This window comes from Euwallacea similis, unplaced genomic scaffold, assembly GCF_039881205.1.
Source record: "Euwallacea similis isolate ESF13 unplaced genomic scaffold, ESF131.1 scaffold_51, whole genome shotgun sequence".
NCBI classification, from domain to species: Eukaryota; Metazoa; Arthropoda; class Insecta; order Coleoptera; family Curculionidae; genus Euwallacea; species Euwallacea similis.
Window position 1 is genome coordinate 142,402 of NW_027098676.1, and position 72,089 is coordinate 214,490.

Below are 72,089 nucleotides of genomic sequence, written 5' to 3' on the forward strand. Positions count from 1 at the left end.
AGTCGTGGGACTATTTTGATGAATTCCGGAGATAGAAATACACATACGTCAAATATACCGGGTAATTATTAAAAGTTTGCACGCTCCGCGCTCGGAAATTCCTGGTCCGATTCGGCCGAGTGACCACTCAAAATGTTCCTCTAGACAAGCTCTATCCAACGGTGGGATCAGTCGTGGGACTATTTTGATGAATTCCTGAGACAAAAATCCACATACCTCAAATAAACCGGTTAATTATTAAAAGTTTGCACGCTCCGCGCTCGGAAATTTCTGGTCCGATTCGGCCGAGTGACCACTCAAAATGTTCCTCTAGACAAGCTCTATCCAACGGTGCGATCAGTCGTGGGACTATTTTGATGAATTCCGGAGATAGAAATACACATACTTCAAATATACCGGGTAATTATTAAAAGTTTGCACGCTCCGCGCTCGGAAATTCCTGGTCCGATTCGGCCGTGTGACCACTCAAAATGTTCCTCTAGACAAGCTCTATCCAACGGTGGGATCAGTCGTGGGACTATTTTGATGAATTAATGAGAAAAAAATTCACACACGTCAAATATACCGGGTAATTATTAAAAGTTTGCACGCTCGGCGCTCGGAAATTTCTGGTCCGATTCGCCCGAGTGACCACTCAAAATGTTCCTCTAGACAAGCTCTATCCAACGGTGCGATCAGTCGTGGGACTATTTTGATGAATTCCTGAGAGAAAAATCCACATACCTCAAATAAACCGGTTAATTATTAAAAGTTTGCACGCTCCGCGCTCGGAAATTCCTGGTCCGATTCGGCCGTGTGACCACTCAAAATGTTCCTCTAGACAAGCTCTATCCAACGGTGGGATCAGTCGTGGGACTATTTTGATGAATTCCTGAGAAAAAAATTCACACACGTCAAATATACCGGGTAATTATTAAAAGTTTGCACGCTCCGCGCTCGGAAATTTCTGGTCCGATTCGCCCGAGTGACCACTCAAAATGTTCCTCTAGACAAGCTCTATCCAACGGTGCGATCAGTCGTGGGACTATTTTGATGAATTCCGGAGATAGAAATACACATACTTCAAATATACCGGGTAATTATTAAAAGTTTGCACGCTCCGCGCTCGGAAATTCCTGGTCCGATTCGGCCGTGTGACCACTCAAAATGTTCCTTTAGACAAGCTCTATCCAACGGTGGGATCAGTCGTGGGACTATTTTGATGAATTCCGGAGATAGAAATACACATACGTCAAATATACCGGGTAATTATTAAAAGTTTGCACGCTCCGCGCTCGGAAATTCCTGGTCCGATTCGGCCGAGTGACCACTCAAAATGTTCCCCTAGACAAGCTCTATCCAACGGTGTGATCAGTCGTGGGACTATTTTGATGAATTCCGGAGATAGAAATACACATACTTCAAATATACCGGGTAATTATTAAAAGTTTGCACGCTCCGCGCTCGGAAATTCCTGGTCCGATTCGGCAGTGTGACCACTCAAAATGTTCCTTTAGACAAGCTCTATCCAACGGTGGGATCAGTCGTGGGACTATTTTGATGAATTCCGGAGATAGAAATACACATACTTCAAATATACCGGGTAATTATTAAAAGTTTGCACGCTCCGCGCTCGGAAATTCCTGGTCCGATTCGGCCGTGTGACCACTCAAAATGTTCCTTTAGACAAGCTCTATCCAACGGAGCGATCAGTCGTGGGACTATTTTGATGAATTCCGGAGATAGAAATACACATACCTCAAATAAACCGGTTAATTATTAAAAGTTTGCACGCTCCGCGCTCGGAAATTCCTGGTCCGATTCGGCCGAGTGACCACTCAAAATGTTCCTCTAGACAAGCTCTATCCAACGGTGGGATCAGTCGTGGGACTATTTCGATGAATTCCTGAGACAAAAATCCACATACCTCAAATAAACCGGTTAATTATTAAAAGTTTGCACGCTCCGCGCTCGGAAATTTCTGGTCCGATTCGGCCGAGTGACCACTCAAAATTTTCCTCTAGACAAGCTCTATCCAACGGTGCGATCAGTCGTGGGACTATTTTGATGAATTCCGGAGATAGAAATACACATACTTCAAATATACCGGGTAATTATTAAAAGTTTGCACGCTCCGCGCTCGGAAATTCCTGGTCCGATTCGGCCGTGTGACCACTCAAAATGTTCCTTTAGACAAGCTCTATCCAACGGTGGGATCAGTCGTGGGACTATTTTGATGAATTCCGGAGATAGAAATACACATACGTCAAATATACCGGGTAATTATTAAAAGTTTGCACGCTCCGCGCTCGGAAATTCCTGGTCCGATTCGGCCGAGTGACCACTCAAAATATTCCTCTAGACAAGCTCTATCCAACGGTGCGATCAGTCGTGGGACTATTTTGATGAATTCCGGAGATAGAAATACACATACCTCAAATAAACCGGTTAATTATCAAAAGTTTGCACGCTCCGCGCTCGGAAATTTCTGGTCCGATTCGGCCGTGTGACCACTCAAAATGTTCCTCTAGACAAGCTCTATCCAACGGTGGGATCAGTCGTGGGACTATTTTGATGAATTCCGGAGATAGAAATACACATACTTCAAATATACCGGGTAATTATTAAAAGTTTGCACGCTCCGCGCTCGGAAATTCCTGGTCCGATTCGGCCGAGTGACCACTCAAAATATTCCTCTAGACAAGCTCTATCCAACGGTGCGATCAGTCGTGGGACTATTTTGATGAATTCCTGAGAGAAAAATCCACATACCTCAAATAAACCGGTTAATTATTAAAAGTTTGCACGCTCCGCGCTCGGAAATTCCTGGTCCGATTCGGCCGTGTGACCACTCAAAATGTTCCTTTAGACAAGCTCTATCCAACGGTGGGATCAGTCGTGGGACTATTTTGATGAATTCCGGAGATAGAAATACACATACGTCAAATATACCGGGTAATTATTAAAAGTTTGCACGCTCCGCGCTCGGAAATTCCTGGTCCGATTCGGCCGTGTGACCACTCAAAATGTTCCTTTAGACAAGCTCTATCCAACGGTGGGATCAGTCGTGGGACTATTTTGATGAATTCCGGAGATAGAAATACACATACTTCAAATATACCGGGTAATTATTAAAAGTTTGCACGCTCCGCGCTCGGAAATTCCTGGTCCGATTCGGCCGAGTGACCACTCAAAATATTCCTCTAGACAAGCTCTATCCAACGGTGCGATCAGTCGTGGGACTATTTTGATGAATTCCGGAGATAGAAATACACATACTTCAAATATACCGGGTAATTATTAAAAGTTTGCACGCTCCGCGCTCGGAAATTCCTGGTCCGATTCGGCCGTGTGACCACTCAAAATGTTCCTTTAGACAAGCTCTATCCAACGGTGGGATCAGTCGTGGGACTATTTTGATGAATTCCGGAGATAGAAATACACATACGTCAAATAAACCGGTGAATTATTAAAAGTTTGCACGCTCCGCGCTCGGAAATTCCTGGTCCGATTCGGCCGAGTGACCACTCAAAATGTTCCCCTAGACAAGCTCTATCCAACGGTGCGATCAGTCGTGGGACTATTTTGATGAATTCCGGAGATAGAAATACACATACGTCAAATATACCGGGTAATTATTAAAAGTTTGCACGCTCCGCGCTCGGAAATTCCTGGTCCGATTCGGCCGAGTGACCACTCAAAATGTTCCCCTAGACAAGCTCTATCCAACGGTGCGATCAGTCGTGGGACTATTTTGATGAATTCCGGAGATAGAAATACACATACTTCAAATATACCGGGTAATTATTAAAAGTTTGCACGCTCCGCGCTCGGAAATTCCTGGTCCGATTCGGCCGAGTGACCACTCAAAATGTTCCCCTAGACAAGCTCTATCCAACGGTGCGATCAGTCGTGGGACTATTTTGATGAATTCCGGAGATAGAAATACACATACTTCAAATATACCGGGTAATTATTAAAAGTTTGCACGCTCCGCGCTCGGAAATTCCTGGTCCGATTCGGCCGTGTGACCACTCAAAATGTTCCTTTAGACAAGCTCTATCCAACGGTGGGATCAGTCGTGGGACTATTTTGATGAATTCCTGAGAAAAAAATTCACACACGTCAAATAAACCGGGTAATTATCAAAAGTTTACACGCTCCGCGCTCGGAAATTTCTGGTCCGATTAGGCCGTGTGACCACTCAAAATGTTCCTTTAGACAAGCTCTATCCAACGGTGGGATCAGTCGTGGGACTATTTTGATGAATTCCGGAGATAGAAATACACATACGTCAAATATACCGGGTAATTATTAAAAGTTTGCACGCTCCGCGCTCGGAAATTCCTGGTCCGATTCGGCCGTGTGACCACTCAAAATGTTCCTCTAGACAAGCTCTATCCAACGGTGGGATCAGTCGTGGGACTATTTTGATGAATTCCGGAGATAGAAATACACATACGTCAGATATACCGGGTAATTATTAAAAGTTTGCACGCTCCGCGCTCGGAAATTCCTGGTCCGATTCGGCCGTGTGACCACTCAAAATGTTCCTCTAGACAAGCTCTATCCAACGGTGGGATCAGTCGTGGGACTATTTTGATGAATTCCGGAGATAGAAATACACATACGTCAAATATACCGGGTAATTATTAAAAGTTTGCACGCTCCGCGCTCGGAAATTCCTGGTCCGATTCGGCCGAGTGACCACTCAAAATGTTCCTCTAGACAAGCTCCATCCAACGGTGCGATCAGTCGTGGGACTATTTTGATGAATTCCGGAGATAGAAATACACATACTTCAAATATACCGGGTAATTATTAAAAGTTTGCACGCTCCGCGCTCGGAAATTCCTGGTCCGATTCGGCCGTGTGACCACTCAAAATGTTCCTCTAGACAAGCTCTATCCAACGGTGCGATCAGTCGTGGGACTATTTTGATGAATTCCTGAGAAAAAAATTCACACACGTCAAATAAACCGGGTAATTATCAAAAGTTTACACGCTCCGCGCTCGGAAATTTCTGGTCCGATTCGGCCGTGTGACCACTCAAAATGTTCCTTTAGACAAGCTCTATCCAACGGTGGGATCAGTCGTGGGACTATTTTGATGAATTCCTGAGACAAAAATCCACATACCTCAAATAAACCGGTTAATTATTAAAAGTTTGCACGCTCCGCGCTCGGAAATTTCTGGTCCGATTCGGCCGAGTGACCACTCAAAATGTTCCTCTAGACAAGCTCTATCCAACGGTGCGATCAGTCGTGGGACTATTTTGATGAATTCCGGAGATAGAAATACACATACTTCAAATATACCGGGTAATTATTAAAAGTTTGCACGCTACGCGCTCGGAAATTCCTGGTCCGATTCGGCCGTGTGACCACTCAAAATGTTCCTTTAGACAAGCTCTATCCAACGGTGGGATCAGTCGTGGGACTATTTTGATGAATTCCGGAGATAGAAATACACATACGTCAAATATACCGGGTAATTATTAAAAGTTTGCACGCTCCGCGCTCGGAAATTCCTGGTCCGATTCGGCCGAGTGACCACTCAAAATGTTCCCCTAGACAAGCTCTATCCAACGGTGCGATCAGTCGTGGGACTATTTTGATGAATTCCGGAGATAGAAATACACATACGTCAAATATACCGGGTAATTATTAAAAGTTTGCACGCTCCGCGCTCGGAAATTCCTGGTCCGATTCGGCCGAGTGACCACTCAAAATGTTCCTCTAGACAAGCTCTATCCAACGGTGGGATCAGTCGTGGGACTATTTTGATGAATTCCTGAGACAAAAATCCACATACCTCAAATAAACCGGTGAATTATTAAAAGTTTGCACGCTCCGCGCTCGGAAATTTCTGGTCCGATTCGGCCGAGTGACCACTCAAAATGTTCCTCTAGACAAGCTCTATCCAACGGTGCGATCAGTCGTGGAACTATTTTGATGAATTCCGGAGATAGAAATACACATACTTCAAATATACCGGGTAATTATTAAAAGTTTGCACGCTCCGCGCTCGGAAATTCCTGGTCCGAATCGGCCGTGTGACCACTCAAAATGTTCCTCTAGACAAGCTCTATCCAACGGTGCGATCAGTCGTGGGACTATTTTGATGAATTCCTGAGAAAAAAATTCACACACGTCAAATAAACCGGGTAATTATCAAAAGTTTACACGCTCCGCGCTCGGAAATTTCTGGTCCGATTCGGCCGTGTGACCACTCAAAATGTTCCTTTAGACAAGCTCTATCCAACGGTGGGATCAGTCGTGGGACTATTTTGATGAATTCCTGAGACAAAAATCCACATACCTCAAATAAACCGGTTAATTATTAAAAGTTTGCACGCTCCGCGCTCGGAAATTTCTGGTCCGATTCGGCCGAGTGACCACTCAAAATGTTCCTCTAGACAAGCTCTATCCAACGGTGCGATCAGTCGTGGGACTATTTTGATGAATTCCGGAGATAGAAATACACATACTTCAAATATACCGGGTAATTATTAAAAGTTTGCACGCTCCGCGCTCGGAAATTCCTGGTCCGATTCGGCCGTGTGACCACTCAAAATGTTCCTCTAGACAAGCTCTATCCAACGGTGGGATCAGTCGTGGGACTATTTTGATGAATTCCTGAGAAAAAAATTCACACACGTCAAATATACCGGGTAATTATTAAAAGTTTGCACGCTCCGCGCTCGGAAATTTCTGGTCCGATTCGCCCGAGTGACCACTCAAAATGTTCCTCTAGACAAGCTCTATCCAACGGTGCGATCAGTCGTGGGACTATTTTGATGAATTCCTGAGAGAAAAATCCACATACCTCAAATAAACCGGTTAATTATTAAAAGTTTGCACGCTCCGCGCTCGGAAATTCCTGGTCCGATTCGGCCGTGTGACCACTCAAAATGTTCCTCTAGACAAGCTCTATCCAACTGTGCGATCAGTCGTGGGACTATTTTGATGAATTCCGGAGATAGAAATACACACACGTCAAATAAACCGGTTAATTATCAAAAGTTTGCACGCTCCGCGCTCGGAAATTTCTGGTCCGATTCGGCCGTGTGACCACTCAAAATGTTCCTTTAGACAAGCTCTATACAACGGTGGGATCAGTCGTGGGACTACTTTGATGAATTCCTGAGAAAAAAATTCACATACCTCAAATAATCCGGTTAATTATTAAAAGTTTGCACTCTCTGCGCTCGGAAATTTCTGGTCCTCTTCGGCCGTGTGACCACTCAAAATGTTCCTCTAGACAAGCTCTATCCAACGGTGCGATCAGTCGTGGGACTATTTTGATGAATTCCTGAGAGAAAAATCCACATACCTCAAATAAACCGGTTAATTATTAAAAGTATGCACGCTCCGCGCTCGGAAATTTCTGGTCCGATTCGGCCGTGTGACCACTCAAAATGTTCCTCTAGACAAGCTCTATCCAACGGTGGGATCAGTCGTGGGACTATTTTGATGAATTCCTGAGAAAAAAATTCACACACGTCAAATAAACCGGGTAATTATCAAAAGTTTACACGCTCCGCGCTCGGAAATTTCTGGTCCGATTAGGCCGTGTGACCACTCAAAATGTTCCTTTAGACAAGCTCTATCCAACGGTGGGATCAGTCGTGGGACTATTTTGATGAATTCCGGAGATAGAAATACACATACCTCAAATATACCGGGTAATTATTAAAAGTTTGCACGCTCCGCGCTCGGAAATTCCTGGTCCGATTCGGCCGTGTGACCACTCAAAATGTTCCTCTAGACAAGCTCTATCCAACGGTGGGATCAGTCGTGGGACTATTTTGATGAATTCCGGAGATAGAAATACACATACGTCAGATATACCGGGTAATTATTAAAAGTTTGCACGCTCCGCGCTCGGAAATTCCTGGTCCGATTCGGCCGTGTGACCACTCAAAATGTTCCTCTAGACAAGCTCTATCCAACGGTGGGATCAGTCGTGGGACTATTTTGATGAATTCCGGAGATAGAAATACACATACGTCAAATATACCGGGTAATTATTAAAAGTTTGCACGCTCCGCGCTCGGAAATTCCTGGTCCGATTCGGCCGAGTGACCACTCAAAATGTTCCTCTAGACAAGCTCCATCCAACGGTGCGATCAGTCGTGGGACTATTTTGATGAATTCCGGAGATAGAAATACACATACTTCAAATATACCGGGTAATTATTAAAAGTTTGCACGCTCCGCGCTCGGAAATTCCTGGTCCGATTCGGCCGTGTGACCACTCAAAATGTTCCTTTAGACAAGCTCTATCCAACGGTGGGATCAGTCGTGGGACTATTTTGATGAATTCCGGAGATAGAAATACACATACGTCAAATATACCGGGTAATTATTAAAAGTTTGCACGCTCCGCGCTCGGAAATTCCTGGTCCGATTCGGCCGAGTGACCACTCAAAATGTTCCCCTAGACAAGCTCTATCCAACGGTGCGATCAGTCGTGGGACTATTTTGATGAATTCCGGAGATAGAAATACACATACGTCAAATATACCGGGTAATTATTAAAAGTTTGCACGCTCCGCGCTCGGAAATTCCTGGTCCGATTCGGCCGAGTGACCACTCAAAATGTTCCCCTAGACAAGCTCTATCCAACGGTGCGATCAGTCGTGGGACTATTTTGATGAATTCCGGAGATAGAAATACACATACTTCAAATATACCGGGTAATTATTAAAAGTTTGCACGCTCCGCGCTCGGAAATTCCTGGTCCGATTCGGCCGAGTGACCACTCAAAATGTTCCCCTAGACAAGCTCTATCCAACGGTGCGATCAGTCGTGGGACTATTTTGATGAATTCCGGAGATAGAAATACACATACTTCAAATATACCGGGTAATTATTAAAAGTTTGCACGCTCCGCGCTCGGAAATTCCTGGTCCGATTCGGCCGTGTGACCACTCAAAATGTTCCTTTAGACAAGCTCTATCCAACGGTGGGATCAGTCGTGGGACTATTTTGATGAATTCCTGAGAAAAAAATTCACACACGTCAAATAAACCGGGTAATTATCAAAAGTTTACACGCTCCGCGCTCGGAAATTTCTGGTCCGATTAGGCCGTGTGACCACTCAAAATGTTCCTTTAGACAAGCTCTATCCAACGGTGGGATCAGTCGTGGGACTATTTTGATGAATTCCGGAGATAGAAATACACATACGTCAAATATACCGGGTAATTATTAAAAGTTTGCACGCTCCGCGCTCGGAAATTCCTGGTCCGATTCGGCCGAGTGACCACTCAAAATGTTCCCCTAGACAAGCTCTATCCAACGGTGCGATCAGTCGTGGGACTATTTTGATGAATTCCGGAGATAGAAATACACATACTTCAAATATACCGGGTAATTATTAAAAGTTTGCACGCTCCGCGCTCGGAAATTCCTGGTCCGATTCGGCCGAGTGACCACTCAAAATGTTCCCCTAGACAAGCTCTATCCAACGGTGCGATCAGTCGTGGGACTATTTTGATGAATTCCGGAGATAGAAATACACATACTTCAAATATACCGGGTAATTATTAAAAGTTTGCACGCTCCGCGCTCGGAAATTCCTGGTCCGATTCGGCCGTGTGACCACTCAAAATGTTCCTTTAGACAAGCTCTATCCAACGGAGCGATCAGTCGTGGGACTATTTTGATGAATTCCGGAGATAGAAATACACATACCTCAAATAAACCGGTTAATTATTAAAAGTTTGCACGCTCCGCGCTCGGAAATTCCTGGTCCGATTCGGCCGAGTGACCACTCAAAATGTTCCTCTAGACAAGCTCTATCCAACGGTGGGATCAGTCGTGGGACTATTTTGATGAATTCCTGAGAAAAAAATTCACACACGTCAAATATACCGGGTAATTATTAAAAGTTTGCACGCTCCGCGCTCGGAAATTTCTGGTCCGATTCGCCCGAGTGACCACTGAAAATGTTCCTCTAGACAAGCTCTATCCAACGGTGCGATCAGTCGTGGGACTATTTTGATGAATTCCGGAGATAGAAATACACATACTTCAAATATACCGGGTAATTATTAAAAGTTTGCACGCTCCGCGCTCGGAAATTCCTGGTCCGATTCGGCCGTGTGACCACTCAAAATGTTCCTCTAGACAAGCTCTATCCAACGGTGGGATCAGTCGTGGGACTATTTTGATGAATTCCTGAGAAAAAAATTCACACACGTCAAATATACCGGGTAATTATTAAAAGTTTGCACGCTCCGCGCTCGGAAATTTCTGGTCCGATTCGCCCGAGTGACCACTGAAAATGTTCCTCTAGACAAGCTCTATCCAACGGTGCGATCAGTCGTGGGACTATTTTGATGAATTCCGGAGATAGAAATACACATACTTCAAATATACCGGGTAATTATTAAAAGTTTGCACGCTCCGCGCTCGGAAATTCCTGGTACGATTCGGCCGTGTGACCACTCAAAATGTTCCTTTAGACAAGCTCTATCCAACGGTGGGATCAGTCGTGGGACTATTTTGATGAATTCCGGAGATAGAAATACACATACGTCAAATATACCGGGTAATTATTAAAAGTTTGCACGCTCCGCGCTCGGAAATTCCTGGTCCGATTCGGCCGAGTGACCACTCAAAATGTTCCCCTAGACAAGCTCTATCCAACGGTGCGATCAGTCGTGGGACTATTTTGATGAATTCCGGAGATAGAAATACACATACTTCAAATATACCGGGTAATTATTAAAAGTTTGCACGCTCCGCGCTCGGAAATTCCTGGTCCGATTCGGCCGTGTGACCACTCAAAATGTTCCTTTAGACAAGCTCTATCCAACGGTGGGATCAGTCGTGGGACTATTTTGATGAATTCCGGAGATAGAAATACACATACGTCAAATATACCGGGTAATTATTAAAAGTTTGCACGCTCCGCGCTCGGAAATTCCTGGTCCGATTCGGCCGAGTGACCACTCAAAATGTTCCCCTAGACAAGCTCTATCCAACGGTGCGATCAGTCGTGGGACTATTTTGATGAATTCCGGAGATAGAAATACACATACTTCAAATATACCGGGTAATTATTAAAAGTTTGCACGCTCCGCGCTCGGAAATTCCTGGTCCGATTCGGCCGTGTGACCACTCAAAATGTTCCTTTAGACAAGCTCTATCCAACGGTGGGATCAGTCGTGGGACTATTTTGATGAATTCCGGAGATAGAAATACACATACTTCAAATATACCGGGTAATTATTAAAAGTTTGCACGCTCCGCGCTCGGAAATTTCTGGTTCGATTCGGCCGTTGACCACTCAAAATGTTCCTTTAGACATGCTCTATCCAACGGTGCGATCAGTCGTGGGACTATTTTGATGAATTCCGGAGATAGAAATACACATACTTCAAATATACCGGGTAATTATTAAAAGTTTGCACGCTCCGCGCTCGGAAATTTCTGGTTCGATTCGGCCGTTGACCACTCAAAATGTTCCTTTAGACATGCTCTATCCAACGGTGCGATCAGTCGTGGGACTATTTTGATGAATTCCGGAGATAGAAATACACATACTTCAAATATACCGGGTAATTATTAAAAGTTTGCACGCTCCGCGCTCGGAAATTCCTGGTACGATTCGGCCGTGTGACCACTCAAAATGTTCCTTTAGACAAGCTCTATCCAACGGAGCGATCAGTCGTGGGACTATTTTGATGAATTCCGGAGATAGAAATACACATACCTCAAATAAACCGGTTAATTATTAAAAGTTTGCACGCTCCGCGCTCGGAAATTCCTGGTCCGATTCGGCCGAGTGACCACTCAAAATGTTCCTCTAGACAAGCTCTATCCAACGGTGGGATCAGTCGTGGGACTATTTCGATGAATTCCTGAGACAAAAATCCACATACCTCAAATAAACCGGTTAATTATTAAAAGTTTGCACGCTCCGCGCTCGGAAATTTCTGGTCCGATTCGGCCGAGTGACCACTCAAAATTTTCCTCTAGACAAGCTCTATCCAACGGTGCGATCAGTCGTGGGACTATTTTGATGAATTCCGGAGATAGAAATACACATACTTCAAATATACCGGGTAATTATTAAAAGTTTGCACGCTCCGCGCTCGGAAATTCCTGGTCCGATTCGGCCGTGTGACCACTCAAAATGTTCCTCTAGACAAGCTCTATCCAACGGTGGGATCAGTCGTGGGACTATTTTGATGAATTCCTGAGACAAAAATCCACATACCTCAAATAAACCGGTTAATTATTAAAAGTTTGCACGCTCCGCGCTCGGAAATTTCTGGTCCGATTCGCCCGAGTGACCACTGAAAATGTTCCTCTAGACAAGCTCTATCCAACGGTGCGATCAGTCGTGGGACTATTTTGATGAATTCCGGAGATAGAAATACACATACTTCAAATATACCGGGTAATTATTAAAAGTTTGCACGCTCCGCGCTCGGAAATTCCTGGTCCGATTCGGCCGAGTGACCACTCAAAATGTTCCCCTAGACAAGCTCTATCCAACGGTGCGATCAGTCGTGGGACTATTTTGATGAATTCCGGAGATAGAAATACACATACTTCAAATATACCGGGTAATTATTAAAAGTTTGCACGCTCCGCGCTCGGAAATTCCTGGTCCGATTCGGCCGTGTGACCACTCAAAATGTTCCTTTAGACAAGCTCTATCCAACGGTGGGATCAGTCGTGGGACTATTTTGATGAATTCCGGAGATAGAAATACACATACGTCAAATATACCGGGTAATTATTAAAAGTTTGCACGCTCCGCGCTCGGAAATTCCTGGTCCGATTCGGCCGAGTGACCACTCAAAATATTCCTCTAGACAAGCTCTATCCAACGGTGCGATCAGTCGTGGGACTATTTTGATGAATTCCGGAGATAGAAATACACATACCTCAAATAAACCGGTTAATTATCAAAAGTTTGCACGCTCCGCGCTCGGAAATTTCTGGTTCGATTCGGCCGTTGACCACTCAAAATGTTCCTTTAGACATGCTCTATCCAACGGTGCGATCAGTCGTGGGACTATTTTGATGAATTCCGGAGATAGAAATACACATACTTCAAATATACCGGGTAATTATTAAAAGTTTGCACGCTCCGCGCTCGGAAATTCCTGGTACGATTCGGCCGTGTGACCACTCAAAATGTTCCTTTAGACATGCTCTATCCAACGGTGCGATCAGTCGTGGGACTATTTTGATGAATTCCGGAGATAGAAATACACATACTTCAAATATACCGGGTAATTATTAAAAGTTTGCACGCTCCGCGCTCGGAAATTCCTGGTACGATTCGGCCGTGTGACCACTCAAAATGTTCCTTTAGACAAGCTCTATCCAACGGAGCGATCAGTCGTGGGACTATTTTGATGAATTCCGGAGATAGAAATACACATACCTCAAATAAACCGGTTAATTATTAAAAGTTTGCACGCTCCGCGCTCGGAAATTCCTGGTCCGATTCGGCCGAGTGATCACTCAAAATGTTCCTCTAGACAAGCTCTATCCAACGGTGGGATCAGTCGTGGGACTATTTTGATGAATTCCTGAGAAAAAAATTCACACACGTCAAATATACCGGGTAATTATTAAAAGTTTGCACGCTCCGCGCTCGGAAATTTCTGGTCCGATTCGCCCGAGTGACCACTGAAAATGTTCCTCTAGACAAGCTCTATCCAACGGTGCGATCAGTCGTGGGACTATTTTGATGAATTCCGGAGATAGAAATACACATACTTCAAATATACCGGGTAATTATTAAAAGTTTGCACGCTCCGCGCTCGGAAATTCCTGGTCCGATTCGGCCGTGTGACCACTCAAAATGTTCCTCTAGACAAGCTCTATCCAACGGTGGGATCAGTCGTGGGACTATTTTGATGAATTCCTGAGAAAAAAATTCACACACGTCAAATATACCGGGTAATTATTAAAAGTTTGCACGCTCCGCGCTCGGAAATTTCTGGTCCGATTCGCCCGAGTGACCACTGAAAATGTTCCTCTAGACAAGCTCTATCCAACGGTGCGATCAGTCGTGGGACTATTTTGATGAATTCCGGAGATAGAAATACACATACTTCAAATATACCGGGTAATTATTAAAAGTTTGCACGCTCCGCGCTCGGAAATTCCTGGTACGATTCGGCCGTGTGACCACTCAAAATGTTCCTTTAGACAAGCTCTATCCAACGGTGGGATCAGTCGTGGGACTATTTTGATGAATTCCGGAGATAGAAATACACATACGTCAAATATACCGGGTAATTATTAAAAGTTTGCACGCTCCGCGCTCGGAAATTCCTGGTCCGATTCGGCCGAGTGACCACTCAAAATGTTCCCCTAGACAAGCTCTATCCAACGGTGCGATCAGTCGTGGGACTATTTTGATGAATTCCGGAGATAGAAATACACATACTTCAAATATACCGGGTAATTATTAAAAGTTTGCACGCTCCGCGCTCGGAAATTCCTGGTCCGATTCGGCCGTGTGACCACTCAAAATGTTCCTTTAGACAAGCTCTATCCAACGGTGGGATCAGTCGTGGGACTATTTTGATGAATTCCGGAGATAGAAATACACATACGTCAAATATACCGGGTAATTATTAAAAGTTTGCACGCTCCGCGCTCGGAAATTCCTGGTCCGATTCGGCCGAGTGACCACTCAAAATGTTCCCCTAGACAAGCTCTATCCAACGGTGCGATCAGTCGTGGGACTATTTTGATGAATTCCGGAGATAGAAATACACATACTTCAAATATACCGGGTAATTATTAAAAGTTTGCACGCTCCGCGCTCGGAAATTCCTGGTCCGATTCGGCCGTGTGACCACTCAAAATGTTCCTTTAGACAAGCTCTATCCAACGGTGGGATCAGTCGTGGGACTATTTTGATGAATTCCGGAGATAGAAATACACATACTTCAAATATACCGGGTAATTATTAAAAGTTTGCACGCTCCGCGCTCGGAAATTTCTGGTTCGATTCGGCCGTTGACCACTCAAAATGTTCCTTTAGACATGCTCTATCCAACGGTGCGATCAGTCGTGGGACTATTTTGATGAATTCCGGAGATAGAAATACACATACTTCAAATATACCGGGTAATTATTAAAAGTTTGCACGCTCCGCGCTCGGAAATTTCTGGTTCGATTCGGCCGTTGACCACTCAAAATGTTCCTTTAGACATGCTCTATCCAACGGTGCGATCAGTCGTGGGACTATTTTGATGAATTCCGGAGATAGAAATACACATACTTCAAATATACCGGGTAATTATTAAAAGTTTGCACGCTCCGCGCTCGGAAATTCCTGGTACGATTCGGCCGTGTGACCACTCAAAATGTTCCTTTAGACAAGCTCTATCCAACGGAGCGATCAGTCGTGGGACTATTTTGATGAATTCCGGAGATAGAAATACACATACCTCAAATAAACCGGTTAATTATTAAAAGTTTGCACGCTCCGCGCTCGGAAATTCCTGGTCCGATTCGGCCGAGTGACCACTCAAAATGTTCCTCTAGACAAGCTCTATCCAACGGTGGGATCAGTCGTGGGACTATTTCGATGAATTCCTGAGACAAAAATCCACATACCTCAAATAAACCGGTTAATTATTAAAAGTTTGCACGCTCCGCGCTCGGAAATTTCTGGTCCGATTCGGCCGAGTGACCACTCAAAATTTTCCTCTAGACAAGCTCTATCCAACGGTGCGATCAGTCGTGGGACTATTTTGATGAATTCCGGAGATAGAAATACACATACTTCAAATATACCGGGTAATTATTAAAAGTTTGCACGCTCCGCGCTCGGAAATTCCTGGTCCGATTCGGCCGTGTGACCACTCAAAATGTTCCTTTAGACAAGCTCTATCCAACGGTGCGATCAGTCGTGGGACTATTTTGATGAATTCCGGAGATAGAAATACACATACTTCAAATATACCGGGTAATTATTAAAAGTTTGCACGCTCCGCGCTCGGAAATTCCTGGTCCGATTCGGCCGTGTGACCACTCAAAATGTTCCTCTAGACAAGCTCTATCCAACGGTGGGATCAGTCGTGGGACTATTTTGATGAATTCCTGAGACAAAAATCCACATACCTCAAATAAACCGGTTAATTATTAAAAGTTTGCACGCTCCGCGCTCGGAAATTTCTGGTCCGATTCGCCCGAGTGACCACTGAAAATGTTCCTCTAGACAAGCTCTATCCAACGGTGCGATCAGTCGTGGGACTATTTTGATGAATTCCGGAGATAGAAATACACATACTTCAAATATACCGGGTAATTATTAAAAGTTTGCACGCTCCGCGCTCGGAAATTCCTGGTCCGATTCGGCCGAGTGACCACTCAAAATGTTCCCCTAGACAAGCTCTATCCAACGGTGCGATCAGTCGTGGGACTATTTTGATGAATTCCGGAGATAGAAATACACATACTTCAAATATACCGGGTAATTATTAAAAGTTTGCACGCTCCGCGCTCGGAAATTCCTGGTCCGATTCGGCCGTGTGACCACTCAAAATGTTCCTTTAGACAAGCTCTATCCAACGGTGGGATCAGTCGTGGGACTATTTTGATGAATTCCGGAGATAGAAATACACATACGTCAAATATACCGGGTAATTATTAAAAGTTTGCACGCTCCGCGCTCGGAAATTCCTGGTCCGATTCGGCCGAGTGACCACTCAAAATATTCCTCTAGACAAGCTCTATCCAACGGTGCGATCAGTCGTGGGACTATTTTGATGAATTCCGGAGATAGAAATACACATACCTCAAATAAACCGGTTAATTATCAAAAGTTTGCACGCTCCGCGCTCGGAAATTTCTGGTTCGATTCGGCCGTTGACCACTCAAAATGTTCCTTTAGACATGCTCTATCCAACGGTGCGATCAGTCGTGGGACTATTTTGATGAATTCCGGAGATAGAAATACACATACTTCAAATATACCGGGTAATTATTAAAAGTTTGCACGCTCCGCGCTCGGAAATTCCTGGTACGATTCGGCCGTGTGACCACTCAAAATGTTCCTTTAGACATGCTCTATCCAACGGTGCGATCAGTCGTGGGACTATTTTGATGAATTCCGGAGATAGAAATACACATACTTCAAATATACCGGGTAATTATTAAAAGTTTGCACGCTCCGCGCTCGGAAATTCCTGGTACGATTCGGCCGTGTGACCACTCAAAATGTTCCTTTAGACAAGCTCTATCCAACGGAGCGATCAGTCGTGGGACTATTTTGATGAATTCCGGAGATAGAAATACACATACCTCAAATAAACCGGTTAATTATTAAAAGTTTGCACGCTCCGCGCTCGGAAATTCCTGGTCCGATTCGGCCGAGTGATCACTCAAAATGTTCCTCTAGACAAGCTCTATCCAACGGTGGGATCAGTCGTGGGACTATTTTGATGAATTCCTGAGACAAAAATCCACATACCTCAAATAAACCGGTTAATTATTAAAAGTTTGCACGCTCCGCGCTCGGAAATTTCTGGTCCGATTCGGCCGAGTGACCATTCAAAATGTTCCTCTAGACAAGCTCTATCCAACGGTGCGATCAGTCGTGGGACTATTTTGATGAATTCCGGAGATAGAAATACACATACTTCAAATATACCGGGTAATTATTAAAAGTTTGCACGCTCCGCGCTCGGAAATTCCTGGTCCGATTCGGCCGTGTGACCACTCAAAATGTTCCTCTAGACAAGCTCTATCCAACGGTGGGATCAGTCGTGGGACTATTTTGATGAATTCCTGAGAAAAAAATTCACACACGTCAAATATACCGGGTAATTATTAAAAGTTTGCACGCTCAGCGCTCGGAAATTTCTGGTCCGATTCGCCCGAGTGACCACTGAAAATGTTCCTCTAGACAAGCTCTATCCAACGGTGCGATCAGTCGTGGGACTATTTTGATGAATTCCGGAGATAGAAATACACATACGTCAAATATACCGGGTAATTATTAAAAGTTTGCACGCTCCGCGCTCGGAAATTCCTGGTCCGATTCGGCCGAGTGACCACTCAAAATGTTCCTCTAGACAAGCTCTATCCAACGGTGGGATCAGTCGTGGGACTATTTTGATGAATTCCTGAGACAAAAATCCACATACCTCAAATAAACCGGTTAATTATTAAAAGTTTGCACGCTCCGCGCTCGGAAATTTCTGGTCCGATTCGGCCGAGTGACCACTCAAAATGTTCCTCTAGACAAGCTCTATCCAACGGTGCGATCAGTCGTGGGACTATTTTGATGAATTCCGGAGATAGAAATACACATACCTCAAATAAACCGGTTAATTATTAAAAGTTTGCACGCTCCGCGCTCGGAAATTCCTGGTCCGATTCGGCCGAGTGACCACTCAAAATGTTCCTCTAGACAAGCTCTATCCAACGGTGGGATCAGTCGTGGGACTATTTCGATGAATTCCTGAGACAAAAATCCACATACCTCAAATAAACCGGTTAATTATTAAAAGTTTGCACGCTCCGCGCTCGGAAATTCCTGGTCCGATTCGGCCGAGTGACCACTCAAAATGTTCCTCTAGACAAGCTCTATCCAACGGTGGGATCAGTCGTGGGACTATTTCGATGAATTCCTGAGACAAAAATCCACATACCTCAAATAAACCGGTTAATTATTAAAAGTTTGCACGCTCCGCGCTCGGAAATTCCTGGTCCGATTCGGCCGAGTGACCACTCAAAATGTTCCTCTAGACAAGCTCTATCCAACGGTGGGATCAGTCGTGGGACTATTTTGATGAATTCCTGAGACAAAAATCCACATACCTCAAATAAACCGGTTAATTATTAAAAGTTTGCACGCTCCGCGCTCGGAAATTTCTGGTCCGATTCGGCCGAGTGACCACTCAAAATGTTCCTCTAGACAAGCTCTATCCAACGGTGCGATCAGTCGTGGGACTATTTTGATGAATTCCGGAGATAGAAATACACATACTTCAAATATACCGGGTAATTATTAAAAGTTTGCACGCTCCGCGCTCGGAAATTCCTGGTCCGATTCGGCCGTGTGACCACTCAAAATGTTCCTCTAGACAAGCTCTATCCAACGGTGGGATCAGTCGTGGGACTATTTTGATGAATTCCTGAGAAAAAAATCCACATACCTCAAATAAACCGGTTAATTATTAAAAGTTTGCACGCTCCGCGCTCGGAAATTCCTGGTCCGATTCGGCCGAGTGACCACTCAAAATGTTCCTGTAGACAAGCTCTATCCAACGGTGGGATCAGTCGTGGGACTATTTTGATGAATTCCTGAGACAAAAATCCACATACCTCAAATAAACCGGTTAATTATTAAAAGTTTGCACGCTCCGCGCTCGGAAATTCCTGGTCCGATTCGGCCGAGTGACCACTCAAAATGTTCCCCTAGACAAGCTCTATCCAACGGTGCGATCAGTCGGGGGACTATTTTGATGAATTCCGGAGATAGAAATACACATACCTCAAATAAACCGGTTAATTATCAAAAGTTTGCACGCTCCGCGCTCGGAAATTTCTGGTCCGATTCGGCCGAGTGACCCCTCAAAATGTTCCTCTAGACAAGCTCTATCCAACGGTGCGATCAGTCGTGGGACTATTTTGATGAATTCCGGAGATAGAAATACACATACGTCAAATATACCGGGTAATTATTAAAAGTTTGCACGCTCCGCGCTCGGAAATTCCTGGTCCGATTCGGCCGAGTGACCACTCAAAATATTCCTCTAGACAAGCTCTATCCAACGGTGCGATCAGTCGTGGGACTATTTTGATGAATTCCGGAGATAGAAATACACATACCTCAAATAAACCGGTTAATTATCAAAAGTTTGCACGCTCCGCGCTCGGAAATTTCTGGTCCGATTCGGCCGAGTGACCCCTCAAAATGTTCCTCTAGACAAGCTCTATCCAACGGTGCGATCAGTCGTGGGACTATTTTGATGAATTCCTGAGAGAAAAATCCACATACCTCAAATAAACCGGTTAATTATTAAAAGTTTGCACGCTCCGCGCTCGGAAATTCCTGGTCCGATTCGGCCGTGTGACCACTCAAAATGTTCCTCTAGACAAGCTCTATCCAACGGTGCGATCAGTCGTGGGACTATTTTGATGAATTCCGGAGATTGAAATACACATACGTCAAATATACCGGGTAATTATTAAAAGTTTGCACGCTCCGCGCTCGGAAATTCCTGGTCCGATTCGGCCGAGTGACCACTCAAAATGTTCCTCTAGACAAGCTCTATCCAACGGTGCGATCAGTCGTGGGACTATTTTGATGAATTCCGGAGATAGAAATACACATACCTCAAATATACCGGGTAATTATTAAAAGTTTGCACGCTCCGCGCTCGGAAATTCCTGGTCCGATTCGGCCGAGTGACCACTCAAAATGTTCCTCTAGACAAGCTCTATCCAACGGTGGGATCAGTCGTGGGACTATTTTGATGAATTCCTGAGACAAAAATCCACATACCTCAAATAATCCGGTTAATTATTAAAAGTTTGCACGCTCCGCGCTCGGAAATTTCTGGTCCGATTCGGCCGAGTGACCACTCAAAATTTTCCTCTAGACAAGCTCTATCCAACGGTGCGATCAGTCGTGGGACTATTTTGATGAATTCCGGAGATAGAAATACACATACTTCAAATATACCGGGTAATTATTAAAAGTTTGCACGCTCCGCGCTCGGAAATTCCTGGTCCGATTCGGCCGAGTGACCACTCAAAATGTTCCTCTAGACAAGCTCTATCCAACGGTGGGATCAGTCGTGGGACTATTTCGATGAATTCCTGAGACAAAAATCCACATACCTCAAATAAACCGGTTAATTATTAAAAGTTTGCACGCTCCGCGCTCGGAAATTCCTGGTCCGATTCGGCCGAGTGACCACTCAAAATGTTCCTCTAGACAAGCTCTATCCAACGGTGGGATCAGTCGTGGGACTATTTTGATGAATTCCTGAGACAAAAATCCACATACCTCAAATAAACCGGTTAATTATTAAAAGTTTGCACGCTCCGCGCTCGGAAATTTCTGGTCCGATTCGGCCGAGTGACCACTCAAAATGTTCCTCTAGACAAGCTCTATCCAACGGTGCGATCAGTCGTGGGACTATTTTGATGAATTCCGGAGATAGAAATACACATACTTCAAATATACCGGGTAATTATTAAAAGTTTGCACGCTCCGCGCTCGGAAATTCCTGGTCCGATTCGGCCGTGTGACCACTCAAAATGTTCCTTTAGACAAGCTCTATCCAACGGAGCGATCAGTCGTGGGACTATTTTGATGAATTCCGGAGATAGAAATACACATACCTCAAATAAACCGGTTAATTATTAAAAGTTTGCACGCTCCGCGCTCGGAAATTCCTGGTCCGATTCGGCCGAGTGACCACTCAAAATGTTCCTGTAGACAAGCTCTATCCAACGGTGGGATCAGTCGTGGGACTATTTTGATGAATTCCTGAGACAAAAATCCACATACCTCAAATAAACCGGTTAATTATTAAAAGTTTGCACGCTCCGCGCTCGGAAATTCCTGGTCCGATTCGGCCGAGTGACCACTCAAAATGTTCCTCTAGACAAGCTCTATCCAACGGTGGGATCAGTCGTGGGACTATTTTGATGAATTCCTGAGACAAAAATCCACATACCTCAAATAAACCGGTTAATTATTAAAAGTTTGCACGCTCCGCGCTCGGAAATTCCTGGTCCGATTCGGCCGAGTGACCACTCAAAATGTTCCTCTAGACAAGCTCTATCCAACGGTGCGATCAGTCGTGGGACTATTTTGATGAATTCCGGAGATAGAAATACACATACTTCAAATATACCGGGTAATTATTAAAAGTTTGCACGCTCCGCGCTCGGAAATTCCTGGTACGATTCGGCCGTGTGACCACTCAAAATGTTCCTTTAGACATGCTCTATCCAACGGTGCGATCAGTCGTGGGACTATTTTGATGAATTCCGGAGATAGAAATACACATACTTCAAATATACCGGGTAATTATTAAAAGTTTGCACGCTCCGCGCTCGGAAATTCCTGGTACGATTCGGCCGTGTGACCACTCAAAATGTTCCTTTAGACAAGCTCTATCCAACGGAGCGATCAGTCGTGGGACTATTTTGATGAATTCCGGAGATAGAAATACACATACCTCAAATAAACCGGTTAATTATTAAAAGTTTGCACGCTCCGCGCTCGGAAATTCCTGGTCCGATTCGGCCGAGTGACCACTCAAAATGTTCCTCTAGACAAGCTCTATCCAACGGTGGGATCAGTCGTGGGACTATTTCGATGAATTCCTGAGACAAAAATCCACATACCTCAAATAAACCGGTTAATTATTAAAAGTTTGCACGCTCCGCGCTCGGAAATTCCTGGTCCGATTCGGCCGAGTGACCACTCAAAATGTTCCTCTAGACAAGCTCTATCCAACGGTGGGATCAGTCGTGGGACTATTTTGATGAATTCCTGAGACAAAAATCCACATACCTCAAATAAACCGGTTAATTATTAAAAGTTTGCACGCTCCGCGCTCGGAAATTTCTGGTCCGATTCGGCCGAGTGACCACTCAAAATGTTCCTCTAGACAAGCTCTATCCAACGGTGCGATCAGTCGTGGGACTATTTTGATGAATTCCGGAGATAGAAATACACATACTTCAAATATACCGGGTAATTATTAAAAGTTTGCACGCTCCGCGCTCGGAAATTCCTGGTCCGATTCGGCCGTGTGACCACTCAAAATGTTCCTCTAGACAAGCTCTATCCAACGGTGGGATCAGTCGTGGGACTATTTTGATGAATTCCTGAGAAAAAAATCCACATACCTCAAATAAACCGGTTAATTATTAAAAGTTTGCACGCTCCGCGCTCGGAAATTCCTGGTCCGATTCGGCCGAGTGACCACTCAAAATGTTCCTCTAGACAAGCTCTATCCAACGGTGGGATCAGTCGTGGGACTATTTTGATGAATTCCTGAGACAAAAATCCACATACCTCAAATAAACCGGTTAATTATTAAAAGTTTGCACGCTCCGCGCTCGGAAATTCCTGGTCCGATTCGGCCGAGTGACCACTCAAAATGTTCCTCTAGACAAGCTCTATCCAACGGTGCGATCAGTCGTGGGACTATTTTGATGAATTCCGGAGATAGAAATACACATACTTCAAATATACCGGGTAATTATTAAAAGTTTGCACGCTCCGCGCTCGGAAATTCCTGGTACGATTCGGCCGTGTGACCACTCAAAATGTTCCTTTAGACATGCTCTATCCAACGGTGCGATCAGTCGTGGGACTATTTTGATGAATTCCGGAGATAGAAATACACATACTTCAAATATACCGGGTAATTATTAAAAGTTTGCACGCTCCGCGCTCGGAAATTCCTGGTACGATTCGGCCGTGTGACCACTCAAAATGTTCCTTTAGACAAGCTCTATCCAACGGAGCGATCAGTCGTGGGACTATTTTGATGAATTCCGGAGATAGAAATACACATACCTCAAATAAACCGGTTAATTATTAAAAGTTTGCACGCTCCGCGCTCGGAAATTCCTGGTCCGATTCGGCCGAGTGACCACTCAAAATGTTCCTCTAGACAAGCTCTATCCAACGGTGGGATCAGTCGTGGGACTATTTCGATGAATTCCTGAGACAAAAATCCACATACCTCAAATAAACCGGTTAATTATTAAAAGTTTGCACGCTCCGCGCTCGGAAATTCCTGGTCCGATTCGGCCGAGTGACCACTCAAAATGTTCCTCTAGACAAGCTCTATCCAACGGTGGGATCAGTCGTGGGACTATTTTGATGAATTCCTGAGACAAAAATCCACATACCTCAAATAAACCGGTTAATTATTAAAAGTTTGCACGCTCCGCGCTCGGAAATTTCTGGTCCGATTCGGCCGAGTGACCACTCAAAATGTTCCTCTAGACAAGCTCTATCCAACGGTGCGATCAGTCGTGGGACTATTTTGATGAATTCCGGAGATAGAAATACACATACTTCAAATATACCGGGTAATTATTAAAAGTTTGCACGCTCCGCGCTCGGAAATTCCTGGTCCGATTCGGCCGTGTGACCACTCAAAATGTTCCTCTAGACAAGCTCTATCCAACGGTGGGATCAGTCGTGGGACTATTTTGATGAATTCCGGAGATAGAAATACACATACTTCAAATATACCGGGTAATTATTAAAAGTTTGCACGCTCCGCGCTCGGAAATTCCTGGTCCGATTCGGCCGTGTGACCACTCAAAATGTTCCTTTAGACAAGCTCTATCCAACGGTGGGATCAGTCGTGGGACTATTTTGATGAATTCCTGAGAAAAAAATTCACACACGTCAAATAAACCGGGTAATTATCAAAAGTTTACACGCTCCGCGCTCGGAAATTCCTGGTCCGATTCGGCCGAGTGACCACTCAAAATGTTCCCCTAGACAAGCTCTATCCAACGGTGCGATCAGTCGTGGGACTATTTTGATGAATTCCGGAGATAGAAATACACATACTTCAAATATACCGGGTAATTATTAAAAGTTTGCACGCTCCGCGCTCGGAAATTCCTGGTCCGATTCGGCCGAGTGACCACTCAAAATGTTCCCCTAGACAAGCTCTATCCAACGGTGCGATCAGTCGTGGGACTATTTTGATGAATTCCGGAGATAGAAATACACATACTTCAAATATACCGGGTAATTATTAAAAGTTTGCACGCTCCGCGCTCGGAAATTCCTGGTCCGATTCGGCCGTGTGACCACTCAAAATGTTCCTTTAGACAAGCTCTATCCAACGGAGCGATCAGTCGTGGGACTATTTTGATGAATTCCGGAGATAGAAATACACATACCTCAAATAAACCGGTTAATTATTAAAAGTTTGCACGCTCCGCGCTCGGAAATTCCTGGTCCGATTCGGCCGAGTGACCACTCAAAATGTTCCTCTAGACAAGCTCTATCCAACGGTGGGATCAGTCGTGGGACTATTTTGATGAATTCCTGAGAAAAAAATTCACACACGTCAAATATACCGGGTAATTATTAAAAGTTTGCACGCTCCGCGCTCGGAAATTTCTGGTCCGATTCGCCCGAGTGACCACTGAAAATGTTCCTCTAGACAAGCTCTATCCAACGGTGCGATCAGTCGTGGGACTATTTTGATGAATTCCGGAGATAGAAATACACATACTTCAAATATACCGGGTAATTATTAAAAGTTTGCACGCTCCGCGCTCGGAAATTCCTGGTCCGATTCGGCCGTGTGACCACTCAAAATGTTCCTCTAGACAAGCTCTATCCAACGGTGGGATCAGTCGTGGGACTATTTTGATGAATTCCTGAGAAAAAAATTCACACACGTCAAATATACCGGGTAATTATTAAAAGTTTGCACGCTCCGCGCTCGGAAATTTCTGGTCCGATTCGCCCGAGTGACCACTGAAAATGTTCCTCTAGACAAGCTCTATCCAACGGTGCGATCAGTCGTGGGACTATTTTGATGAATTCCGGAGATAGAAATACACATACTTCAAATATACCGGGTAATTATTAAAAGTTTGCACGCTCCGCGCTCGGAAATTCCTGGTACGATTCGGCCGTGTGACCACTCAAAATGTTCCTTTAGACAAGCTCTATCCAACGGTGGGATCAGTCGTGGGACTATTTTGATGAATTCCGGAGATAGAAATACACATACGTCAAATATACCGGGTAATTATTAAAAGTTTGCACGCTCCGCGCTCGGAAATTCCTGGTCCGATTCGGCCGAGTGACCACTCAAAATGTTCCCCTAGACAAGCTCTATCCAACGGTGCGATCAGTCGTGGGACTATTTTGATGAATTCCGGAGATAGAAATACACATACTTCAAATATACCGGGTAATTATTAAAAGTTTGCACGCTCCGCGCTCGGAAATTCCTGGTCCGATTCGGCCGTGTGACCACTCAAAATGTTCCTTTAGACAAGCTCTATCCAACGGTGGGATCAGTCGTGGGACTATTTTGATGAATTCCGGAGATAGAAATACACATACGTCAAATATACCGGGTAATTATTAAAAGTTTGCACGCTCCGCGCTCGGAAATTCCTGGTCCGATTCGGCCGAGTGACCACTCAAAATGTTCCCCTAGACAAGCTCTATCCAACGGTGCGATCAGTCGTGGGACTATTTTGATGAATTCCGGAGATAGAAATACACATACTTCAAATATACCGGGTAATTATTAAAAGTTTGCACGCTCCGCGCTCGGAAATTCCTGGTCCGATTCGGCCGTGTGACCACTCAAAATGTTCCTTTAGACAAGCTCTATCCAACGGTGGGATCAGTCGTGGGACTATTTTGATGAATTCCGGAGATAGAAATACACATACGTCAAATATACCGGGTAATTATTAAAAGTTTGCACGCTCCGCGCTCGGAAATTCCTGGTCCGATTCGGCCGAGTGACCACTCAAAATATTCCTCTAGACAAGCTCTATCCAACGGTGCGATCAGTCGTGGGACTATTTTGATGAATTCCGGAGATAGAAATACACATACCTCAAATAAACCGGTTAATTATCAAAAGTTTGCACGCTCCGCGCTCGGAAATTTCTGGTTCGATTCGGCCGTTGACCACTCAAAATGTTCCTTTAGACATGCTCTATCCAACGGTGCGATCAGTCGTGGGACTATTTTGATGAATTCCGGAGATAGAAATACACATACTTCAAATATACCGGGTAATTATTAAAAGTTTGCACGCTCCGCGCTCGGAAATTCCTGGTACGATTCGGCCGTGTGACCACTCAAAATGTTCCTTTAGACATGCTCTATCCAACGGTGCGATCAGTCGTGGGACTATTTTGATGAATTCCGGAGATAGAAATACACATACTTCAAATATACCGGGTAATTATTAAAAGTTTGCACGCTCCGCGCTCGGAAATTCCTGGTACGATTCGGCCGTGTGACCACTCAAAATGTTCCTTTAGACAAGCTCTATCCAACGGAGCGATCAGTCGTGGGACTATTTTGATGAATTCCGGAGATAGAAATACACATACCTCAAATAAACCGGTTAATTATTAAAAGTTTGCACGCTCCGCGCTCGGAAATTCCTGGTCCGATTCGGCCGAGTGATCACTCAAAATGTTCCTCTAGACAAGCTCTATCCAACGGTGGGATCAGTCGTGGGACTATTTTGATGAATTCCTGAGACAAAAATCCACATACCTCAAATAAACCGGTTAATTATTAAAAGTTTGCACGCTCCGCGCTCGGAAATTTCTGGTCCGATTCGGCCGAGTGACCATTCAAAATGTTCCTCTAGACAAGCTCTATCCAACGGTGCGATCAGTCGTGGGACTATTTTGATGAATTCCGGAGATAGAAATACACATACTTCAAATATACCGGGTAATTATTAAAAGTTTGCACGCTCCGCGCTCGGAAATTCCTGGTCCGATTCGGCCGTGTGACCACTCAAAATGTTCCTCTAGACAAGCTCTATCCAACGGTGGGATCAGTCGTGGGACTATTTTGATGAATTCCTGAGAAAAAAATTCACACACGTCAAATATACCGGGTAATTATTAAAAGTTTGCACGCTCCGCGCTCGGAAATTTCTGGTCCGATTCGCCCGAGTGACCACTGAAAATGTTCCTCTAGACAAGCTCTATCCAACGGTGCGATCAGTCGTGGGACTATTTTGATGAATTCCGGAGATAGAAATACACATACTTCAAATATACCGGGTAATTATTAAAAGTTTGCACGCTCCGCGCTCGGAAATTCCTGGTCCGATTCGGCCGTGTGACCACTCAAAATGTTCCTCTAGACAAGCTCTATCCAACGGTGGGATCAGTCGTGGGACTATTTTGATGAATTCCTGAGAAAAAAATTCACACACGTCAAATATACCGGGTAATTATTAAAAGTTTGCACGCTCCGCGCTCGGAAATTTCTGGTCCGATTCGCCCGAGTGACCACTGAAAATGTTCCTCTAGACAAGCTCTATCCAACGGTGCGATCAGTCGTGGGACTATTTTGATGAATTCCGGAGATAGAAATACACATACTTCAAATATACCGGGTAATTATTAAAAGTTTGCACGCTCCGCGCTCGGAAATTCCTGGTCCGATTCGGCCGTGTGACCACTCAAAATGTTCCTTTAGACAAGCTCTATCCAACGGTGGGATCAGTCGTGGGACTATTTTGATGAATTCCGGAGATAGAAATACACATACGTCAAATATACCGGGTAATTATTAAAAGTTTGCACGCTCCGCGCTCGGAAATTCCTGGTCCGATTCGGCCGTGTGACCACTCAAAATGTTCCTTTAGACAAGCTCTATCCAACGGTGGGATCAGTCGTGGGACTATTTTGATGAATTCCGGAGATAGAAATACACATACGTCAAATATACCGGGTAATTATTAAAAGTTTGCACGCTCCGCGCTCGGAAATTCCTGGTCCGATTCGGCCGAGTGACCACTGAAAATGTTCCTCTAGACAAGCTCTATCCAACGGTGCGATCAGTCGTGGGACTATTTTGATGAATTCCTGAGACAAAAATCCACATACCTCAAATAAACCGGTTAATTATTAAAAGTTTGCACGCTCCGCGCTCGGAAATTTCTGGTCCGATTCGCCCGAGTGACCACTGAAAATGTTCCTCTAGACAAGCTCTATCCAACGGTGCGATCAGTCGTGGGACTATTTTGATGAATTCCGGAGATAGAAATACACATACTTCAAATATACCGGGTAATTATTAAAAGTTTGCACGCTCCGCGCTCGGAAATTCCTGGTCCGATTCGGCCGAGTGACCACTCAAAATGTTCCCCTAGACAAGCTCTATCCAACGGTGCGATCAGTCGTGGGACTATTTTGATGAATTCCGGAGATAGAAATACACATACTTCAAATATACCGGGTAATTATTAAAAGTTTGCACGCTCCGCGCTCGGAAATTCCTGGTCCGATTCGGCCGTGTGACCACTCAAAATGTTCCTTTAGACAAGCTCTATCCAACGGTGGGATCAGTCGTGGGACTATTTTGATGAATTCCGGAGATAGAAATACACATACGTCAAATATACCGGGTAATTATTAAAAGTTTGCACGCTCCGCGCTCGGAAATTCCTGGTCCGATTCGGCCGAGTGACCACTCAAAATATTCCTCTAGACAAGCTCTATCCAACGGTGCGATCAGTCGTGGGACTATTTTGATGAATTCCGGAGATAGAAATACACATACCTCAAATAAACCGGTTAATTATCAAAAGTTTGCACGCTCCGCGCTCGGAAATTTCTGGTTCGATTCGGCCGTTGACCACTCAAAATGTTCCTTTAGACATGCTCTATCCAACGGTGCGATCAGTCGTGGGACTATTTTGATGAATTCCGGAGATAGAAATACACATACTTCAAATATACCGGGTAATTATTAAAAGTTTGCACGCTCCGCGCTCGGAAATTCCTGGTACGATTCGGCCGTGTGACCACTCAAAATGTTCCTTTAGACATGCTCTATCCAACGGTGCGATCAGTCGTGGGACTATTTTGATGAATTCCGGAGATAGAAATACACATACTTCAAATATACCGGGTAATTATTAAAAGTTTGCACGCTCCGCGCTCGGAAATTCCTGGTACGATTCGGCCGTGTGACCACTCAAAATGTTCCTTTAGACAAGCTCTATCCAACGGAGCGATCAGTCGTGGGACTATTTTGATGAATTCCGGAGATAGAAATACACATACCTCAAATAAACCGGTTAATTATTAAAAGTTTGCACGCTCCGCGCTCGGAAATTCCTGGTCCGATTCGGCCGAGTGATCACTCAAAATGTTCCTCTAGACAAGCTCTATCCAACGGTGGGATCAGTCGTGGGACTATTTTGATGAATTCCTGAGACAAAAATCCACATACCTCAAATAAACCGGTTAATTATTAAAAGTTTGCACGCTCCGCGCTCGGAAATTTCTGGTCCGATTCGGCCGAGTGACCATTCAAAATGTTCCTCTAGACAAGCTCTATCCAACGGTGCGATCAGTCGTGGGACTATTTTGATGAATTCCGGAGATAGAAATACACATACTTCAAATATACCGGGTAATTATTAAAAGTTTGCACGCTCCGCGCTCGGAAATTTCTGGTCCGATTCGGCCGAGTGACCACTCAAAATTTTCCTCTAGACAAGCTCTATCCAACGGTGCGATCAGTCGTGGGACTATTTTGATGAATTCCGGAGATAGAAATACACATACTTCAAATATACCGGGTAATTATTAAAAGTTTGCACGCTCCGCGCTCGGAAATTCCTGGTCCGATTCGGCCGAGTGACCACTCAAAATGTTCCTCTAGACAAGCTCTATCCAACGGTGGGATCAGTCGTGGGACTATTTCGATGAATTCCTGAGACAAAAATCCACATACCTCAAATAAACCGGTTAATTATTAAAAGTTTGCACGCTCCGCGCTCGGAAATTCCTGGTCCGATTCGGCCGAGTGACCACTCAAAATGTTCCTCTAGACAAGCTCTATCCAACGGTGGGATCAGTCGTGGGACTATTTTGATGAATTCCTGAGACAAAAATCCACATACCTCAAATAAACCGGTTAATTATTAAAAGTTTGCACGCTCCGCGCTCGGAAATTTCTGGTCCGATTCGGCCGAGTGACCACTCAAAATGTTCCTCTAGACAAGCTCTATCCAACGGTGCGATCAGTCGTGGGACTATTTTGATGAATTCCGGAGATAGAAATACACATACTTCAAATATACCGGGTAATTATTAAAAGTTTGCACGCTCCGCGCTCGGAAATTCCTGGTCCGATTCGGCCGTGTGACCACTCAAAATGTTCCTTTAGACAAGCTCTATCCAACGGAGCGATCAGTCGTGGGACTATTTTGATGAATTCCGGAGATAGAAATACACATACCTCAAATAAACCGGTTAATTATTAAAAGTTTGCACGCTCCGCGCTCGGAAATTCCTGGTCCGATTCGGCCGAGTGACCACTCAAAATGTTCCTGTAGACAAGCTCTATCCAACGGTGGGATCAGTCGTGGGACTATTTTGATGAATTCCTGAGACAAAAATCCACATACCTCAAATAAACCGGTTAATTATTAAAAGTTTGCACGCTCCGCGCTCGGAAATTCCTGGTCCGATTCGGCCGAGTGACCACTCAAAATGTTCCTCTAGACAAGCTCTATCCAACGGTGGGATCAGTCGTGGGACTATTTTGATGATTTCCTGAGACAAAAATCCACATACCTCAAATAAACCGGTTAATTATTAAAAGTTTGCACGCTCCGCGCTCGGAAATTCCTGGTCCGATTCGGCCGAGTGACCACTCAAAATGTTCCTCTAGACAAGCTCTATCCAACGGTGCGATCAGTCGTGGGACTATTTTGATGAATTCCGGAGATAGAAATACACATACTTCAAATATACCGGGTAATTATTAAAAGTTTGCACGCTCCGCGCTCGGAAATTCCTGGTACGATTCGGCCGTGTGACCACTCAAAATGTTCCTTTAGACATGCTCTATCCAACGGTGCGATCAGTCGTGGGACTATTTTGATGAATTCCGGAGATAGAAATACACATACTTCAAATATACCGGGTAATTATTAAAAGTTTGCACGCTCCGCGCTCGGAAATTCCTGGTACGATTCGGCCGTGTGACCACTCAAAATGTTCCTTTAGACAAGCTCTATCCAACGGAGCGATCAGTCGTGGGACTATTTTGATGAATTCCGGAGATAGAAATACACATACCTCAAATAAACCGGTTAATTATTAAAAGTTTGCACGCTCCGCGCTCGGAAATTCCTGGTCCGATTCGGCCGAGTGACCACTCAAAATGTTCCTCTAGACAAGCTCTATCCAACGGTGGGATCAGTCGTGGGACTATTTCGATGAATTCCTGAGACAAAAATCCACATACCTCAAATAAACCGGTTAATTATTAAAAGTTTGCACGCTCCGCGCTCGGAAATTCCTGGTCCGATTCGGCCGAGTGACCACTCAAAATGTTCCTCTAGACAAGCTCTATCCAACGGTGGGATCAGTCGTGGGACTATTTTGATGAATTCCTGAGACAAAAATCCACATACCTCAAATAAACCGGTTAATTATTAAAAGTTTGCACGCTCCGCGCTCGGAAATTTCTGGTCCGATTCGGCCGAGTGACCACTCAAAATGTTCCTCTAGACAAGCTCTATCCAACGGTGCGATCAGTCGTGGGACTATTTTGATGAATTCCGGAGATAGAAATACACATACTTCAAATATACCGGGTAATTATTAAAAGTTTGCACGCTCCGCGCTCGGAAATTCCTGGTCCGATTCGGCCGTGTGACCACTCAAAATGTTCCTCTAGACAAGCTCTATCCAACGGTGGGATCAGTCGTGGGACTATTTTGATGAATTCCTGAGAAAAAAATCCACATACCTCAAATAAACCGGTTAATTATTAAAAGTTTGCACGCTCCGCGCTCGGAAATTCCTGGTCCGATTCGGCCGAGTGACCACTCAAAATGTTCCTCTAGACAAGCTCTATCCAACGGTGGGATCAGTCGTGGGACTATTTTGATGAATTCCTGAGACAAAAATCCACATACCTCAAATAAACCGGTTAATTATTAAAAGTTTGCACGCTCCGCGCTCGGAAATTCCTGGTCCGATTCGGCCGAGTGACCACTCAAAATGTTCCTCTAGACAAGCTCTATCCAACGGTGCGATCAGTCGTGGGACTATTTTGATGAATTCCGGAGATAGAAATACACATACTTCAAATATACCGGGTAATTATTAAAAGTTTGCACGCTCCGCGCTCGGAAATTCCTGGTACGATTCGGCCGTGTGACCACTCAAAATGTTCCTTTAGACATGCTCTATCCAACGGTGCGATCAGTCGTGGGACTATTTTGATGAATTCCGGAGATAGAAATACACATACTTCAAATATACCGGGTAATTATTAAAAGTTTGCACGCTCCGCGCTCGGAAATTCCTGGTACGATTCGGCCGTGTGACCACTCAAAATGTTCCTTTAGACAAGCTCTATCCAACGGAGCGATCAGTCGTGGGACTATTTTGATGAATTCCGGAGATAGAAATACACATACCTCAAATAAACCGGTTAATTATTAAAAGTTTGCACGCTCCGCGCTCGGAAATTCCTGGTCCGATTCGGCCGAGTGACCACTCAAAATGTTCCTCTAGACAAGCTCTATCCAACGGTGGGATCAGTCGTGGGACTATTTCGATGAATTCCTGAGACAAAAATCCACATACCTCAAATAAACCGGTTAATTATTAAAAGTTTGCACGCTCCGCGCTCGGAAATTCCTGGTCCGATTCGGCCGAGTGACCACTCAAAATGTTCCTCTAGACAAGCTCTATCCAACGGTGGGATCAGTCGTGGGACTATTTTGATGAATTCCTGAGACAAAAATCCACATACCTCAAATAAACCGGTTAATTATTAAAAGTTTGCACGCTCCGCGCTCGGAAATTTCTGGTCCGATTCGGCCGAGTGACCACTCAAAATGTTCCTCTAGACAAGCTCTATCCAACGGTGCGATCAGTCGTGGGACTATTTTGATGAATTCCGGAGATAGCAATACACATACTTCAAATATACCGGGTAATTATTAAAAGTTTGCACGCTCCGCGCTCGGAAATTCCTGGTCCGATTCGGCCGTGTGACCACTCAAAATGTTCCTCTAGACAAGCTCTATCCAACGGTGGGATCAGTCGTGGGACTATTTTGATGAATTCCTGAGAAAAAAATCCACATACCTCAAATAAACCGGTTAATTATTAAAAGTTTGCACGCTCCGCGCTCGGAAATTCCTGGTCCGATTCGGCCGAGTGACCACTCAAAATGTTCCTGTAGACAAGCTCTATCCAACGGTGGGATCAGTCGTGGGACTATTTTGATGAATTCCTGAGATAGAAATACACATACCTCAAATAAACCGGTTAATTATCAAAAGTTTGCACGCTCCGCGCTCGGAAATTTCTGGTCCGATTCGGCCGAGTGACCACTCAAAATGTTCCTCTAGACAAGCTCTATCCAACGGTGGGATCAGTCGTGGGACTATTTTGATGAATTCCTGAGACAAAAATCCACATACCTCAAATAATCCGGTTAATTATTAAAAGTTTGCACGCTCCGCGCTCGGAAATTTCTGGTCCGATTCGGCCGAGTGACCACTCAAAATTTTCCTCTAGACAAGCTCTATCCAACGGTGCGATCAGTCGTGGGACTATTTTGATGAATTCCGGAGATAGAAATACACATACTTCAAATATACCGGGTAATTATTAAAAGTTTGCACGCTCCGCGCTCGGAAATTCCTGGTCCGATTCGGCCGAGTGACCACTCAAAATGTTCCTCTAGACAAGCTCTATCCAACGGTGGGATCAGTCGTGGGACTATTTCGATGAATTCCTGAGACAAAAATCCACATACCTCAAATAAACCGGTTAATTATTAAAAGTTTGCACGCTCCGCGCTCGGAAATTCCTGGTCCGATTCGGCCGAGTGACCACTCAAAATGTTCCTCTAGACAAGCTCTATCCAACGGTGGGATCAGTCGTGGGACTATTTTGATGAATTCCTGAGACAAAAATCCACATACCTCAAATAAACCGGTTAATTATTAAAAGTTTGCACGCTCCGCGCTCGGAAATTTCTGGTCCGATTCGGCCGAGTGACCACTCAAAATGTTCCTCTAGACAAGCTCTATCCAACGGTGCGATCAGTCGTGGGACTATTTTGATGAATTCCGGAGATAGAAATACACATACTTCAAATATACCGGGTAATTATTAAAAGTTTGCACGCTCCGCGCTCGGAAATTCCTGGTCCGATTCGGCCGTGTGACCACTCAAAATGTTCCTTTAGACAAGCTCTATCCAACGGAGCGATCAGTCGTGGGACTATTTTGATGAATTCCGGAGATAGAAATACACATACCTCAAATAAACCGGTTAATTATTAAAAGTTTGCACGCTCCGCGCTCGGAAATTCCTGGTCCGATTCGGCCGAGTGACCACTCAAAATGTTCCTGTAGACAAGCTCTATCCAACGGTGGGATCAGTCGTGGGACTATTTTGATGAATTCCTGAGACAAAAATCCACATACCTCAAATAAACCGGTTAATTATTAAAAGTTTGCACGCTCCGCGCTCGGAAATTCCTGGTCCGATTCGGCCGAGTGACCACTCAAAATGTTCCCCTAGACAAGCTCTATCCAACGGTGCGATCAGTCGGGGGACTATTTTGATGAATTCCGGAGATAGAAATACACATACCTCAAATAAACCGGTTAATTATCAAAAGTTTGCACGCTCCGCGCTCGGAAATTTCTGGTCCGATTCGGCCGAGTGACCCCTCAAAATGTTCCTCTAGACAAGCTCTATCCAACGGTGGGATCAGTCGTGGGACTATTTTGATGAATTCCGGAGATAGAAATACACATACGTCAAATATACCGGGTAATTATTAAAAGTTTGCACGCTCCGCGCTCGGAAATTCCTGGTCCGATTCGGCCGAGTGACCACTCAAAATGTTCCCCTAGACAAGCTCTATCCAACGGTGCGATCAGTCGTGGGACTATTTTGATGAATTCCGGAGATAGAAATACACATACTTCAAATATACCGGGTAATTATTAAAAGTTTGCACGCTCCGCGCTCGGAAATTCCTGGTCCGATTCGGCCGTGTGACCACTCAAAATGTTCCTTTAGACAAGCTCTATCCAACGGTGGGATCAGTCGTGGGACTATTTTGATGAATTCCGGAGATAGAAATACACATACGTCAAATATACCGGGTAATTATTAAAAGTTTGCACGCTCCGCGCTCGGAAATTCCTGGTCCGATTCGGCCGAGTGACCACTCAAAATATTCCTCTAGACAAGCTCTATCCAACGGTGCGATCAGTCGTGGGACTATTTTGATGAATTCCGGAGATAGAAATACACATACCTCAAATAAACCGGTTAATTATCAAAAGTTTGCACGCTCCGCGCTCGGAAATTTCTGGTTCGATTCGGCCGTTGACCACTCAAAATGTTCCTTTAGACATGCTCTATCCAACGGTGCGATCAGTCGTGGGACTATTTTGATGAATTCCGGAGATAGAAATACACATACCTCAAATAAACCGGTTAATTATTAAAAGTTTGCACGCTCCGCGCTCGGAAATTCCTGGTCCGATTCGGCCGAGTGACCACTCAAAATGTTCCTGTAGACAAGCTCTATCCAACGGTGGGATCAGTCGTGGGACTATTTTGATGAATTCCTGAGACAAAAATCCACATACCTCAAATAAACCGGTTAATTATTAAAAGTTTGCACGCTCCGCGCTCGGAAATTCCTGGTCCGATTCGGCCGAGTGACCACTCAAAATGTTCCCCTAGACAAGCTCTATCCAACGGTGCGATCAGTCGGGGGACTATTTTGATGAATTCCGGAGATAGAAATACACATACCTCAAATAAACCGGTTAATTATCAAAAGTTTGCACGCTCCGCGCTCGGAAATTTCTGGTCCGATTCGGCCGAGTGACCCCTCAAAATGTTCCTCTAGACAAGCTCTATCCAACGGTGGGATCAGTCGTGGGACTATTTTGATGAATTCCGGAGATAGAAATACACATACGTCAAATATACCGGGTAATTATTAAAAGTTTGCACGCTCCGCGCTCGGAAATTCCTGGTCCGATTCGGCCGAGTGACCACTCAAAATGTTCCCCTAGACAAGCTCTATCCAACGGTGCGATCAGTCGTGGGACTATTTTGATGAATTCCGGAGATAGAAATACACATACTTCAAATATACCGGGTAATTATTAAAAGTTTGCACGCTCCGCGCTCGGAAATTCCTGGTCCGATTCGGCCGTGTGACCACTCAAAATGTTCCTTTAGACAAGCTCTATCCAACGGTGGGATCAGTCGTGGGACTATTTTGATGAATTCCGGAGATAGAAATACACATACGTCAAATATACCGGGTAATTATTAAAAGTTTGCACGCTCCGCGCTCGGAAATTCCTGGTCCGATTCGGCCGAGTGACCACTCAAAATATTCCTCTAGACAAGCTCTATCCAACGGTGCGATCAGTCGTGGGACTATTTTGATGAATTCCGGAGATAGAAATACACATACCTCAAATAAACCGGTTAATTATCAAAAGTTTGCACGCTCCGCGCTCGGAAATTTCTGGTTCGATTCGGCCGTTGACCACTCAAAATGTTCCTTTAGACATGCTCTATCCAACGGTGCGATCAGTCGTGGGACTATTTTGATGAATTCCGGAGATAGAAATACACATACTTCAAATATACCGGGTAATTATTAAAAGTTTGCACGCTCCGCGCTCGGAAATTCCTGGTACGATTCGGCCGTGTGACCACTCAAAATGTTCCTTTAGACATGCTCTATCCAACGGTGCGATCAGTCGTGGGACTATTTTGATGAATTCCGGAGATAGAAATACACATACTTCAAATATACCGGGTAATTATTAAAAGTTTGCACGCTCCGCGCTCGGAAATTCCTGGTACGATTCGGCCGTGTGACCACTCAAAATGTTCCTTTAGACAAGCTCTATCCAACGGAGCGATCAGTCGTGGGACTATTTTGATGAATTCCGGAGATAGAAATACACATACCTCAAATAAACCGGTTAATTATTAAAAGTTTGCACGCTCCGCGCTCGGAAATTCCTGGTCCGATTCGGCCGAGTGACCACTCAAAATGTTCCTCTAGACAAGCTCTATCCAACGGTGGGATCAGTCGTGGGACTATTTCGATGAATTCCTGAGACAAAAATCCACATACCTCAAATAAACCGGTTAATTATTAAAAGTTTGCACGCTCCGCGCTCGGAAATTCCTGGTCCGATTCGGCCGTGTGACCACTCAAAATGTTCCTTTAGACAAGCTCTATCCAACGGTGGGATCAGTCGTGGGACTATTTTGATGAATTCCGGAGATAGAAATACACATACGTCAAATATACCGGGTAATTATTAAAAGTTTGCACGCTCCGCGCTCGGAAATTCCTGGTCCGATTCGGCCGAGTGACCACTCAAAATGTTCCTCTAGACAAGCTCTATCCAACGGTGGGATCAGTCGTGGGACTATTTTGATGAATTCCTGACACAAAAATCCACATACCTCAAATAAACCGGTTAATTATTAAAAGTTTGCACGCTCCGCGCTCGGAAATTTCTGGTCCGATTCGGCCGAGTGACCACTCAAAATGTTCCTCTAGACAAGCTCTATCCAACGGTGCGATCAGTCGTGGGACTATTTTGATGAATTCCGGAGATAGAAATACACATACTTCAAATATACCGGGTAATTATTAAAAGTTTGCACGCTCCGCGCTCGGAAATTCCTGGTCCGATTCGGCCGTGTGACCACTCAAAATGTTCCTTTAGACAAGCTCTATCCAACGGAGCGATCAGTCGTGGGACTATTTTGATGAATTCCGGAGATAGAAATACACATACCTCAAATAAACCGGTTAATTATTAAAAGTTTGCACGCTCCGCGCTCGGAAATTCCTGGTCCGATTCGGCCGAGTGACCACTCAAAATGTTCCTCTAGACAAGCTCTATCCAACGGTGGGATCAGTCGTGGGACTATTTCGATGAATTCCTGAGACAAAAATCCACATACCTCAAATAAACCGGTTAATTATTAAAAGTTTGCACGCTCCGCGCTCGGAAATTCCTGGTCCGATTCGGCCGAGTGACCACTCAAAATGTTCCTCTAGACAAGCTCTATCCAACGGTGGGATCAGTCGTGGGACTATTTTGATGAATTCCTGAGACAAAAATCCACATACCTCAAATAAACCGGTTAATTATTAAAAGTTTGCACGCTCCGCGCTCGGAAATTTCTGGTCCGATTCGGCCGAGTGACCACTCAAAATGTTCCTCTAGACAAGCTCTATCCAACGGTGCGATCAGTCGTGGGACTATTTTGATGAATTCCGGAGATAGAAATACACATACTTCAAATATACCGGGTAATTATTAAAAGTTTGCACGCTCCGCGCTCGGAAATTCCTGGTCCGATTCGGCCGTGTGACCACTCAAAATGTTCCTCTAGACAAGCTCTATCCAACGGTGCGATCAGTCGTGGGACTATTTTGATGAATTCCTGAGACAAAAATCCACATACCTCAAATAAACCGGTTAATTATTAAAAGTTTGCACGCTCCGCGCTCGGAAATTCCTGGTCCGATTCGGCCGAGTGACCACTCAAAATGTTCCCCTAGACAAGCTCTATCCAACGGTGCGATCAGTCGTGGGACTATTTTGATGAATTCCGGAGATAGAAATACACATACGTCAAATATACCGGGTAATTATTAAAAGTTTGCACGCTCCGCGCTCGGAAATTCCTGGTCCGATTCGGCCGAGTGACCACTCAAAATATTCCTCTAGACAAGCTCTATCCAACGGTGCGATCAGTCGTGGGACTATTTTGATGAATTCCGGAGATAGAAATACACATACCTCAAATAAACCGGTTAATTATCAAAAGTTTGCACGCTCCGCGCTCGGAAATTTCTGGTCCGATTCGGCCGAGTGACCCCTCAAAATGTTCCTCTAGACAAGCTCTATCCAACGGTGCGATCAGTCGTGGGACTATTTTGATGAATTCCGGAGATAGAAATACACATACCTCAAATAAACCGGTTAATTATCAAAAGTTTGCACGCTCCGCGCTCGGAAATTCCTGGTCCGATTCGGCCGTGTGACCACTCAAAATGTTCCTCTAGACAAGCTCTATCCAACGGTGCGATCAGTCGTGGGACTATTTTGATGAATTCCGGAGATTGAAATACACATACGTCAAATATACCGGGTAATTATTAAAAGTTTGCACGCTCCGCGCTCGGAAATTCCTGGTCCGATTCGGCCGAGTGACCACTCAAAATGTTCCTCTAGACAAGCTCTATCCAACGGTGCGATCAGTCGTGGGACTATTTTGATGAATTCCGGAGATAGAAATACACATACCTCAAATATACCGGGTAATTATTAAAAGTTTGCACGCTCCGCGCTCGGAAATTCCTGGTCCGATTCGGCCGAGTGACCACTCAAAATGTTCCTCTAGACAAGCTCTATCCAACGGTGGGATCAGTCGTGGGACTATTTTGATGAATTCCTGAGACAAAAATCCACATACCTCAAATAATCCGGTTAATTATCAAAAGTTTGCACGCTCCGCGCTCGGAAATTTCTGGTCCGATTCGGCCGAGTGACCCCTCAAAATGTTCCTCTAGACAAGCTCTATCCAACGGTGCGATCAGTCGTGGGACTATTTTGATGAATTCCGGAGATAGAAATACACATACCTCAAATAAACCGGTTAATTATCAAAAGTTTGCACGCTCCGCGCTCGGAAATTCCTGGTCCGATTCGGCCGTGTGACCACTCAAAATGTTCCTCTAGACAAGCTCTATCCAACGGCGCGATCAGTCGTGGGACTATTTTGATGAATTCCGGAGATTGAAATACACATACGTCAAATATACCGGGTAATTATTAAAAGTTTGCACGCTCCGCGCTCGGAAATTCCTGGTCCGATTCGGCCGAGTGACCACTCAAAATGTTCCTCTAGACAAGCTCTATCCAACGGTGCGATCAGTCGTGGGACTATTTTGATGAATTCCGGAGATAGAAATACACATACCTCAAATATACCGGGTAATTATTAAAAGTTTGCACGCTCCGCGCTCGGAAATTCCTGGTCCGATTCGGCCGAGTGACCACTCAAAATGTTCCTCTAGACAAGCTCTATCCAACGGTGGGATCAGTCGTGGGACTATTTTGATGAATTCCTGAGACAAAAATCCACATACCTCAAATAATCCGGTTAATTATTAAAAGTTTGCACGCTCCGCGCTCGGAAATTTCTGGTCCGATTCGGCCGAGTGACCACTCAAAATTTTCCTCTAGACAAGCTCTATCCAACGGTGCGATCAGTCGTGGGACTATTTTGATGAATTCCGGAGATAGAAATACACATACTTCAAATATACCGGGTAATTATTAAAAGTTTGCACGCTCCGCGCTCGGAAATTCCTGGTCCGATTCGGCCGAGTGACCACTCAAAATGTTCCTCTAGACAAGCTCTATCCAACGGTGGGATCAGTCGTGGGACTATTTTGATGAATTCCTGAGACAAAAATCCACATACCTCAAATAAACCGGTTAATTATTAAAAGTTTGCACGCTCCGCGCTCGGAAATTCCTGGTCCGATTCGGCCGAGTGACCACTCAAAATGTTCCTCTAGACAAGCTCTATCCAACGGTGGGATCAGTCGTGGGACTATTTTGATGAATTCCTGAGACAAAAATCCACATACCTCAAATAAACCGGTTAATTATTAAAAGTTTGCACGCTCCGCGCTCGGAAATTCCTGGTCCGATTCGGCCGAGTGACCACTCAAAATGTTCCCCTAGACAAGCTCTATCCAACGGTGCGATCAGTCGTGGGACTATTTTGATGAATTCCGGAGATAGAAATACACATACCTCAAATAAACCGGTTAATTATTAAAAGTTTGCACGCTCCGCGCTCGGAAATTTCTGGTCCGATTCGGCCGAGTGACCACTCAAAATGTTCCTCTAGACAAGCTCTATCCAACGGTGCGATCAGTCGTGGGACTATTTTGATGAATTCCGGAGATAGAAATACACATACTTCAAATATACCGGGTAATTATTAAAAGTTTGCACGCTCCGCGCTCGGAAATTCCTGGTCCGATTCGGCCGTGTGACCACTCAAAATGTTCCTCTAGACAAGCTCTATCCAACGGTGGGATCAGTCGTGGGACTATTTTGATGAATTCCTGAGAAAAAAATCCACATACCTCAAATAAACCGGTTAATTATTAAAAGTTTGCACGCTCCGCGCTCGGAAATTCCTGGTCCGATTCGGCCGAGTGACCACTCAAAATGTTCCTGTAGACAAGCTCTATCCAACGGTGGGATCAGTCGTGGGACTATTTTGATGAATTCCTGAGACAAAAATCCACATACCTCAAATAAACCGGTTAATTATTAAAAGTTTGCACGCTCCGCGCTCGGAAATTCCTGGTCCGATTCGGCCGAGTGACCACTCAAAATGTTCCCCTAGACAAGCTCTATCCAACGGTGCGATCAGTCGTGGGACTATTTTGATGAATTCCGGAGATAGAAATACACATACCTCAAATAAACCGGTTAATTATCAAAAGTTTGCACGCTCCGCGCTCGGAAATTCCTGGTCCGATTCGGCCGAGTGACCACTCAAAATGTTCCTCTAGACAAGCTCTATCCAACGGTGCGATCAGTCGTGGGACTATTTTGATGAATTCCGGAGATAGAAATACACATACCTCAAATAAACCGGTTAATTATTAAAAGTTTGCACGCTCCGCGCTCGGAAATTCCTGGTCCGATTCGGCCGAGTGACCACTCAAAATGTTCCCCTAGACAAGCTCTATCCAACGGTGCGATCAGTCGTGGGACTATTTTGATGAATTCCGGAGATAGAAATACACATACCTCAAATAAACCGGTTAATTATCAAAAGTTTGCACGCTCCGCGCTCGGAAATTTCTGGTCCGATTCGGCCGAGTGACCCCTCAAAATGTTCCTCTAGACAAGCTCTATCCAACGGTGCGATCAGTCGTGGGACTATTTTGATGAATTCCGGAGATAGAAATACACATACGTCAAATATACCGGGTAATTATTAAAAGTTTGCACGCTCCGCGCTCGGAAATTCCTGGTCCGATTCGGCCGAGTGACCACTCAAAATATTCCTCTAGACAAGCTCTATCCAACGGTGCGATCAGTCGTGGGACTATTTTGATGAATTCCGGAGATAGAAATACACATACCTCAAATAAACCGGTTAATTATCAAAAGTTTGCACGCTCCGCGCTCGGAAATTTCTGGTCCGATTCGGCCGAGTGACCCCTCAAAATGTTCCTCTAGACAAGCTCTATCCAACGGTGCGATCAGTCGTGGGACTATTTTGATGAATTCCTGAGAGAAAAATCCACATACCTCAAATAAACCGGTTAATTATTAAAAGTTTGCACGCTCCGCGCTCGGAAATTCCTGGTCCGATTCGGCCGTGTGACCACTCAAAATGTTCCTCTAGACAAGCTCTATCCAACGGTGCGATCAGTCGTGGGACTATTTTGATGAATTCCGGAGATTGAAATACACATACGTCAAATATACCGGGTAATTATTAAAAGTTTGCACGCTCCGCGCTCGGAAATTCCTGGTCCGATTCGGCCGAGTGACCACTCAAAATGTTCCTCTAGACAAGCTCTATCCAACGGTGCGATCAGTCGTGGGACTATTTTGATGAATTCCGGAGATAGAAATACACATACCTCAAATATACCGGGTAATTATTAAAAGTTTGCACGCTCCGCGCTCGGAAATTCCTGGTCCGATTCGGCCGAGTGACCACTCAAAATGTTCCTCTAGACAAGCTCTATCCAACGGTGGGATCAGTCGTGGGACTATTTTGATGAATTCCTGAGACAAAAATCCACATACCTCAAATAATCCGGTTAATTATTAAAAGTTTGCACGCTCCGCGCTCGGAAATTTCTGGTCCGATTCGGCCGAGTGACCACTCAAAATTTTCCTCTAGACAAGCTCTATCCAACGGTGCGATCAGTCGTGGGACTATTTTGATGAATTCCGGAGATAGAAATACACATACTTCAAATATACCGGGTAATTATTAAAAGTTTGCACGCTCCGCGCTCGGAAATTCCTGGTCCGATTCGGCCGAGTGACCACTCAAAATGTTCCTCTAGACAAGCTCTATCCAACGGTGGGATCAGTCGTGGGACTATTTCGATGAATTCCTGAGACAAAAATCCACATACCTCAAATAAACCGGTTAATTATTAAAAGTTTGCACGCTCCGCGCTCGGAAATTCCTGGTCCGATTCGGCCGAGTGACCACTCAAAATGTTCCTCTAGACAAGCTCTATCCAACGGTGGGATCAGTCGTGGGACTATTTTGATGAATTCCTGAGACAAAAATCCACATACCTCAAATTAACCGGTTAATTATTAAAAGTTTGCACGCTCCGCGCTCGGAAATTCCTGGTCCGATTCGGCCGAGTGACCACTCAAAATGTTCCTCTAGACAAGCTCTATCCAACGGTGGGATCAGTCGTGGGACTATTTTGATGAATTCCTGAGACAAAAATCCACATACCTCAAATAAACCGGTTAATTATTAAAAGTTTGCACGCTCCGCGCTCGGAAATTTCTGGTCCGATTCGGCCGAGTGACCACTCAAAATTTTCCTCTAGACAAGCTCTATCCAACGGTGCGATCAGTCGTGGGACTATTTTGATGAATTCCGGAGAAAGAAATACACATACTTCAAATATACCGGGTAATTATTAAAAGTTTGCACGCTCCGCGCTCGGAAATTCCTGGTCCGATTCGGCCGAGTGACCACTCAAAATGTTCCTCTAGACAAGCTCTATCCAACGGTGGGATCAGTCGTGGGACTATTTTGATGAATTCCTGAGACAAAAATCCACATACCTCAAATAAACCGGTGAATTATTAAAAGTTTGCACGCTCCGCGCTCGGAAATTTCTGGTCCGATTCGGCCGAGTGACCACTCAAAATGTTCCTCTAGACAAGCTCTATCCAACGGTGCGATCAGTCGTGGGACTATTTTGATGAATTCCGGAGATAGAAATACACATACTTCAAATATACCGGGTAATTATTAAAAGTTTGCACGCTCCGCGCTCGGAAATTCCTGGTCCGATTCGGCCGTGTGACCACTCAAAATGTTCCTCTAGACAAGCTCTATCCAACGGTGGGATCAGTCGTGGGACTATTTTGATGAATTCCGGAGATAGAAATACACATACGTCAAATATACCGGGTAATTATTAAAAGTTTGCACGCTCCGCGCTCGGAAATTCCTGGTCCGATTCGGCCGAGTGACCACTCAAAATGTTCCTCTAGACAAGCTCTATCCAACGGTGGGATCAGTCGTGGGACTATTTCGATGAATTCCTGAGACAAAAATCCACATACCTCAAATAAACCGGTGAATTATTAAAAGTTTGCACGCTCCGCGCTCGGAAATTTCTGGTCCGATTCGGCCGAGTGACCACTCAAAATGTTCCTCTAGACAAGCTCCATCCAACGGTGCGATCAGTCGTGGGACTATTTTGATGAATTCCGGAGATAGTGTTTAATCCGGCTCGAAGGACCAAAAATGTTGATCCGGCTCGTAGGACCAAAAATGTTGATCCGGCTCGAAGGACCAAACTGTTTATTCGTGGATCGTGGTACCAAGATGTTGATTAGACATGGCCTAATTCTTGATACGTCTAGTAAGCAATGGACTGGATGCTTGCGAAGGACCACCCTGAGTTCGCGGTCTCAGAGACACCGTGTTCGTGCAAATGAAAACAAAACCCTTTTCTAACGGTAACAAAGGTTTATTATTCACTAACAACTTCGAGTAATGTAGCAAAGAAATAACAACTTTTCGTGACAAGTTAATTAGTGTAGTAATTAACCGTGTATAGGAACCGTGTGTAAAGTAATCGCGTACGAGTAACGTGCAAAGTACGGAGTTAAGGGTCGACGGAGACGCACAAGAAGAGAGAGATTTTTCTTCTTGCAAAATCTTAAATACTAAAGTTAATGGTAACCGTACATAGGCGTACCAGAAACTAAGAGGTCATCATCGGCGCTTCTTCTAGATTTGTCCTTGTGACTTGCCTAACTTTAACAATATAATTGGGTTTTATTGGAGGGCGTTTATGACCAGCATCGAGAACGTGTCTAAATTCTAGTACGCACAAAAGGTCGGCGAGGAGTTTTATTACACAGTTAGTCTAAGATCAAACAAAATGCGAATCAACATCTGGTCATACGGACAAAGTGGCAAGAGAAACGAGTAATGTCCATAGGCGTAGCACACGGATTTCTTACATACTAGTCACACATTTAATACTAGGCTTATGAAGAATACAACTTATCGAACTAATACATTAAATTAATTAACGGGAATTCTGTCCCCTACACAAGCCCTAACATGCCGGCCCCGTTAAAAGGTCGTTACCTTTTAAATTATTTACAAAGAGTTATTTGTTATTCATGGGCAATGGGCATATTTTCGACAATGATCTTCGCGATATAGTTCCACTGGGTAAGCGCACTGACACTACACGTATCACATGATCCTTTCCTTCGTGGAGTTCGACAACTCGAGCTAAAATCCAGCGCAGTGGGGCAGTATTGTGTTCCACCAGTAAAACTAATGCTCCAATATCTATGGTTTTATCTACAGTGTTCTTCCATTTACATCGAGTTTGCAAATTTGTCAAATAGTCTCTGGACCAACTATTCCAAAAATGCTGCTGGAGTTGTTGAAGTCGTTCGTAATGAGATAAGCGAGAGATAACGGCGTTCTGGTAGTCGGGTTGTGGTAAACTTGCCAACGAGTCACCAATAAGGAAATGCGCGGGAGTTAAGGGTGCATAGTCGTTTATGTCGTTTGAGATTGGCATTAGTGGTCGCGAGTTGAGACAAGCTTCGATTTTTACTAATAGGGTGTACATCTCTTCGTATGTTAGAGATGATTCACCTAAGACGCGGCGAAGATGAAACTTAGTCGATTTCACCGCCGCCTCCCACAATCCTCCCATATGGGCACTACGCGCGGGTATGAAATGCCACTTTATCAAATGATTGGCTAAAAATGTAGTTGTGGCGTTAATGTGTGATTCATTATTTATTAAGTTATAGAGTTCGATAAAATAATTATTGGCCCCTACAAAGTTAGAACCATTGTCTGAATGTATGTTTGTTGGTTTTCCTCGTCTGGAACAGAACCTTTCCAAAGCATTCAAAAAGCTATCGGTCGAAAGATCTTTAACCAGTTCGATATGTACTGCACGCGTGGCAAAACAAACAAAAATGCATATGTAAGTTTTTACGGATTTGGCTCTACGCAGCGTACCCTCCTTTATGAGTATAGGCCCTGCATAATCGATTCCGCAATTTGAAAAAGGTCGTGAAGGCGGTACCCTTGCGGTCGGAAGGGAACCCATTAAAAATTTCGAAGGTTTCGGTTTTACTCTAAAACATCTTATACATCTACTAAGGTTACGTTTAACTGCATTTTTTCCGTTTATTATCCAAAATCTGAGGCGAATTATCGAAAGCAAGTTTTGAACTCCCGCGTGGAGATGTTTCATATGCTCATTCTGTATTATCAAGTCAGTGAATTTATGTTTATACGGTAATATAATAGGGTGTTGTTGTTCAAAATTAAATTGTGAATTTATTAAACGTCCCCCGACTCGAAGTATTCCTTCTGAATCGAGAAATGGGTTTAGATTCAAAATTTTACTTTCGCTTGGGAGTTTTTTACTTTTGGATAAGTCGGAAATTTCCTTTTCGAAGCTATCCCGTTGAACCAATTTTACTAATAAAAGCAGTGACTCGTTTAATTCTTCAACTGTCAAGGCTGTTGACTTATTCATCACTTTGCGGCATCGATTTTTAAGTCTGCATATGTAACCTACTACTCTGTGCAGTTTGAAGAAGGTAGAAAATCTATCAAAAATGTTAAGTCCGTAGTTGTTGCTATTTACACTCGTTGTTTTATATACTGTGGTATGATTATTTTTTAATTCGGGCAAGACATCGACGGGAACCTCATGGCTATCTAAGTTCGCTTCCGTCCTTGATGTGTTTTTCTTTAAAAATTCGGGACCGTGAAACCAAAGATCACATCCCAGCAATTCCCTTGGGCTCAATCCTCTCGATATTACATCTGCAGGGTTGGCCTTGCTTGGCACGTGAGCCCACTCCGTTATCTTGGTCAATTCATTAATTTTTGCCACTCGATTGGCAACAAAGGTCTTAAGGTGAGCAGGATCAATTTTCAACCATGCCAAAACAATACTAGAATCCGTGAAGTATCGTACGTCTGATATTTGTATGTCTAAAATTTGTCTTACCGTATTCATTAGTTTGGCTAAAAGGTGGGCCGCTAGAAGCTCAAGTCGAGGCAAGGTCAATTTTTTAGCTGGAGCTACCCTTGATTTTCCTGTCAACAGTCGTAATTCGCGACTACCTGACTCATCCTCCGAGGCCACGTAAATACAGGCTCCGTAAGCCTTTTCGGAGCTATCAGAAAATCCGTACAATCTTATATGGGCCGTCTTTGTTGGAATTACAAGCCTATCGATCTTGTATTCATTGAGGCACTCCAGTTCATTCGAGAATTCCTCCCAAATCTGTCTTAGGTCATTCGGGACCGCTTGATCCCAACCGATATGTAATTTCCATAGAGCTTGAATGATTAACTTGGCCCTAGTTAATGCGGGACCGATCAACCCAAGCGGGTCAAAGATCTGCGAAATTTTTGAAAGAATAGTCCTTTTGGTAACACGGGATGGCTCGTATTTAATATTTACTGAATATTTTAGAGTATCTTGTTTAGGATCCCAGCTAATTCCAAGAGTTTTTAGATGCTTATCTTCATGAGGTAGAATTAAATTGTCGTGATTTTCGTTACTGTTTGCTTGTAGGATACTGTTTAAAACTATGCTACTGTTGAACGACCATTTTCTCAATTTAAAATTAGCTTGACTTAAAATATCGTCTAGTTCCCTATAAATTTGCAATGCATCTGTTTCCGAATCAATGCTAACCAACAAATCATCCATGTAGAACGAACGTTTAATTATTTCTGCTGTTCGTGGATACCTGTCTTTGTTGCGCTCGGCCAATTCTATCAAGCAACGTGTGGCTTGAAAGGGTGCACTCGATGTGCCATACGTTACCGTGTTGAGTTTATACACATTAATCGGATCATTAAGATTTGCTCGCCATAGTATCTTTTGGAAGTTACGTTCTTCCTCATGAATTTTTATACATCGGTACATCATTTTGATGTCCGCGCTCAAAACAATTTTGCGAAGTCTTAGACGTATCAAAATTGAGTACAAGTCATCTTGTACTACTGGTCCTACCAAAAGCGTGTCATTCAGGGAAATTCCTAAACTTGTTTTGCAGCTTGCATCAAAAACGACGCGACACTTCGTGGTAATAGAATTCTTTAGTACCGCACTGTGGGGTAAAAAATAAGAATTGTTTGGAATAGAGATGTCCTTTTCAATGGGTCCTTGAAGCGTCATGTGGCCTAAGTTCTCATATTCCGTCATAAATTCTACGTACTGCTTCTTGAGGTCCTTGTCCTTTTCTAACCTTTTCTCTACATTTGTTAACCGTTTTAGGGCATTCGATTTGGAGTCACCCAGACTAAAATCTGTTTGATTATTGAACGGATACCTTACGACAAAACTGTTGTCCATGTCGCGGGTTGTAGTTTGATTAAAATATTCCTCACAATAATTTTCTTCCTTTGATAGGAATTTAACATTTTCAAACTCTTCAATCTGCCAGAATTTCGTCAACGAATCATTTAATGTTTTATTTGAAATACTAGTCGCAAGGTTGCACACTACTTTCCGACTTTGAGATTCTCTGCATATTAAATTGCCCGATATTACCCAGCCTAAAGAGGTTTCTTGTAACATTGGCAATCCCTTTCCTAATTTAAGTTTACCCGAACCTAATAGATTATAAAATATATCTACCCCTAATAAAACATCAATTTGTTTTGGTTCATTAAATTTTTCATCAGCTAGATTGATATTTGTTGGAATTTGAAGTACCGAACTGGGAAATCTAAATGAGGGTAGATTTTCGGTAAGAATGGGCAAAACCAAAAATGCTATGTTAGATTCATATTGGTTGAACCTGGATTTTATTTTCGTGTGCACTCGCTGATTAATCTTTGTGACAATTTGACTGATACCTGATAATGAAAGGTCAATTGTTTGGGGACTTAAGTTTAACTTTCTGCAGAAGTTTTCTGTCATTAAATTTGACTGGCTTCCGCACTCGAGTAAGGCATTGCATTTATGCCAATTTCCTTTTCTGTCTGAGATGAGAATGGTAGCCGTAGATAGTAGTACTTGATTTTTATCAATACCTAACGATGATAATGCCAAAGGATTGTTTTCCGTATCGTACGTGACCGCGTTACTTTGGCCGATTGTTAAAACTGTAGATTGTTTGGATTCTCCATACCTTCTCAATACATCGTGAGCCGAAGGATTAGATGGAGAACTGATCGATGATTCATGTTCAGTTGATGATGAGGAAGGTTCATTAGTGCTGCTGTTGCTAGAATTTTGAACATGTTCACTTCCTGAACGTTTCTCTATATGTAACGTGCTATTATGTTTTTGGTTGCATTTTTTGCATCCTCTTGATCTACATTCCTGTTTCAGATGCCCTGGACGTAAACAGTTGCTACACAATTTATGTCTTCGAATTTCGTTATATTTGTCCGACACTGATAATTGGATAAAACGAGGACATTGATGAATGAAATGATTTTCAGTACAGATGTAACACTTATTGATTTTTTCGGTCAAAGAATACGAATAATTCTTAAACTGATGTGATTCGTTTCTTTTCTCGTGGCCTTTGTTTTGCATTCTATCCCTATCATGTTTATTTGAATGTACGGTTGAGAAGCCGCGAACCGCTTCCAACGAACGACATTTTTCGGTTAAAAATTCCATTAATTGATCAACAGTCGGCAATTCAGTATTACATTGTTTCCGCTCCCACTCCTGATTAGTACTATCATCCAGTTTGTTTAATATTATCGGTATCAACAAAACATCCCATTGATCCACGGGTAATTTTAATTTTCCTAATGATGATTTATGTTGCTGAACTGCATCTATTAATTTTCTAATATTTACAGATGATCCTTTATTCGCGTTTGGTAAATTAAGAACTAAACCTTTAGCGTGAATGTTAATAACTGCCTTTTTATTCTCGTATCTTTTTTGTAACAGATTTAAAGCGATTGTATAATTATCGGGAGTTATGTCGAGAGAGTCTATGAGATTTAGCGCATCGCCTTTACAACATAATTTTAGATATAACAATTTTTCTGTTTCACTCAAGTCGGTTCTGCTATGGACTAAGGAATCAAATATGTTTTTGAAACTGAACCAAGTTTCATAATTGCCATAAAATGAACGTAAGCCTAAATCCGGTAATTTTCCTAGACCTCTTGGTGAATTTTGTTTTCCTAAATGAGTATTAGTACTATTTTGATTTTTGCTAATTGAATTTATTAACTGCTTTAATTCTGAAATTAAATTAAAGTAGGCTGATTCGATTTCAATCCGTTGTTCTTCTTCGTTTAAGCTTAAAAATTCTAGACGAGATTGTACTTTATCGAACTGATTATAGTCCTCCTCCACGTTCTTGAGGCGGATTTCTAATTGAACTGTTTCTTGAATATCTCTGTTTTCACGAAGGTACTGTTCAAAACGGGATAAACGTTTAGTTAAAATTCTGCGAGCGTGCAAAAGTTCTCTAAATTCATCGTTCTCGCTAAGAGACTCTGCTGAGCCTAGTTCCATTTCGGATCGTTTTGAAATTTTTTCTTTTTGAGCTCTAGTGGTCATTTTTAACTACTATTGATAACGTGGCGTTAAAATAAATCAATTTACGCGATTCAAACAGAAGTACTACTGGAGAAATTAACTAGTTTCGACTTCTTTAATGTGCATAAATCGAGCATAAACCAAAGTAAATAAGTCGTATCAATCTCATACAACTAACGACCATTTAAAGTATCAAATGGGAATCGGGATTATGAGGTTATGCAAATTCAAAGAGGAAAAATCGTGATAAAAAGGAAATGACTCACCGGGATTGTTTCTTGCTCTCCTTGGGATCCACCGTTCTACTCCTTATTCCGCTTTCGATGTCCTATGTTCCACAGGTTCTGATCCAGTCCCGTGATATCCGGTTCGAAGTGACCAAAAATGTTCAATCCGGCTCGAAGGACCAAAAATGTTTAATCCGGCTCGAAGGACCAAAAATGTTTAATCCGGCTCGAAGGACCAAAAATGTTGATCCGGCTCGTAGGACCAAAAATGTTGATCCGGCTCGAAGGACCAAACTGTTTATTCGTGGATCGTGGTACCAAGATGTTGATTAGACATGGCCTAATTCTTGATACGTCTAGTAAGCAATGGACTGGATGCTTGCGAAGGACCACCCTGAGTTCGCGGTCTCAGAGACACCGTGTTCGTGCAAATGAAAACAAAACCCTTTTCTAACGGTAACAAAGGTTTATTATTCACTAACAACTTCGAGTAATGTAGCAAAGAAATAACAACTTTTCGTGACAAGTTAATTAGTGTAGTAATTAACCGTGTATAGGAACCGTGTGTAAAGTAATCGCGTACGAGTAACGTGCAAAGTACGGAGTTAAGGGTCGACGGAGACGCACAAGAAGAGAGAGATTTTTCTTCTTGCAAAATCTTAAATACTAAAGTTAATGGTAACCGTACATAGGCGTACCAGAAACTAAGAGGTCATCATCGGCGCTTCTTCTAGATTTGTCCTTGTGACTTGCCTAACTTTAACAATATAATTGGGTTTTATTGGAGGGCGTTTATGACCAGCATCGAGAACGTGTCTAAATTCTAGTACGCACAAAAGGTCGGCGAGGAGTTTTATTACACAGTTAGTCTAAGATCAAACAAAATGCGAATCAACATCTGGTCATACGGACAAAGTGGCAAGAGAAACGAGTAATGTCCATAGGCGTAGCACACGGATTTCTTACATACTAGTCACACATTTAATACTAGGCTTATGAAGAATACAACTTATCGAACTAATACATTAAATTAATTAACGGGAATTCTGTCCCCTACACAAGCCCTAACAGATAGAAATACACATACTTCAAATATACCGGGTAATTATTAAAAGTTTGCACGCTCCGCGCTCGGAAATTCCTGGTCCGATTCGGCCGTGTGACCACTCAAAATGTTCCTCTAGACAAGCTCTATCCAACGGTGCGATCAGTCGTGGGACTATTTTGATGAATTCCTGAGAAAAAAATTCACACACGTCAAATAAACCGGGTAATTATCAAAAGTTTACACGCTCCGCGCTCGGAAATTTCTGGTCCGATTCGGCCGTGTGACCACTCAAAATGTTCCTTTAGACAAGCTCTATCCAACGGTGGGATCAGTCGTGGGACTATTTTGATGAATTCCTGAGACAAAAATCCACATACCTCAAATAAACCGGTTAATTATTAAAAGTTTGCACGCTCCGCGCTCGGAAATTTCTGGTCCGATTCGGCCGAGTGACCACTCAAAATGTTCCTTTAGACAAGCTCTATCCTACGGTGGGATCAGTCGTGGGACTATTTCGATGAATTCCTGAGACAAAAATCCACATACCTCAAATAAACCGGTTAATTATTAAAAGTTTGCACGCTCCGCGCTCGGAAATTTCTGGTCCGATTCGGCCGAGTGACCACTCAAAATTTTCCTCTAGACAAGCTCTATCCAACGGTGCGATCAGTCGTGGGACTATTTTGATGAATTCCGGAGATAGAAATACACATACTTCAAATATACCGGGTAATTATTAAAAGTTTGCACGCTCCGCGCTCGGAAATTCCTGGTCCGATTCGGCCGTGTGACCACTCAAAATGTTCCTGTAGACAAGCTCTATCCAACGGTGGGATCAGTCGTGGGACTATTTTGATGAATTCCTGAGACAAAAATCCACATACCTCAAATAAACCGGTTAATTATTAAAAGTTTGCACGCTCCGCGCTCGGAAATTCCTGGTCCGATTCGGCCGAGTGACCACTCAAAATGTTCCCCTAGACAAGCTCTATCCAACGGTGCGATCAGTCGGGGGACTATTTTGATGAATTCCGGAGATAGAAATACACATACCTCAAATAAACCGGTTAATTATCAAAAGTTTGCACGCTCCGCGCTCGGAAATTTCTGGTCCGATTCGGCCGAGTGACCCCTCAAAATGTTCCTCTAGACAAGCTCTATCCAACGGTGCGATCAGTCGTGGGACTATTTTGATGAATTCCGGAGATAGAAATACACATACGTCAAATATACCGGGTAATTATTAAAAGTTTGCACGCTCCGCGCTCGGAAATTCCTGGTCCGATTCGGCCGAGTGACCACTCAAAATATTCCTCTAGACAAGCTCTATCCAACGGTGCGATCAGTCGTGGGACTATTTTGATGAATTCCTGAGAGAAAAATCCACATACCTCAAATAAACCGGTTAATTATTAAAAGTTTGCACGCTCCGCGCTCGGAAATTCCTGGTCCGATTCGGCCGTGTGACCACTCAAAATGTTCCTCTAGACAAGCTCTATCCAACGGTGCGATCAGTCGTGGGACTATTTTGATGAATTCCGGAGATTGAAATACACATACGTCAAATATACCGGGTAATTATTAAAAGTTTGCACGCTCCGCGCTCGGAAATTCCTGGTCCGATTCGGCCGAGTGACCACTCAAAATGTTCCTCTAGACAAGCTCTATCCAACGGTGCGATCAGTCGTGGGACTATTTTGATGAATTCCGGAGATAGAAATACACATACCTCAAATATACCGGGTAATTATTAAAAGTTTGCACGCTCCGCGCTCGGAAATTCCTGGTCCGATTCGGCCGAGTGACCACTCAAAATGTTCCTCTAGACAAGCTCTATCCAACGGTGGGATCAGTCGTGGGACTATTTTGATGAATTCCGGAGATAGAAATACACATACCTCAAATATACCGGGTAATTATTAAAAGTTTGCACGCTCCGCGCTCGGAAATTCCTGGTCCGATTCGGCCGAGTGACCACTCAAAATTTTCCTCTAGACAAGCTCTATCCAAAGGTGCGATCAGTCGTGGGACTATTTTGATGAATTCCGGAGATAGAAATACACATACTTCAAATATACCGGGTAATTATTAAAAGTTTGCACGCTCCGCGCTCGGAAATTCCTGGTCCGATTCGGCCGTGTGACCACTCAAAATGTTCCTTTAGACAAGCTCTATCCAACGGTGGGATCAGTCGTGGGACTATTTTGATGAATTCCGGAGATAGAAATACACATACGTCAAATATACCGGGTAATTATTAAAAGTTTGCACGCTCCGCGCTCGGAAATTCCTGGTCCGATTCGGCCGAGTGACCACTCAAAATGTTCCTCTAGACAAGCTCTATCCAACGGTGGGATCAGTCGTGGGACTATTTTGATGAATTCCTGAGACAAAAATCCACATACCTCAAATAAACCGGTGAATTATTAAAAGTTTGCACGCTCCGCGCTCGGAAATTTCTGGTCCGATTCGGCCGAGTGACCACTCAAAATGTTCCTCTAGACAAGCTCTATCCAACGGTGCGATCAGTCGTGGGACTATTTTGATGAATTCCGGAGATAGAAATACACATACTTCAAATATACCGGGTAATTATTAAAAGTTTGCACGCTCCGCGCTCGGAAATTCCTGGTCCGATTCGGCCGAGTGACCACTCAAAATGTTCCTCTAGACAAGCTCTATCTAACGGTGGGATCAGTCGTGGGACTATTTTGATGAATTCCTGAGACAAAAATCCACATACCTCAAATAAACCGGTGAATTATTAAAAGTTTGCACGCTCCGCGCTCGGAAATTTCTGGTCCGATTCGGCCGAGTGACCACTCAAAATGTTCCTCTAGACAAGCTCTATCCAACGGTGCGATCAGTCGTGGGACTATTTTGATGAATTCCTGAGAAAAAAATCCACATACCTCAAATAAACCGGTTAATTATTAAAAGTTTGCACGCTCCGCGCTCGGAAATTCCTGGTCCGATTCGGCCGAGTGACCACTCAAAATGTTCCTGTAGACAAGCTCTATCCAACGGTGGGATCAGTCGTGGGACTATTTTGATGAATTCCTGAGACAAAAATCCACATACCTCAAATAAACCGGTTAATTATTAAAAGTTTGCACGCTCCGCGCTCGGAAATTCCTGGTCCGATTCGGCCGAGTGACCACTCAAAATGTTCCCCTAGACAAGCTCTATCCAACGGTGCGATCAGTCGGGGGACTATTTTGATGAATTCCGGAGATAGAAATACACATACCTCAAATAAACCGGTTAATTATCAAAAGTTTGCACGCTCCGCGCTCGGAAATTTCTGGTCCGATTCGGCCGAGTGACCCCTCAAAATGTTCCTCTAGACAAGCTCTATCCAACGGTGCGATCAGTCGTGGGACTATTTTGATGAATTCCGGAGATAGAAATACACATACGTCAAATATACCGGGTAATTATTAAAAGTTTGCACGCTCCGCGCTCGGAAATTCCTGGTCCGATTCGGCCGTGTGACCACTCAAAATGTTCCTCTAGACAAGCTCTATCCAACGGTGGGATCAGTCGTGGGACTATTTTGATGAATTCCGGAGATAGAAATACACATACCTCAAATATACCGGGTAATTATTAAAAGTTTGCACGCTCCGCGCTCGGAAATTCCTGGTCCGATTCGGCCGAGTGACCACTCAAAATTTTCCTCTAGACAAGCTCTATCCAACGGTGCGATCAGTCGTGGGACTATTTTGATGAATTCCGGAGATAGAAATACACATACTTCAAATATACCGGGTAATTATTAAAAGTTTGCACGCTCCGCGCTCGGAAATTCCTGGTCCGATTCGGCCGTGTGACCACTCAAAATGTTCCTTTAGACAAGCTCTATCCAACGGTGGGATCAGTCGTGGGACTATTTTGATGAATTCCGGAGATAGAAATACACATACGTCAAATATACCGGGTAATTATTAAAAGTTTGCACGCTCCGCGCTCGGAAATTCCTGGTCCGATTCGGCCGAGTGACCACTCAAAATGTTCCTCTAGACAAGCTCTATCCAACGGTGGGATCAGTCGTGGGACTATTTTGATGAATTCCTGAGACAAAAATCCACATACCTCAAATAAACCGGTGAATTATTAAAAGTTTGCACGCTCCGCGCTCGGAAATTTCTGGTCCGATTCGGCCGAGTGACCACTCAAAATGTTCCTCTAGACAAGCTCTATCCAACGGTGCGATCAGTCGTGGGACTATTTTGATGAATTCCGGAGATAGAAATACACATACTTCAAATATACCGGGTAATTATTAAAAGTTTGCACGCTCCGCGCTCGGAAATTCCTGGTCCGATTCGGCCGAGTGACCACTCAAAATGTTCCTCTAGACAAGCTCTATCTAACGGTGGGATCAGTCGTGGGACTATTTTGATGAATTCCTGAGACAAAAATCCACATACCTCAAATAAACCGGTGAATTATTAAAAGTTTGCACGCTCCGCGCTCGGAAATTTCTGGTCCGATTCGGCCGAGTGACCACTCAAAATGTTCCTCTAGACAAGCTCTATCCAACGGTGCGATCAGTCGTGGGACTATTTTGATGAATTCCTGAGAAAAAAATCCACATACCTCAAATAAACCGGTTAATTATTAAAAGTTTGCACGCTCCGCGCTCGGAAATTCCTGGTCCGATTCGGCCGAGTGACCACTCAAAATGTTCCTGTAGACAAGCTCTATCCAACGGTGGGATCAGTCGTGGGACTATTTTGATGAATTCCTGAGACAAAAATCCACATACCTCAAATAAACCGGTTAATTATTAAAAGTTTGCACGCTCCGCGCTCGGAAATTCCTGGTCCGATTCGGCCGAGTGACCACTCAAAATGTTCCCCTAGACAAGCTCTATCCAACGGTGCGATCAGTCGGGGGACTATTTTGATGAATTCCGGAGATAGAAATACACATACCTCAAATAAACCGGTTAATTATCAAAAGTTTGCACGCTCCGCGCTCGGAAATTTCTGGTCCGATTCGGCCGAGTGACCCCTCAAAATGTTCCTCTAGACAAGCTCTATCCAACGGTGCGATCAGTCGTGGGACTATTTTGATGAATTCCGGAGATAGAAATACACATACGTCAAATATACCGGGTAATTATTAAAAGTTTGCACGCTCCGCGCTCGGAAATTCCTGGTCCGATTCGGCCGAGTGACCACTCAAAATGTTCCCCTAGACAAGCTCTATCCAACGGTGCGATCAGTCGGGGGACTATTTTGATGAATTCCGGAGATAGAAATACACATACCTCAAATAAACCGGTTAATTATCAAAAGTTTGCACGCTCCGCGCTCGGAAATTCCTGGTCCGATTCGGCCGAGTGACCCCTCAAAATGTTCCTCTAGACAAGCTCTATCCAACGGTGCGATCAGTCGTGGGACTATTTTGATGAATTCCGGAGATAGAAATACACATACTTCAAATATACCGGGTAATTATTAAAAGTTTGCACGCTCCGCGCTCGGAAATTCCTGGTCCGATTCGGCCGAGTGACCACTCAAAATGTTCCTCTAGACAAGCTCTATCCAACGGTGGGATCAGTCGTGGGACTATTTTGATGAATTCCTGAGACAAAAATCCACATACCTCAAATAAACCGGTGAATTATTAAAAGTTTGCACGCTCCGCGCTCGGAAATTTCTGGTCCGATTCGGCCGAGTGACCACTCAAAATGTTCCTCTAGACAAGCTCCATCCAACGGTGCGATCAGTCGTGGGACTATTTTGATGAATTCCGGAGATAGAAATACACATACTTCAAATATACCGGGTAATTATTAAAAGTTTGCACGCTCCGCGCTCGGAAATTCCTGGTCCGATTCGGCCGTGTGACCACTCAAAATGTTCCTCTAGACAAGCTCTATCCAACGGTGCGATCAGTCGTGGGACTATTTTGATGAATTCCTGAGAAAAAAATTCACACACGTCAAATAAACCGGGTAATTATCAAAAGTTTACACGCTCCGCGCTCGGAAATTTCTGGTCCGATTCGGCCGTGTGACCACTCAAAATGTTCCTTTAGACAAGCTCTATCCAACGGAGCGATCAGTCGTGGGACTATTTTGATGAATTCCGGAGATAGAAATACACATACCTCAAATAAACCGGTTAATTATTAAAAGTTTGCACGCTCCGCGCTCGGAAATTCCTGGTCCGATTCGGCCGAGTGACCACTCAAAATGTTCCTCTAGACAAGCTCTATCCAACGGTGGGATCAGTCGTGGGACTATTTCGATGAATTCCTGAGACAAAAATCCACATACCTCAAATAAACCGGTTAATTATTAAAAGTTTGCACGCTCCGCGCTCGGAAATTTCTGGTCCGATTCGGCCGAGTGACCACTCAAAATTTTCCTCTAGACAAGCTCTATCCAACGGTGCGATCAGTCGTGGGACTATTTTGATGAATTCCGGAGATAGAAATACACATACGTCAAATATACCGGGTAATTATTAAAAGTTTGCACGCTCCGCGCTCGGAAATTTCTGGTCCGATTCGCCCGAGTGACCACTCAAAATGTTCCTCTAGACAAGCTCTATCCAACGGTGCGATCAGTCGTGGGACTATTTTGATGAATTCCGGAGATAGAAATACACATACTTCAAATAAACCGGTTAATTATTAAAAGTTTGCACGCTCCGCGCTCGGAAATTCCTGGTCCGATTCGGCCGAGTGACCACTCAAAATGTTCCTCTAGACAAGCTCTATCCAACGGTGGGATCAGTCGTGGGACTATTTCGATGAATTCCTGAGACAAAAATCCACATACCTCAAATAAACCGGTTAATTATTAAAAGTTTGCACGCTCCGCGCTCGGAAATTCCTGGTCCGATTCGGCCGTGTGACCACTCAAAATGTTCCTTTAGACAAGCTCTATCCAACGGTGGGATCAGTCGTGGGACTATTTTGATGAATTCCGGAGATAGAAATACACATACGTCAAATATACCGGGTAATTATTAAAAGTTTGCACGCTCCGCGCTCGGAAATTCCTGGTCCGATTCGGCCGAGTGACCACTCAAAATGTTCCTCTAGACAAGCTCTATCCAACGGTGGGATCAGTCGTGGGACTATTTTGATGAATTCCTGAGACAAAAATCCACATACCTCAAATAAACCGGTTAATTATTAAAAGTTTGCACGCTCCGCGCTCGGAAATTTCTGGTCCGATTCGGCCGAGTGACCACTCAAAATGTTCCTCTAGACAAGCTCTATCCAACGGTGCGATCAGTCGTGGGACTATTTTGATGAATTCCGGAGATAGAAATACACATACTTCAAATATACCGGGTAATTATTAAAAGTTTGCACGCTCCGCGCTCGGAAATTCCTGGTCCGATTCGGCCGTGTGACCACTCAAAATGTTCCTTTAGACAAGCTCTATCCAACGGAGCGATCAGTCGTGGGACTATTTTGATGAATTCCGGAGATAGAAATACACATACCTCAAATAAACCGGTTAATTATTAAAAGTTTGCACGCTCCGCGCTCGGAAATTCCTGGTCCGATTCGGCCGAGTGACCACTCAAAATGTTCCTCTAGACAAGCTCTATCCAACGGTGGGATCAGTCGTGGGACTATTTCGATGAATTCCTGAGACAAAAATCCACATACCTCAAATAAACCGGTTAATTATTAAAAGTTTGCACGCTCCGCGCTCGGAAATTCCTGGTCCGATTCGGCCGAGTGACCACTCAAAATGTTCCTCTAGACAAGCTCTATCCAACGGTGGGATCAGTCGTGGGACTATTTTGATGAATTCCTGAGACAAAAATCCACATACCTCAAATAAACCGGTTAATTATTAAAAGTTTGCACGCTCCGCGCTCGGAAATTTCTGGTCCGATTCGGCCGAGTGACCACTCAAAATGTGCCTCTAGACAAGCTCTATCCAACGGTGCGATCAGTCGTGGGACTATTTTGATGAATTCCGGAGATAGAAATACACATACTTCAAATATACCGGGTAATTATTAAAAGTTTGCACGCTCCGCGCTCGGAAATTCCTGGTCCGATTCGGCCGAGTGACCACTCAAAATGTTCCCCTAGACAAGCTCTATCCAACGGTGCGATCAGTCGGGGGACTATTTTGATGAATTCCGGAGATAGAAATACACATACCTCAAATAAACCGGTTAATTATCAAAAGTTTGCACGCTCCGCGCTCGGAAATTTCTGGTCCGATTCGGCCGAGTGACCCCTCAAAATGTTCCTCTAGACAAGCTCTATCCAACGGTGCGATCAGTCGTGGGACTATTTTGATGAATTCCGGAGATAGAAATACACATACTTCAAATATACCGGGTAATTATTAAAAGTTTGCACGCTCCGCGCTCGGAAATTCCTGGTCCGATTCGGCCGAGTGACCACTCAAAATGTTCCTCTAGACAAGCTCTATCCAACGGTGGGATCAGTCGTGGGACTATTTTGATGAATTCCTGAGACAAAAATCCACATACCTCAAATAAACCGGTGAATTATTAAAAGTTTGCACGCTCCGCGCTCGGAAATTTCTGGTCCGATTCGGCCGAGTGACCACTCAAAATGTTCCTCTAGACAAGCTCCATCCAACGGTGCGATCAGTCGTGGGACTATTTTGATGAATTCCGGAGATAGAAATACACATACTTCAAATATACCGGGTAATTATTAAAAGTTTGCACGCTCCGCGCTCGGAAATTCCTGGTCCGATTCGGCCGTGTGACCACTCAAAATGTTCCTCTAGACAAGCTCTATCCAACGGTGCGATCAGTCGTGGGACTATTTTGATGAATTCCTGAGAAAAAAATTCACACACGTCAAATAAACCGGGTAATTATCAAAAGTTTACACGCTCCGCGCTCGGAAATTTCTGGTCCGATTCGGCCGTGTGACCACTCAAAATGTTCCTTTAGACAAGCTCTATCCAACGGAGCGATCAGTCGTGGGACTATTTTGATGAATTCCGGAGATAGAAATACACATACCTCAAATAAACCGGTTAATTATTAAAAGTTTGCACGCTCCGCGCTCGGAAATTCCTGGTCCGATTCGGCCGAGTGACCACTCAAAATGTTCCTCTAGACAAGCTCTATCCAACGGTGGGATCAGTCGTGGGACTATTTCGATGAATTCCTGAGACAAAAATCCACATACCTCAAATAAACCGGTTAATTATTAAAAGTTTGCACGCTCCGCGCTCGGAAATTTCTGGTCCGATTCGGCCGAGTGACCACTCAAAATTTTCCTCTAGACAAGCTCTATCCAACGGTGCGATCAGTCGTGGGACTATTTTGATGAATTCCGGAGATAGAAATACACATACGTCAAATATACCGGGTAATTATTAAAAGTTTGCACGCTCCGCGCTCGGAAATTTCTGGTCCGATTCGCCCGAGTGACCACTCAAAATGTTCCTCTAGACAAGCTCTATCCAACGGTGCGATCAGTCGTGGGACTATTTTGATGAATTCCGGAGATAGAAATACACATACTTCAAATAAACCGGTTAATTATTAAAAGTTTGCACGCTCCGCGCTCGGAAATTCCTTGTCCGATTCGGCCGAGTGACCACTCAAAATGTTCCTCTAGACAAGCTCTATCCAACGGTGGGATCAGTCGTGGGACTATTTCGATGAATTCCTGAGACAAAAATCCACATACCTCAAATAAACCGGTTAATTATTAAAAGTTTGCACGCTCCGCGCTCGGAAATTCCTGGTCCGATTCGGCCGTGTGACCACTCAAAATGTTCCTTTAGACAAGCTCTATCCAACGGTGGGATCAGTCGTGGGACTATTTTGATGAATTCCGGAGATAGAAATACACATACGTCAAATATACCGGGTAATTATTAAAAGTTTGCACGCTCCGCGCTCGGAAATTCCTGGTCCGATTCGGCCGAGTGACCACTCAAAATGTTCCTCTAGACAAGCTCTATCCAACGGTGGGATCAGTCGTGGGACTATTTTGATGAATTCCTGAGACAAAAATCCACATACCTCAAATAAACCGGTTAATTATTAAAAGTTTGCACGCTCCGCGCTCGGAAATTTCTGGTCCGATTCGGCCGAGTGACCACTCAAAATGTTCCTCTAGACAAGCTCTATCCAACGGTGCGATCAGTCGTGGGACTATTTTGATGAATTCCGGAGATAGAAATACACATACTTCAAATATACCGGGTAATTATTAAAAGTTTGCACGCTCCGCGCTCGGAAATTCCTGGTCCGATTCGGCCGTGTGACCACTCAAAATGTTCCTTTAGACAAGCTCTATCCAACGGAGCGATCAGTCGTGGGACTATTTTGATGAATTCCGGAGATAGAAATACACATACCTCAAATAAACCGGTTAATTATTAAAAGTTTGCACGCTCCGCGCTCGGAAATTCCTGGTCCGATTCGGCCGAGTGACCACTCAAAATGTTCCTCTAGACAAGCTCTATCCAACGGTGGGATCAGTCGTGGGACTATTTCGATGAATTCCTGAGACAAAAATCCACATACCTCAAATAAACCGGTTAATTATTAAAAGTTTGCACGCTCCGCGCTCGGAAATTCCTGGTCCGATTCGGCCGAGTGACCACTCAAAATGTTCCTCTAGACAAGCTCTATCCAACGGTGGGATCAGTCGTGGGACTATTTTGATGAATTCCTGAGACAAAAATCCACATACCTCAAATAAACCGGTTAATTATTAAAAGTTTGCACGCTCCGCGCTCGGAAATTTCTGGTCCGATTCGGCCGAGTGACCACTCAAAATGTTCCTCTAGACAAGCTCTATCCAACGGTGCGATCAGTCGTGGGACTATTTTGATGAATTCCGGAGATAGAAATACACATACTTCAAATATACCGGGTAATTATTAAAAGTTTGCACGCTCCGCGCTCGGAAATTCCTGGTCCGATTCGGCCGTGTGACCACTCAAAATGTTCCTCTAGACAAGCTCTATCCAACGGTGGGATCAGTCGTGGGACTATTTTGATGAATTCCTGAGAAAAAAATCCACATACCTCAAATAAACCGGTTAATTATTAAAAGTTTGCACGCTCCGCGCTCGGAAATTCCTGGTCCGATTCGGCCGAGTGACCACTCAAAATGTTCCTGTAGACAAGCTCTATCCAACGGTGGGATCAGTCGTGGGACTATTTTGATGAATTCCTGAGACAAAAATCCACATACCTCAAATAAACCGGTTAATTATTAAAAGTTTGCACGCTCCGCGCTCGGAAATTCCTGGTCCGATTCGGCCGAGTGACCACTCAAAATGTTCCCCTAGACAAGCTCTATCCAACGGTGCGATCAGTCGGGGGACTATTTTGATGAATTCCGGAGATAGAAATACACATACCTCAAATAAACCGGTTAATTATCAAAAGTTTGCACGCTCCGCGCTCGGAAATTTCTGGTCCGATTCGGCCGAGTGACCCCTCAAAATGTTCCTCTAGACAAGCTCTATCCAACGGTGCGATCAGTCGTGGGACTATTTTGATGAATTCCGGAGATAGAAATACACATACGTCAAATATACCGGGTAATTATTAAAAGTTTGCACGCTCCGCGCTCGGAAATTCCTGGTCCGATTCGGCCGAGTGACCACTCAAAATATTCCTCTAGACAAGCTCTATCCAACGGTGCGATCAGTCGTGGGACTATTTTGATGAATTCCGGAGATAGAAATACACATACCTCAAATAAACCGGTTAATTATCAAAAGTTTGCACGCTCCGCGCTCGGAAATTTCTGGTCCGATTCGGCCGAGTGACCCCTCAAAATGTTCCTCTAGACAAGCTCTATCCAACGGTGCGATCAGTCGTGGGACTATTTTGATGAATTCCTGAGAGAAAAATCCACATACCTCAAATAATCCGGTTAATTATTAAAAGTTTGCACGCTCCGCGCTCGGAAATTTCTGGTCCGATTCGGCCGAGTGACCACTCAAAATTTTCCTCTAGACAAGCTCTATCCAACGGTGCGATCAGTCGTGGGACTATTTTGATGAATTCCGGAGATAGAAATACACATACTTCAAATATACCGGGTAATTATTAAAAGTTTGCACGCTCCGCGCTCGGAAATTCCTGGTCCGATTCGGCCGAGTGACCACTCAAAATGTTCCTCTAGACAAGCTCTATCCAACGGTGGGATCAGTCGTGGGACTATTTCGATGAATTCCTGAGACAAAAATCCACATACCTCAAATAAACCGGTTAATTATTAAAAGTTTGCACGCTCCGCGCTCGGAAATTCCTGGTCCGATTCGGCCGAGTGACCACTCAAAATGTTCCTCTAGACAAGCTCTATCCAACGGTGGGATCAGTCGTGGGACTATTTTGATGAATTCCTGAGACAAAAATCCACATACCTCAAATAAACCGGTTAATTATTAAAAGTTTGCACGCTCCGCGCTCGGAAATTTCTGGTCCGATTCGGCCGAGTGACCACTCAAAATGTTCCTCTAGACAAGCTCTATCCAACGGTGCGATCAGTCGTGGGACTATTTTGATGAATTCCGGAGATAGAAATACACATACTTCAAATATACCGGGTAATTATTAAAAGTTTGCACGCTCCGCGCTCGGAAATTCCTGGTCCGATTCGGCCGTGTGACCACTCAAAATGTTCCTTTAGACAAGCTCTATCCAACGGAGCGATCAGTCGTGGGACTATTTTGATGAATTCCGGAGATAGAAATACACATACCTCAAATAAACCGGTTAATTATTAAAAGTTTGCACGCTCCGCGCTCGGAAATTCCTGGTCCGATTCGGCCGAGTGACCACTCAAAATGTTCCTCTAGACAAGCTCTATCCAACGGTGGGATCAGTCGTGGGACTATTTTGATGAATTCCTGAGACAAAAATCCACATACCTCAAATAAACCGGTTAATTATTAAAAGTTTGCACGCTCCGCGCTCGGAAATTTCTGGTCCGATTCGGCCGAGTGACCACTCAAAATGTTCCTCTAGACAAGCTCTATCCAACGGTGCGATCAGTCGTGGGACTATTTTGATGAATTCCGGAGATAGAAATACACATACTTCAAATATACCGGGTAATTATTAAAAGTTTGCACGCTCCGCGCTCGGAAATTCCTGGTCCGATTCGGCCGTGTGACCACTCAAAATGTTCCTCTAGACAAGCTCTATCCAACGGTGGGATCAGTCGTGGGACTATTTTGATGAATTCCTGAGAAAAAAATCCACATACCTCAAATAAACCGGTTAATTATTAAAAGTTTGCACGCTCCGCGCTCGGAAATTCCTGGTCCGATTCGGCCGAGTGACCACTCAAAATGTTCCTGTAGACAAGCTCTATCCAACGGTGGGATCAGTCGTGGGACTATTTTGATGAATTCCTGAGACAAAAATCCACATACCTCAAATAAACCGGTTAATTATTAAAAGTTTGCACGCTCCGCGCTCGGAAATTCCTGGTCCGATTCGGCCGAGTGACCACTCAAAATGTTCCCCTAGACAAGCTCTATCCAACGGTGCGATCAGTCGTGGGACTATTTTGATGAATTCCGGAGATAGAAATACACATACCTCAAATAAACCGGTTAATTATCAAAAGTTTGCACGCTCCGCGCTCGGAAATTCCTGGTCCGATTCGGCCGAGTGACCACTCAAAATGTTCCTCTAGACAAGCTCTATCCAACGGTGCGATCAGTCGTGGGACTATTTTGATGAATTCCGGAGATAGAAATACACATACCTCAAATAAACCGGTTAATTATTAAAAGTTTGCACGCTCCGCGCTCGGAAATTCCTGGTCCGATTCGGCCGAGTGACCACTCAAAATGTTCCCCTAGACAAGCTCTATCCAACGGTGCGATCAGTCGTGGGACTATTTTGATGAATTCCGGAGATAGAAATACACATACCTCAAATAAACCGGTTAATTATCAAAAGTTTGCACGCTCCGCGCTCGGAAATTTCTGGTCCGATTCGGCCGAGTGACCCCTCAAAATGTTCCTCTAGACAAGCTCTATCCAACGGTGGGATCAGTCGTGGGACTATTTCGATGAATTCCTGAGACAAAAATCCACATACCTCAAATAAACCGGTTAATTATTAAAAGTTTGCACGCTCCGCGCTCGGAAATTCCTGGTCCGATTCGGCCGAGTGACCACTCAAAATGTTCCTCTAGACAAGCTCTATCCAACGGTGGGATCAGTCGTGGGACTATTTCGATGAATTCCTGAGACAAAAATCCACATACCTCAAATAAACCGGTTAATTATTAAAAGTTTGCACGCTCCGCGCTCGGAAATTCCTGGTCCGATTCGGCCGAGTGACCACTCAAAATGTTCCTCTAGACAAGCTCTATCCAACGGTGGGATCAGTCGTGGGACTATTTTGATGAATTCCTGAGACAAAAATCCACATACCTCAAATAAACCGGTTAATTATTAAAAGTTTGCACGCTCCGCGCTCGGAAATTTCTGGTCCGATTCGGCCGAGTGACCACTCAAAATGTTCCTCTAGACAAGCTCTATCCAACGGTGCGATCAGTCGTGGGACTATTTTGATGAATTCCGGAGATAGAAATACACATACTTCAAATATACCGGGTAATTATTAAAAGTTTGCACGCTCCGCGCTCGGAAATTCCTGGTCCGATTCGGCCGTGTGACCACTCAAAATGTTCCTCTAGACAAGCTCTATCCAACGGTGGGATCAGTCGTGGGACTATTTTGATGAATTCCTGAGAAAAAAATCCACATACCTCAAATAAACCGGTTAATTATTAAAAGTTTGCACGCTCCGCGCTCGGAAATTCCTGGTCCGATTCGGCCGAGTGACCACTCAAAATGTTCCTGTAGACAAGCTCTATCCAACGGTGGGATCAGTCGTGGGACTATTTTGATGAATTCCTGAGACAAAAATCCACATACCTCAAATAAACCGGTTAATTATTAAAAGTTTGCACGCTCCGCGCTCGGAAATTCCTGGTCCGATTCGGCCGAGTGACCACTCAAAATGTTCCCCTAGACAAGCTCTATCCAACGGTGCGATCAGTCGGGGGACTATTTTGATGAATTCCGGAGATAGAAATACACATACCTCAAATAAACCGGTTAATTATCAAAAGTTTGCACGCTCCGCGCTCGGAAATTTCTGGTCCGATTCGGCCGAGTGACCCCTCAAAATGTTCCTCTAGACAAGCTCTATCCAACGGTGCGATCAGTCGTGGGACTATTTTGATGAATTCCGGAGATAGAAATACACATACGTCAAATATACCGGGTAATTATTAAAAGTTTGCACGCTCCGCGCTCGGAAATTCCTGGTCCGATTCGGCCGAGTGACCACTCAAAATATTCCTCTAGACAAGCTCTATCCAACGGTGCGATCAGTCGTGGGACTATTTTGATGAATTCCGGAGATAGAAATACACATACCTCAAATAAACCGGTTAATTATCAAAAGTTTGCACGCTCCGCGCTCGGAAATTTCTGGTCCGATTCGGCCGAGTGACCCCTCAAAATGTTCCTCTAGACAAGCTCTATCCAACGGTGCGATCAGTCGTGGGACTATTTTGATGAATTCCTGAGAGAAAAATCCACATACCTCAAATAAACCGGTTAATTATTAAAAGTTTGCACGCTCCGCGCTCGGAAATTCCTGGTCCGATTCGGCCGTGTGACCACTCAAAATGTTCCTCTAGACAAGCTCTATCCAACGGTGCGATCAGTCGTGGGACTATTTTGATGAATTCCGGAGATTGAAATACACATACGTCAAATATACCGGGTAATTATTAAAAGTTTGCACGCTCCGCGCTCGGAAATTCCTGGTCCGATTCGGCCGAGTGACCACTCAAAATGTTCCTCTAGACAAGCTCTATCCAACGGTGCGATCAGTCGTGGGACTATTTTGATGAATTCCGGAGATAGAAATACACATACCTCAAATATACCGGGTAATTATTAAAAGTTTGCACGCTCCGCGCTCGGAAATTCCTGGTCCGATTCGGCCGAGTGACCACTCAAAATGTTCCTCTAGACAAGCTCTATCCAACGGTGGGATCAGTCGTGGGACTATTTTGATGAATTCCTGAGACAAAAATCCACATACCTCAAATAATCCGGTTAATTATTAAAAGTTTGCACGCTCCGCGCTCGGAAATTTCTGGTCCGATTCGGCCGAGTGACCACTCAAAATTTTCCTCTAGACAAGCTCTATCCAACGGTGCGATCAGTCGTGGGACTATTTTGATGAATTCCGGAGATAGAAATACACATACTTCAAATATACCGGGTAATTATTAAAAGTTTGCACGCTCCGCGCTCGGAAATTCCTGGTCCGATTCGGCCGAGTGACCACTCAAAATGTTCCTCTAGACAAGCTCTATCCAACGGTGGGATCAGTCGTGGGACTATTTCGATGAATTCCTGAGACAAAAATCCACATACCTCAAATAAACCGGTTAATTATTAAAAGTTTGCACGCTCCGCGCTCGGAAATTCCTGGTCCGATTCGGCCGAGTGACCACTCAAAATGTTCCTCTAGACAAGCTCTATCCAACGGTGGGATCAGTCGTGGGACTATTTTGATGAATTCCTGAGACAAAAATCCACATACCTCAAATAAACCGGTTAATTATTAAAAGTTTGCACGCTCCGCGCTCGGAAATTTCTGGTCCGATTCGGCCGAGTGACCACTCAAAATGTTCCTCTAGACAAGCTCTATCCAACGGTGCGATCAGTCGTGGGACTATTTTGATGAATTCCGGAGATAGAAATACACATACTTCAAATATACCGGGTAATTATTAAAAGTTTGCACGCTCCGCGCTCGGAAATTCCTGCTCCGATTCGGCCGTGTGACCACTCAAAATGTTCCTTTAGACAAGCTCTATCCAACGGAGCGATCAGTCGTGGGACTATTTTGATGAATTCCGGAGATAGAAATACACATACCTCAAATAAACCGGTTAATTATTAAAAGTTTGCACGCTCCGCGCTCGGAAATTCCTGGTCCGATTCGGCCGAGTGACCACTCAAAATGTTCCTCTAGACAAGCTCTATCCAACGGTGGGATCAGTCGTGGGACTATTTCGATGAATTCCTGAGACAAAAATCCACATACCTCAAATAAACCGGTTAATTATTAAAAGTTTGCACGCTCCGCGCTCGGAAATTCCTGGTCCGATTCGGCCGAGTGACCACTCAAAATGTTCCTCTAGACAAGCTCTATCCAACGGTGGGATCAGTCGTGGGACTATTTTGATGAATTCCTGAGACAAAAATCCACATACCTCAAATAAACCGGTTAATTATTAAAAGTTTGCACGCTCCGCGCTCGGAAATTTCTGGTCCGATTCGGCCGAGTGACCACTCAAAATGTTCCTCTAGACAAGCTCTATCCAACGGTGCGATCAGTCGTGGGACTATTTTGATGAATTCCGGAGATAGAAATACACATACTTCAAATATACCGGGTAATTATTAAAAGTTTGCACGCTCCGCGCTCGGAAATTCCTGGTCCGATTCGGCCGTGTGACCACTCAAAATGTTCCTCTAGACAAGCTCTATCCAACGGTGGGATCAGTCGTGGGACTATTTTGATGAATTCCTGAGAAAAAAATCCACATACCTCAAATAAACCGGTTAATTATTAAAAGTTTGCACGCTCCGCGCTCGGAAATTCCTGGTCCGATTCGGCCGAGTGACCACTCAAAATGTTCCTGTAGACAAGCTCTATCCAACGGTGGGATCAGTCGTGGGACTATTTTGATGAATTCCTGAGACAAAAATCCACATACCTCAAATAAACCGGTTAATTATTAAAAGTTTGCACGCTCCGCGCTCGGAAATTCCTGGTCCGATTCGGCCGAGTGACCACTCAAAATGTTCCCCTAGACAAGCTCTATCCAACGGTGCGATCAGTCGTGGGACTATTTTGATGAATTCCGGAGATAGAAATACACATACCTCAAATAAACCGGTTAATTATCAAAAGTTTGCACGCTCCGCGCTCGGAAATTCCTGGTCCGATTCGGCCGAGTGACCACTCAAAATGTTCCTCTAGACAAGCTCTATCCAACGGTGCGATCAGTCGTGGGACTATTTTGATGAATTCCGGAGATAGAAATACACATACCTCAAATAAACCGGTTAATTATTAAAAGTTTGCACGCTCCGCGCTCGGAAATTCCTGGTCCGATTCGGCCGAGTGACCACTCAAAATGTTCCCCTAGACAAGCTCTATCCAACGGTGCGATCAGTCGTGGGACTATTTTGATGAATTCCGGAGATAGAAATACACATACCTCAAATAAACCGGTTAATTATCAAAAGTTTGCACGCTCCGCGCTCGGAAATTTCTGGTCCGATTCGGCCGAGTGACCCCTCAAAATGTTCCTCTAGACAAGCTCTATCCAACGGAGCGATCAGTCGTGGGACTATTTTGATGAATTCCGGAGATAGAAATACACATACGTCAAATATACCGGGTAATTATTAAAAGTTTGCACGCTCCGCGCTCGGAAATTCCTGGTCCGATTCGGCCGAGTGACCACTCAAAATATTCCTCTAGACAAGCTCTATCCAACGGTGCGATCAGTCGTGGGACTATTTTGATGAATTCCTGAGAGAAAAATCCACATACCTCAAATAAACCGGTTAATTATTAAAAGTTTGCACGCTCCGCGCTCGGAAATTCCTGGTCCGATTCGGCCGTGTGACCACTCAAAATGTTCCTCTAGACAAGCTCTATCCAACGGTGCGATCAGTCGTGGGACTATTTTGATGAATTCCGGAGATTGAAATACACATACGTCAAATATACCGGGTAATTATTAAAAGTTTGCACGCTCCGCGCTCGGAAATTCCTGGTCCGATTCGGCCGAGTGACCACTCAAAATGTTCCTCTAGACAAGCTCTATCCAACGGTGCGATCAGTCGTGGGACTATTTTGATGAATTCCGGAGATAGAAATACACATACCTCAAATATACCGGGTAATTATTAAAAGTTTGCACGCTCCGCGCTCGGAAATTCCTGGTCCGATTCGGCCGAGTGACCACTCAAAATGTTCCTCTAGACAAGCTCTATCCAACGGTGGGATCAGTCGTGGGACTATTTTGATGAATTCCTGAGACAAAAATCCACATACCTCAAATAATCCGGTTAATTATTAAAAGTTTGCACGCTCCGCGCTCGGAAA

At 44.1% G+C, this 72,089-nt stretch overlaps 1 protein-coding gene across 1 annotated transcript; it reads right to left on the reverse strand.

Moving 5' to 3' along the window:
* Positions 1-46,221: 46,221 nt before the first annotated feature.
* On the reverse strand, positions 46,222-51,603 carry LOC136418959 (uncharacterized). The gene is made up of 2 exons (XM_066405166.1): positions 47,493-51,603; positions 46,222-46,832 (listed from the first exon to the last, which is right to left on the reverse strand). Exons 1-2 carry the CDS (start codon positions 51,601-51,603, stop codon positions 46,222-46,224), a joined length of 4,722 nt encoding a protein of 1,573 aa, XP_066261263.1.
* Positions 51,604-72,089: the final 20,486 nt, after the last annotated feature.

Bases quoted from the DNA above. Each gene is read 5' to 3' on its own strand.
- LOC136418959 (XM_066405166.1), bottom strand. From the start codon at position 51,603: ATGGAACTAGGCTCAGCAGAGTCTCTTAGCGAGAACGATGAATTTAGA. The intron at 46,833-47,492 runs GTAAAATTTTGA...CTACATTTTTAG, and splicing joins TAAAAAACTCCCAAGCGAAA to CCAATCATTTGATAAAGTGG.